Below are 72,089 nucleotides of genomic sequence, written 5' to 3'. Positions count from 1 at the left end.
TCCCTCTTCTTTTTAACACTTGAGGATGAGAATAATTTTCTTACAGTTGTATATATGTGCTTATATAAATGTAATTTATTATACATATACATACATAGATACTTGCATATCTATATTAAATAGCAATATTAAAGTTTTAGTTTTCTAAACATTGTATATACTTTAGTGTATGCAGTAAAATATCAATATACTGAATTTTACTCTGACTTGTGAATTATCAACAAGGAAAATATCCATGGAATTAGTTCATTAAGTTCCACATTTTGTGCATGAGGAAATTAAAGAACAGAATGGTCAAATGACTCAAGATCATGGAGTTGCTAGGAACTGGAGCTAGAAACCAATTATCAGTTCTGGAGAAAGAATCACTGTTTCATGCTGTTCTCCTTAGAAAAGCCTTTGGAAAGAATTGAAATTCAATATAGATTTTGAGTGTCTCCACCTTTGGAGTCTTAAAGGTTATGAGATTAGATGCTGGCTAAGAGTAGGGATCAATAGAGCTTACAGCCTGTAGGACAGGAAATAAATAATGGGGAACTAGTGAACATTGACTTCACTGAGAATGTGTTTGCTCATATTTATGCATCCTCACTTGTGCTTACAAAGAGATGAGCAAAAAGATAAACACGAAGAGTAAGAATATCAGACTGGACAGTTATTATCCTAATTCTATGCTCTGCAAATAGGATCTGCAAAGCCTTGTATTTCTAGTCAGTGTCATCATAGAAGCACCTCCTTAAATCAACAGCACAATATGTAATCAAACTATCAACATTATGTTTGCCCCAAAAAAGCTACTTATAAGGTCAGAGGAAAGAGATACATTAATGGAGTTGGCTTTATGAAAATAGGGAATAATCAGAATACTTGAATCTTGGAGTTTTTCTGTTCTTAAATTTAACCGAGTTAACTGGGAATATTTTTAAATGTTTCCCTCATATGTGGGTACTTACAGAAGTAAAAGACTAGTTTACAGGGCAGTTACTAGTTAGATATACACCAAAATCAGTGCAAAAAATGTGCTATGCAGCTATATACGTTGAGTGGTCCAAAAAGTTCATTTGGGCTTTTCCACAAGAGCTCACAGAAGATCCTAAATGAACTGTTTGGCTAACCCATTATATAATGTGTAAATGTTTAAATGCATATATCCGTCAGGAAGCTTCCATAAGCCTCTTATCCTTCTTCATCAGAGGGTAGACAGACTGAAACCAAAATCAGAGAAAACTAAGCAATCTAATCACATGGACCAAAGGCATGTTTAACTCAATGAAACTATGAGCCATGCTGACTAAGGCCACCCAAGAAGGACGGGTCATGATGGAGAGTTCTGACAAAATGTGGTCCACTGGAGAAGGGAATGGCAAACCACGTCAGTATTCTTGCCTTGAGAACCCCATGAACAGTATGAAAAGGCAGAAAGATAGGATGCTGAAAGATGAACTCCCCAGGTTGGTAGGTGCTCAGTATGCTACTGGAGATCAGTGGAGAAATAACTCCAGAAAGAATGAAGAGACGGAGCCAAAGCAAAAACAACGCCCAGCTGTGGATGTGACTGGTGATGGAGGCAAGGTCCAATGCTCTAAAGAGCAACATTACATTGGAACCTGGAATGTTAGGTCTATGAATCAAGGCAAATTGGAAGTGGTCAAACAGGAGATGGCAAGAGTGAACATTGACATTTTAGGAATCAGCAAACTAAAATGGACTGGAAATGGTGAATTTAACTCAGATGACCATTATATCTACTATTGTGGGTAAGAATCCCTTAGAAGAAATGGAGTAGCCATCATAGTCAACAAGAGTCTGAAATGCAGTACTTGGGTACAATCTCAAAAATGACAGAATGATCTCTGTTCGTTTCCAAAGCAAACCATCCAATATCACAGTAATCCAAGTCTGTGCCCCAACCAGTAATGCTAAAGAAGCTGAAGTTGAACAGTTCTATGAAGACCTACAAGACCTTGTAGAACTAACACCCCCAAAAGATGTCCTTTTCATTATAGGGGACTGGAATGCAAAAGTAGGAAGTCAAGAGATACTTGGAGTAACAGGAAAATTTGACCTTGGAGTACAAAATGAAGCAGGGCAAACGCTAAGAGTTTTGCCAAAAGAACACACTGGTCATAGCAAACACCCTCTTCCAACAACACAAGAGAAGACCCTACACATGGATATCACCAGATGGTTAATGCTGAAATCAGATTGATTATATTCTTTGCAGCCAAAGATGGAGAAGCTCTATACAGTCAGCAAAAAAAAAAAAAAAAAAAAAAAAGACTGGGAGCTGACTGTGGCTCAGATCATGAACTCTTTATTACTAAATAAAGACTTAAATTGAAGAAAGTACAGAAAACCACAAGACCATTCAGGTATGACCTAAATCATATCCCTAATGATTATATAGAGAAGGCAATGGCAACCCACTCCAGTACTCTTGCCTGGAAAATCCCATGGATGGAAGAGCCTGGTAGGCTGCAGTCCATGGGGTAGTGAAGAGTCAGACACGACTGAACGACTTCTCTTTCATTTTTCACTTTCATGCATTGGAGAGGAAATGGAAACCCACTCCAGTGTTCTTGCCTGGAGAATCCCAGGGACAGGGGAGCCTGGTAGGCTGTCGTCTATGGGGTCACACAGAGTCGGACACGACTGAAGCGACTTAGCAGCAGCAGCAGCAACGATTATACAGTGGAAGTGGGAAATAGATTTAAGGGACTAGATAGAGTCCTTGATAGACAGAGTGCTTGATGCACTATGGATGGAAGTTCATGACATTGTATAGGAGGCAGGGAGCAAGATCATCACCAAGAAAAACAAATGCAAAAAAGAAAAATGGCTGTCTGAGGAGGGCTTACAAATAGCTGTGAAAAGAAGAGAAGTGAAAAGCAAAGGAGAAAAGGAAAGATATACCCATTTGAATGCAGAGTTCCAAAGAATAGCAAGGAGAGATAAGAAAGCCACCCTCAATCAATGCAAAGAAATAGAGGAAAACAATAGAATGGGAGAGACTAGCGATCTCTTCAAGAAAATTAGAGATACCAAGGGAACATTTTATGCAAAGACGGGCTCAATAAAGGACAGAAACAGTATGGACCTTACAGAAGCAGAAGATATTAAGAAGAGGTGTCAAGAATACAAAAAAGACTGTACAAAAAGGATCTTCATGACCAAGATAATCACGATGGTGTGATCACTCACGTAGAGACAGATATCCTGGAATGTGAAGCCACGTGGGCCTTAGGAAGCATCACTGTGAACAAAGCTAGTGGAGGTGATGGAATTCCGGTTGAGCTGTTTCAAATCCTGGAATATGATGCTGTGAAAGTGCTACACTCAATATGTCAGCAAATTTGGAAAATTCAACAGCGGCCAGGAGACTGGAAAGTTCAGTTTTCATTCCAATTCCAAAGAAAGACAATGCCAAAGAATGCTCAAACTATTGCACAATTGCACTTATCTCACACACTAGTAAAGTCAGGCCCCAAATTCTCTAAGTCAGGCTTTAACAATACATCAACTGTGAACTTCCAGATGTTCAAGCTGGATTTAGAAAAGGCAGAGGAACCAGAGATCAAAATGCCAACATTCCGTGGATTATCAAAAAAGCAAGAGAGTTCCACAAAATCATCTATTTGTTTTATGACTATGCCAAAGCCTTTGACTGTGTGGATCAAAATAAACTGTGGAAAATTCTGAAAGAGATTGGAAAACCAGACCACCTGACCTGCCTCCTGAGAAATCTGTTTGCAGATCAGGAAGCAACAGTTAGAACTGGACATGGAACAACAGTCTGGTTCCAAATAGGGAAGGAAATACGTAAAGGCTGTATACTGTCACCCTGCTTATTTAATTTATATGCAGAGTACATCATGAGAACTGCTGGGCTGGATAAATCACAAGCTGGAATCAAGATTGCCAGGAGAAATATCAGTGACCTCATATATGCAGATGACACCATCCTTATGGCAGAGAGTGAAGAAAAACTAAAGAGCCTCTTGATGAAGATGAAAGAAGAGAGTGAAAAAGTGGGCTTAAAACTCAACACTCAGATAACTAAGATCATGGCATCCGGTCCCATCACTTCATGGCAAATAGATGGAGAAACAGTGGAAACAGTGGCAGACTTTTTTTTGGGAGGGAGGGGCGCGGTGGGATCCAAAATCACTGCAGATGGTGACTGCAGCCATGAAATTAAAAGATGCATACTCCTTGAAGAAAATTTATGACCAACATAGATAGCATATTAAAAGCAGTGACATTACTTTGCCAACAAGATCCATCTTAGTCAAGGCTATGGTTTTTCCAGTAGTCATGTAAGGACTATAAAGAAAGCTGAACACCAAATAACTGATGCTTTTGAACTGTGGTGGAGATGACTCTTGAGAGTCCCTCGGACTGCAAGGAGATCCAACCAGTCCATTCTAAAGGAAATCAGTCCTGAATATTCTTTGGAAGGACTGGAGTTGAAGCTGAAACTCCAATACTTTCGCCACCTGATGCAAAGAACTGACTCACTTGAAAAGACCCTGATTGAAGGCAGGAGGAGAAGAGGACGACAGGGGATGAGATAGTTGGGTGGCATCACTGACTCAATGGGCATAAGTTGAGGGAGGCCTGGCGTGCTACAGTCCACGGGGTCGCAAAGAGTCAGACACGACTGAGCGACCGAGCGACTGAGCTGAACTGAACTGATGTGAATGAAACTGGGATAGTTCCTGTGAAGAGAAGTAGTGGAGTGGTAGCTGGAAATGATAGAAGAATATGACTAGTTTAGGAACTCAAAGGCAGCTGCCTTGGGAAGTTATATTTGATCTAAAGAAGAATAGGTGTTTCCTGCATAAGAAGGAAGAAAGGGTATTCGGGACAGGAGAGCTATATGTGGTGGGAGCTTTCTATTTTGAAGAACCATTTTGAAGAGTACAAATGTGACTTGTGGAAAGAGTAGAGTATGTTTGGTATAAGATGAAGCTGGAAAGAAAGGAAAGCCCCGAAGAGGCACATTGAGGATTGTGACTTTTACTGTAAAAGTAGTGGAAAGCCACTGAACAGCCTTAAGAAAGAGTATGATACTACCATATATGTATTTAAAGGTCCCACTCTGGCCATATCATAGAGAAAGATTAAGGCAGAAAAGGAAGGTATGTGGAAAATTCAGCTAAGAGGAGACAGGTAATTTGACTTTGGGATGCTTAGAGTGGGTTGGGGGAAAATGATTGACTCCAGAGACTGAAGATGTGAAATTATGTTGTTGAGGATGTATTTATTATTGGGAAGAGTAGACGTGTAGCATCAAGTATGGGTGCCAAGGATGCGGCTTTTATAGACAGATTCTGGCTACATTCAGAGCTGTAGACCAATGGGAAAAGAACTGTGGGGGAAGATAATGACTTTAATATCTGGCATATTGGGGGATACACTTCAGGTACATAACAGGATATGTTAATTAGATAGTTATACATACAAGGTCTGGATTTATGAAGAGGGTGGAGCTGAAGATATAAGTTTGGAATTCATAGCCATGTGTATTCTAACTGAGGCTGTGACTATGAATGAGATTGTTTAGGGAAAAGGAGAAAAATGTAGTCAAGACCAAGTCAAAAGAAACTCCAAGAGGTGACAACTACATGGAGAAATATGAGTGCACTCTGCTTCTCAAAGGTGCAATAAAGATAAGAGTGTATTTAAACATAATCATAGTAATAATTATTACTACTTCTGTTATTCATTGTTATTTTATGTTGTTACATAGCAATCAGGAGAGTTGCAGGGAGAGATCAGGTGAGGATGGTTTCAAGAAGGATGAGAGTAAATTGTTTTAAAAATGTGAACGAGGATTGGGGAAAATCAGAACACTTGATGAGCCATTTTTAATAGGTCTCTTCTTTAAATGGTGCATTACCTGTCTAAGGGTAAATGTTTAGGCAAATGTACGTTTTCATTATTAAGAAAATACTACAAAATAATTTCATGTCACTATATAAATTCATCATATAAATTTTGATCTTCACCTTCTTACAGCAATATCTGAATACATGTGATAAGTTAAATGTACATATATATTCTAGAGCAATATGAATTATTCAGTAAAACAAAACGTTGTTTAACTACCGCCTGCAACTATTATGAAAACCCAGTAAACTGTGGGTAACTCCAGAACCATGAATTGGAAATTAAAGAAAAGTAAAGCTTGCTCCGCAACACAAGAAACAATATTCTTTTATAGAATAAACTTTCAAGTTTATGCTGAGAGGGAAGATTTAGCAAATCAAGTAATTTGTCATTTTTCTCACCTAAATGCTTCTACTGCTCAAGTACTCTGCAAAACATAGCGAACAACATATATGATTTTGGCAACTGCACAGTACGTAAATCTCTGCTCCATTCTGACTGAGTTGCTTTTCATTTAGAGAAGATAGGAATAAGAATGGATATTTAGGGTTATAGATTTTCCTCTCCCACTGTGTTGGTCTTCGAATGAGCAACGCACTTGTGCATTTTTAAAATATAAATATTTGCTTTGTGTACATTATGTCATTATGATATGCAGTACTTTCTGTAACATGGGCCCCAGGAGTAGTTCTGCAATTTGGGCTGAGAATGTCCAGTAGATTTACCAACACTAGGATTTAAAATCTAAAAGAAATTGCTTCAGTAAACAGGTTCATCTGTACCATTTTCTCTAGATTCTATATATTATGTGTTAATATATGACATTTATCTTTTTCTTTCTGACTTACTTCACATAGTATGAATTCAAAAAAAGAAGCTACATATATACGTATAGCTGATTCACTTTGCTGTACAACAGAAAATAACACAACATTGAAAGCAACTATGCTTTTGCTGCCATTTAGTTGCTAAGTCATGTCCAACTCTGTGACCCCATGGACTGTAGCCAGCTAGGCTCCTCTGTCCATGGGATTTCCCAGGCAAGAATACTAGAATGGGTTGCCATTTCCTTCTCCAGGCGGTCTTCTCAACCCAGGAATCAAACTCATGCCTTCTGCTTGACAGGTCGATTCTTTTCCACTGTCAACAGGAAAGCCCAAAGCAACTATACTCCAATGACTTTTTTTTTTTTTTTAAGTTGCTTCAATTAAATGATAGAGAAACGTAGAGTTGAAGGGTGAGCAGAATATTGACTTTAAATGGAACAAACCCTAAAAATAGAAGGAGATTTCGTTGAAGGAATTTGTGCTACAGAAAGTAGCATTTTAAATATATAAAGTCTAAAGGATACTAAATTAGAGTGACTATGAACTGACTTCCACAATTATTTGTTTGTTTGTTCATCTCTAATATCTATCAAATATTTATGTAGGTTCTTGTCATTCATATGAAGCTTCTCACAGAAGTAGAAGGCAGAGGAAAATGTATTAAGGGGCATAGTTTTACAGTGTTCTATTCTATAAAATATTAATTTATGAGCTTATTTGGTGTAAGTTTGTGACTTTCAGTCAACTTGCCTGCCTCCAAGCCAATGGAAATAATCCAGGATATGACCATTAACATAAAATATTTATGGCCAGTGTCAGAGGTACTGAATGATTTGTATCATCCACAGTAAATCAGATTGGAATGTTGATTGATTTCTGTGTTTAATTCTTATGGTAGAAATGCATTCAATCATTTTCTATGCATTGACTACTCTCACATCTAGTGCTGAACACATAATTCAAAAGAGAAAGTCATTGTACTCACAGCCAACCAACGTTATTAATTTTAGTAATTTAGAAGAATGTAACAGGTTTTAGACAAACAGATAAATAGAAAATTAAAACATACTGATGCAAAATATATTTACTTACAAGTAGGAAGACTGTTAAAGCATAGTTGGCCCAATTATAGGGTAAAATCTGAATCTGCTATGAGAATTTCCTCTATTTACAAATTTAACGGAAGAATTTCTAAATTAGTTTTAGGAAAATTAAAATGTTTGGAAGAACATGAAATGTTCATGTGTTTTACAATTGCTGCCTTATAACTTAGATGAGGTGGAAATATCTTGGTTACTGAGCGCAATAAAAGAAGTAATAGCCCTGTGATGTGTAATCAGATCACTACTCCTAGTCCACATCTTTCATGAAAAAAATATATAGAAAAGATTTTGGAAATCTAGAACCATGGAGACAAAAAGATTTCCATAGGTATATCCAGGGTTTTGTTTTTTTTTTTCCCTAATGTGACTATGCTTCTTTTAGTTTGAAAAGTATGAAAAAAATGGAAATATATTTGCAATAACAACTGCCCTTAAGTAATTTTAAAACTTACAAGGTAAAGTTTTTTCAAAGCATAGATATAAAGAGATCTTTTGAACTTCTTAACCCCTGGATCAGTTTTGAGTAAAGAATTATTTGACCTATGCCCATCTTTTGTTAAATCTTTTACCTTCTTCACCATAAACACTGAAGACACTGAACAGGTAAGCAGACCATAGGATCAGGGGTCAGGATGTTAGAAAGCAGCTTCAATGAGGAAGAACACAAATCTGTTCAGACAACAATCACGACAGCATCCAATCCAAGGGACCCTATTACTAGGAAAGCAGGCGAACAAAACAAACCCAAACGTGAAGATGCTCAAATAAAGACCCAAACTCAATCTGGCAAGAGCTCACCAGCCAGCTGTGGGCAGTGCGGCATGTTGAACTCATAAGAAACAAAGGGCATGGCAGACCTGCTCAATATGAGTAAGGGGATCTCTGTCTACAGCAGAGAAGTTGCATCTCAGTAGAAATGCTACTTTGTCACTATTCCATACAGTGTTTATACATCTTTGCAGCAAGCAAACCACACAACACAAGGGGTATCCCAGTAAAAGTGTGTTAGAAAAGACATTTTGAATAGGGGATTTTTCATAGATGCTTCTGGGGGGATTTATGGAAATAGGGCTTTTTTTTTTTTCAGGAAACTAGAGCAGTTTTATGAATTGTTGTTGTCATTTAGTAGCTAGGTCGTGTCCGACTCTGTGACACCACAGACTATACCATATAGGCTCCCCTGTCCACGAGATTCTCTAGGCAAAAATACCGGAGTGGGTTGTCATTTCCTTCCCCAGAGGGTCTTCCTGGATCAAGGCTCAAATCTGAGCCTCCTGCTTTCACAGGTGGATTCGTTACCACTGAGCCACCAGGTAAGCCCAATTTTGTGACAGATGATCTTAATAACATTATTTAGAATAGAGGAAGAGTGAAATTAAAGCTGTATGTGCCAAAGAAGGAACAGTCACTCATATTAATCAATATAAGGGGATAGCTTGTTTGTGTTGCTCACTACTGTCACAGAATGTTCTTGTCTAAGTCTGGTATACAATAAAATCATTAATATTCATTTAGGAAAAGAGGATTAAATTTAAGTGCCAAGCCAGCTGCTAGCTGGACCAATACCTGTCTCTTAGACACTGGCTAATGCTCACCTTTCAGAGTTTTTCTTATCCCTGGTAATATCATTTTGAAATCTTTTAAGTAAAATTTAAGTTTATAAGATTTATCCATTATCTAGTCACCCACACCACTTTTACGACTAATAAGACCTTACTTAGGAGGCACATTATAAAACTTGTCCTCTGTGTAAAGGACAAAGAGAAGTTAAAGAAAGTTTCTTCCAAGTAACACATGTAAGCACATATGTTATGTCTTTGTTTTCCATTGCATATGATAAATATATAACAATAAATTAAAGGTCTCTTATATTCATAACTAATATATCAATTCTGCTTCCAAAACAACTTAAGGCAATTCATAATAAGATGCATACACTGCAAATGTCTTATGGTAAAAATTTGCATAAAATTCTTATGATAACATACAGAGAGAGAGAAAGGCAGAAATCACTTAGTAAATCTGGCTAACATAAATCCTGCTATTGACTAGTAAGTTTATCACTGAGTTTCTGGCAACAAAGGAAAAATAGAAAGGAGTTATATAATTTCATAAAGAAAATGTTTTTGTCTTTTAATTAATTCTAACTAGTGTAAGAATCACTTGTCGTAAATATATATAAAAACAGTACAGACCATTTCATCAACAAACCAAATAAAGAAAATAATATATTCATAGAACTTTATGACTAAATTCTCAATAAAGTTTTAAGATAGAGAATTAATTAAAACTCAGGAGAGTAATTTATTTAAGCAGAAGGAAGAAAAGAATAAATTAATAAGGTCCAAGCGTGTAACTTCCTACAGATCATCATATAAAAGAATTTAATTTAAAATATCTATAAAGTAAATAGATTGATTTTTAACTGCATTTTTAATGTCCATGTCTCTTTTTCAAATGGGCTTAAGGAAATAATTAGCAGCCTTTCCAGAGATAAAACTCTCAGGCAGGAAATTGGGAAGCCCATTATTGCATGTAATTAGTGAAAGACAGAATGCTACATGAGGCTGTCACATGTGAATCTGAAAGCAGAAATGTCTAAAAATAAGTTTTATATATGATTCAATAACAGTTTTATAGCAACCAAGGGTTCTAGTGTTCCTAGCGTATATTATAAAAGATGGAAGATACAATGTTTTCAGCTTCAAAATTCAGAAAGAAAGATGGTCCACAGGAACCATCATGGACTTGGTTTTGCATCCATGAACACCTGGACTCAAGCAGTAAGTATTTTCTAATTCTTTTCTTTGACGAATTTCATGAGAAGTCTTGATCCATGAAAAATAGCAGTTTTAGCATAAGAAGAAAAACTTATTATTAAGAAAATTTATCATTTGCTCTTCACTGTGGCTGGACAGCTCTTTGCACATCTGGTGGCCACATCAGGTTTGTCTGTGTATGTTTGTGTGTGTGTGTTTAATAAGTTAAAGAAAAGAAGACATATTTAAGACAGATTTGGTTTTAATCACTGAGACTGAAATCCCATAGAGTACACGATCCCACGGTCTCAAAGATTGCAGAATCTTACTTCTGGCAGAAACATCAATCTATTCTAAGCGTAAACAGCCTCACCTATAGGTTTCTGTGATGCTAAGGTTTGTTCCCAGATTGACCAGAAGTAGGCAAGGAAGCCCACTGATTAAAACTATGGAAATAAGATAATCTATTTTCTCATTAAGAAGACTGGATATCTTGAAAGATCAGAAGGCTACATTGTTCCTGCCATGCACCTGCCTATCCTGAAAGTTGAGTTTATCATTGTAACTGACATAGGTGGGATTAGAGACTTTAGTCTTCAGCTCAATCATTATTTAGAGTATAAGAGGCAACTTTTATTTTTGAATTTCAATAAGAACTGACAGAGTGGTGAGGGTGCCCTGTGTGATACACCACATGCAGGTCTTAGGAGGTTTAAACAGAAATGGTGATGAATTGGGGGAAGGGAGGATTTTAGGTTTGGTAAAGGCTTGGTGACTCCAATTTTCTCACTCTCCTTGTGTTTTCCCAGGGAATAGAGGAGCTGTGATAAAAATCAAACTTAGGTATAACAAAGCATAAAAAACAACAATAATCATTTATGGCATGCTGGGAAACCGAGTCCCAGAGCATGGGGAAAACATTTGTAGTACTTGCCAATGTCCATGGTGTGAACGCTACCATCATTACAGATTTTAAGCTACCATGATGACATCACTAAATATATCATTGCTGGGGCTTGATGGACATGGGTTTGAGCAAGCTCCTGGAGTTGGTGAGGGACAGGGAAGCCTGGCGTGCTGCAGTCCACAGGGTCATAAAGAGTCGGACAAGACTGAGCTACTGAACTGAACTGAAGCAAGGTATAAGGAAAAGTCAAAGAAAACCATGACTACCAGGGTTTTATTTCTTTGTTATGTTCTAGGAGTCTTTTTTTTTTAATCTTAATTTTCCTCTCTCTTCCTTTTTCCTTTATTTCCTAAATTGCATGTAATGCTTATATAACATATTTACAGTACTATAATATTAGCATTTTTACTAGTAGGAGTTTCACAAGTTTTCTTTATTAGAAAAGTGTTTGTGAAAATAGTTATAATAAAATAAATGTTATATAACCAAAAACATAATCACAAAGGCAGTCTGAAGCTTAAACGCCACACACAAGCTGTTGGAAGAAGCAGATGTCTAACAGATTCATTGATGTACTTAATAAAAATAAATAAGAAGCAGCTACAGTACTGCAGCTATGCTTTCAGTCAGTGAATTTCCCTTTCTACTCCAGAACAGTGTTTTATAAAGTGTGGTTCCTGGATCAATAACATCAAGACTAGGAACTGATAGAAAAGCAAATTCTAAGGCTCTGTTTTAGCCCTTCTACACTGGAAATCGGTGTGAGTCCCAGCAATCTGTTGTTTTTTAACAAACCCTCCAGGTAATTCTGATGCATGCTCAAATCTGAGAACCTGTACTCTGGGATACATGTTCTAAGTCACCGGAACACAAGGAATTCTTCAGAGTGAAGAAATGTTTGGTGAAGTGTCCCCAAAATCACTGGAAAAGAATCAAGCAAGTTCACATCTTACTCCTTTCCTGCAAATATTTTAGATTTTAGGCTTTAACTACCTAAGTAATCAGTCCACCAAAGACAAAAATATAATCAACATGGGGACTAGCATTCAGCTTTGGTTTGTTCCATTTAAAATTATAAGCAATTCATTAACAGAAGCCCCAATTAAATAGAGCTGAGAGACCAGAAGGGGATGCTCTTGTGTCCTGCAGAAGTCCAACTGGAAGAAGAAAGACTCCCTCTTCTTGCCTGGCAAGAACTCAGCCAATGAGAGATGATTACAACTCAGCCAACGAAACAGCTCCGACTCCTTGTTTACTGCAGGCCTCCCACCTTCCTTTTCTTTTCTATAAAAGTAATCTTCTTTCTCTGTCTTCAGGGACTTGCTTAGGGTTCATCATGGCTATAGATCCTGAACTGCAGTTCTTTGCTTCTCCCAGATAAAGTCCTCTCTGCTGAAGACATAGCTGGCAGTCTATTTTATGTTGACAAAATACTAATCACACTTTTCCCAAATGGGTTATGCTGAATTAAAGGTAAAGCTTCTGCCAAGCATTTTAATAATTTTTTAGTTTGGTTGCTAGCATAGTATCACACAAATATTAAAGGAGATTCATTTTTGTACTTGTTTAAAAATAAGATTCTTCAGAATCGAAGAATATTCCTTATATATCTATAAATATAGGACAGGCAAGTAGCTAACATTATTCACAATACTCAGAGCTTCATGTTTCTCACTGTAGGTAACAGAAACCTCAGTGACTAGTATTAGGTTTTGGGTCTCTTACATAAGTCTAACAGCATTTTAAATAAAATAAACAGTAAATTCAATTCAAGTTATAATGATTTTTAATTAGGTATTAATATCAATATAAAAACATTGCCAAAAGTGGTGTACTTATCTGTCTAAATTATAATTTTGGAAAGTAAACTCGAAAGTAACAACTTGTGTCTGCACCAATGAAATGAGAGGGCACAGGCACCATTCGTAGTGGGGATGAGCTTAGCTCTAACCAATATGGACATTTCAATTATAGAAAAATCTATGGACATTTAAATTCCTGACTGTCAAATGAAAGTAGGGCAATAAAGGAAACTATGACAAATTTCTTGTGCATAATTGCAAAACCGGCACATTCTCAGTTTATATGCTTGTCAGTGAAAGTTCAGAAAAAAATGTAATTATTTTTTTTAAGTTTTAAATCACATTTGTAGATTAAAAAAAAAAAAAAAAAACTGTAAAAAAGGCTAGCCCACTGCTGGAGGGTAATGAGTCAGATTGGTTGACCACAGCCTTTTGGCACCTTGTTTTTGCACCAATCAAATGAGAGAGCACAAGCACCATTCATAGTGGGGATGAGCTTAGCTCTAACCAATATGGACATTTAAATTATAGAAAAATCTATGTACATTTAAATTCCTGACTGTCAAATGAAAGAAACTTACAAACAAAGGAAACTGGGCAAACACCATAAACCTGTCTGTTAAGTGGCAGATAGCAACGTTTTTGATTTAGTCATTAAATTAGAACAATATAGTATTGGCTCACATGGCTTTCTCCCCCCGCCCCCCCCAGCTGAAAATAACTAAAATGAGCAGAAATAAGAGTACTGTTAACAAGAATTTTTGCAAAATATTTCAAGCAAGTAGCTACTGCCTCAGTGAAAGTACTGAACAATTCATTTGGGATAATGTAATCATGCTCATATAGTTATAATAAGGAAATAAAATCTGAGCGTTAAGAAAATAAACCTCATCTCATATTTCTCTCTTAAGTCTTAATAAGGTGATAGCTATTTTAATTCAAACCTATAAATTCAAAATGCCTTACACAGAAATAAATATATTTGTTGTAAGTTATCAACCCATCTTGCTCTCATTTGTAACAACTGCATACTAGATTTTATAATAGTATTAAGATATTTTAAAAATAAATTCCTCGGGTTTCTCTGGGGGCTCAGTGGTCAAGAATCTACCTGCCAATGCAAGAGATACTGGTTCAATCCCTGGTTTGGGAAGATCCAATAGGTTGCAGAGCAAGTAAGCCCGTGTGCTACAACTACTGAGCCTACCTTCTAGAGCCTGGGAGCTGCAAATGCTGAGCCCACGTGACACAAACGACTGAAACCAGCATGCCCTGGAGTCCATGCTGCCCAAGAGAGGCCGCTGCAATGAGAAGCCTGTGCACGGCAACTAGAGAGTAGCCCTGGCTGTCTGCAACTAGACAAAAGCCCACACAGCAGTGAAGACCAGCACAGTCAAAAATAAAATAAATAAATAAATTCCTTACTAAGACATGGGAAAGAATGAGAGTAAGCCACTTTAAGAAGACTTCACCATCTGAAGTTGTGTAATAATAATCATCATAAATATTTTAGGCATTCACATTCCAAGGGAGAAAAATAATGTGTGTAAACAAAAGCTTCTTAAATCATTCCCGTTCATAAGTTTTTGAAACTCTGTAGTCTTTACACTATATTTTAAAAATTAACAGTTGATCTAGTTAGCAGTCTTTGAAGTTTTATATAGCTAACTCTTGAAAAGGCTTGGGTTATTTATTAGATATTCTCAGGAATTTAAGTACTAGGACCACAAGTTACATGATGTATATGACTCTCTTTTTATAAACGTCTCCTAATTTCTCTGGAAAACTCAGAAAAAAATTATTCAGTACAGAAAAGAAAGAGTTTAGATGCTAAATATATTATTGAGGCATGAAATGCTTTAAAACATCTCTGAAAAAATTAGTATATAAATATATACTCCTTACAAGAATGACTAAAGATTTAGAAAATACTGAGACCATAATCTATGCTCCACACCATCATTTCTCATGTATCAGTAAAGTTTTATGAAATCATGCTCAGGGAAGGACTTATGAATCACTGAATTCATCCTCCAGCTCAGGATTATTCAAAACTGTTCTAGACATCTGAGAAAATATGTCCCTTCTAAATAATTCTGTAGGAGTCTCCATGAAGCTTAGAAAAATCCTATTCTTCTATCTGCTCTTTAAAAAAAATTAAAATAAAATAAACCAAAAGGCAAAGAACCTTGTAGGCCATGAAAAAAAAAAAAAGGAAAATAAATAGCTTGTTTTTCTTTCATGCTCAAACCAATACTTGGTTGTGGTCACATATGCTGCTCAGGGCTCATCCAGCCTGCTCTGTGATTTTCAATATACTTTTATAAGCCCTAAACCAAGAGTATTTAGAGGATGAAGAGCTATGTGGGCCCAGTACATCGCTTGCTTGTGACAGGTGGCCAGAAACACACAAAGTAAAGGGGAAACATGGTGGCTGTTGATCAAGGTAATTAAGTTTATACATTCTGGTGATATCAGAAATTATTAACACTTATTATAGAAGGAAGAGGGAAACAGGTGGGAAAACAGACTTCTCACACAAATGAAACAGCATGGATGCACTGAGGTTAACATAATAATAATAAATTTGAAAAGCCTCTAAGTTACTATTTTTCCTTAATATTTTGGAAGGACGCATTGAATTTTAAATTAACCATACCATCTCCAATTTCTTTATTACTGTTTCCAATTCTTTTCTATATTGTTAAAAGTCTTTTAAAACCAAAAAAAAAAAAAAAAAAGAGAGAGAGAGAGAGAGAGAGAGATGGAGCACTATTACAATCTATCATTTGAAAGTTCTCTTGAGTTAAACCATATTAGAAGGCTATAAATAAATAATTGTAGATAAAATTATTAAACTGTAACATACTATTTAAAATATTTGGAAGCTATATTTTTCCCCAGCTTTTTGAGATGTGACTGACAAATAAAATTGGATATATTGAGATTCTAACACATGAAGTTTTTCATGGTATATAGCATGACTTAATGTATATAGTCATTGTGAGATGATTACCACAATCATATTAATCACCTCACACAGGTACCATGGTGGGGGAGAGGTGAGAATACTTAAGATTTACTCTCAGCAAATTTTCAGTGTACTAGACAGAATTATTAGTTATAATCACCATGCTGTACATAATCCCCAGAAGTTATTCATAGGGCTTCCCTGGTGGCTTAGAGGGTAAATTGTCTGCCTGCAATGTGAGACACCTGGGTTTGATCCCCGGGTCAAGAAGACCTGCTGGAGAAGGGCATGGCAACCCACTCCAGTATTCTTGCCTGGAAAAATCCAAGGACGGAGGAGCCTGGTAGGCTACAGTCCATGGGATTGCAAAGAGTTGGACACAACTGAACAACTTCACCTCACCTTCTAACTGGTAGCTGGAAATGATTATGAAGTAGAAAAAATGTTATTAGTAGAAACAAAGAGAAGATGTGAGAAGCTTTTTAATTCAGTGCATTGGTGTCTAAAAAATATTTGACATTTATGGTGGCTCTCAGTCAGCAATGCAAAGAAATATGACATAAAGATACATTCTATATCCCCTCATTGCAATGGACTCTAAGTTATCATGCGTGCATGCTAAGATGCTTCAGTTGTGTCTGACTCTGTGCGACCCATGGACTGCAGCCTGCCAGGCTCCTCTGTCCATGAGATTCTCCAGGCAAGACTACTGGAGTGGGTTGCCATTTCCTTCTCCAGGGGATCTTCCCTGACCCTGAGATCAAACCCACATCTCCTGTGGCTCCTGCATTGCAGGCGGATTCTTTACTGCTGAGCCATCAGTGAAGCCCCTAAGTTGTCATGAGCTGACACAATTAGAGAAACTGGACTCCCGAGGGATTCTGACAGGTGTCTGCACTCTGTAAACTCTCATTCACCTTTGTGGCTTCACCAGAATTACACTGTCAGAGAGATGAGAGGAGAGGTGGCTCAGCATTCAGAAGAGGTGAGCCAATGGCCGGGAATCCAACGGGATCTTGGGGAAGCTGGAGCAGCTGAGGGGCCTCGGGGTGACTGTTTGCGGTGCAGGGTTCACGTCTAAGTTCCCATCGCTTCAAGGGTTGAGACTTTTTTCTCTAACGAGATTCACAGAGTCAAGCTGAGAAAAAGTCAAAAGTTCAGCACTAAATAACCTCAAGGACAGAGTATTTTGTATTCATTTCTTTCCTGTCCAATGTGAGAAAAAATATCGGAGACATGGCAAAATGGGATGGGACTGAATAAGGGTTCTACTTTGCAAACTGTATTAAAAAGTAAGAAGAAAGAATAAGTAATGGTTCCAGACACAACAAAACCTCACCAAAATGCTACCATAATTACTCCTTTGACCTTCAAATTAGTGATCACAAGTCCAACACTCTTCTAAGTATTTTGAACAAAGATATATGTATATATATATATATATATATGATAAGTCACCTCAATCGTGTCCAACTCTTTGCAATTTTATGGACAATATTCTGCCTAGAGAATCACATGTACCCACTCAGCTTCTCAGTCCATGGGATTCTCTAGGCAAGAATACTGGAGTTGGATGCCATTTCCTGCTCCATATATATATATAAACACACATATATATATATATATATATATAAACACACATAAATACTTCTGCCCTAAAGAACTGCATTCTGAAAGTTGATCCTTGAGTGTCTTTGGTTAAGCAGTTTTACATTCTGCTTGAACAAAGGGAAAACTGCATGAACCAGTTTTATATGTCTAGGGAGGGAAAGGAACAAGCCCTCCAGGCAGAAGGATGGTGAGAGCAGCCTCATGGTCAGCAGCGTATGAAGCAAAGGACAGACACTTGTTTTGATTTATTTTTTTAAAATACTGGTGAAGAATTCTGGATAAGCAAATTGATTATTTCTCCTTTTTTTTTTTTCTGTTAAATCACCCTGAAGTAGAACTAAAATAGAGATGCACAAATTCTTAACTACAGATAAACTTGAAGAAGTGGATATTAGAAATCTAGAATCCAAAATAGCAGACCTCTGAACAATAGGGCTTGTCATAGTGGCTCAGTGGTAAAGAATCCACCTGCCGATTCAAGAGATGTGGGTTCGATCCCTGGGTGGGGAAGATCCCCTGGAGAAGGACATGGTAACCCACTCCAGTATTCTTGACCAGGAAATCCCACGGACAGAGAAGCCTGCTGCTGCTGCTGCCGCTAAGACGCTTCAGTCGTGTACAACTCTGTGCGACCCGTAGACGGCAGCCCACCAGAAGCCTAGCAGGCTAAAATCCATGGAGTCACAAAGGGTTGGGCACAACTTAGCAATGAAATAGCAACAACAATAAACAACAATTAAGATAAAACAAAGATAAGGGAGGAGGTTGGCGTAACATCCATGACTGCAGATCTAAGACAAAGCTCAAATTCATTCCCTTATTTTTAAGGTAAAAAATGCCAGTTATTGGTTTCCCACAAAAGAAACTCAGAGTTGAGACATGTAGTTGGAGCTAACCTGGGCTGCTGGTTGGTTTCAAGGAGAAATCAAAGGATTTGGGCTGAGTGAGGAATTAGTCATCCACTCAGACCTGAAAGACAAGTCTTGACATTCACTCCCGCCAGGCAGGGCTGGGTTGAAATGGCTTCAGAATCTGATGCTAAAGAAACTTAACTTTGCATTACAATAAGGAACACAAGAAACAATAAAGACTGTGTATAAAATTCACTAAAAAGAAGAAAGAAAGAAAAATTGTAGGAAAAACAAATGATTTTAGTAAAACCAAAAGATTTCAGTAAACTCTTTGGACTAAATTAACATATCAGTAAGTTAAAGTGAAGTGTAAGCTATGAGGCTGAACTTTGAATTATGGGAGATCTTTTTGCTGACTGTGTAGAACATTCATCTCAGTTCATGGACCTGTGATGTGACCTAAGAAATGTGTAAAATTTGGAATGGTAATGCTTGTTTATGAAGAATATTTGTATTCCCATTCTGTTTGGCACTCAGCTAGACAGAATTTTGAGCTTCCAAATAATGGTTGGGAAGACCTCCTGGAGAAGGACATGGCATCCCACTCCAGTATTCTCGCCTGGAGAACCCCATGGATGGAGGAGCTTGGTAGGCTACAGTTCACAGGATTACACAGAGTTGGGCATGACTGAAGAGCCTTAGCATGGCATGGCAATTGTTTTCCACCTCCCAGCCCAGCTCCAGCCTGACATCAGACCCTAGTTGAAAGAAGAGAATTCTTCAGAATTCTAGGAAATCCCTTTTAATGAATAGCAGTCAATTTAACTAATTTAAAAGTGTTTGAACATTTGGTAGCCACCTTGCAATCTTCCAGTTCCCTATTATGAAACTGATTTTCATTAACTTTACATACAAATGATTAATTTGCTCTTGATGACAATGATGACAGGGAGCATGCTCAGTCGTGTCTGACTCTTTGTGACCCATGGACTATAGCTGGCCAGACTCCATCCATGGAATTTTCGAGGCAAGAATACTGGAATGGGTTGCCATTTCCTTCTCCAGGGATCTTCCTGACTCAGGGATTGAACCCTTGTCTCTTGTGTCTCCTGCATTGGTAATCAGATTCTTTACCATGGCTTCCCAGTCCCTCCACCTGGGAAGCTCAAATCCAAGAAAGACCTAAAGCTGTTCTGTGGTTAACTCAGCCCCTGGAGATCCCATCTTTCAGAGAGCTGAACTCCATAAACTTAGGGGGAAATCTAGGTAAAAAATGCAAATTAACAGTATTTTTACACTGCTCCTAAAATTCAGCTGACTCTTAATACACATCTCATGTAGCATACCCTTTCTACTGATGGGGTTCAGGCAGGCTGCCTCAAGATACGCCACTTAGGTATGCAGGTTATTTTGAGTTGAAAGCAATTCAGTCCAAAAGACTCAGGAAGAAACTCTGCTCTTCCCCTCAACTGCCTAAAAGAATTTAGATAGAGGACTTGCTCCAGGAAGGGAGCCATCACCATAGATAACTTTGGTATAATATGAACTACATATGGGTAGACAGGGAGGAACATCAGTCAGTCAGTTCAGTTGCGCAGTCGTGTCAGACTCTTTAGTTCAGTTCAGTTGCTCAGTCGTGTCCAACTCTTTGCAACCCCATGAATCACAGCACACCAGACCTCCCTGTCTATCACCATCTCCCGGAGTTCACTCAGACTCACGTCCATCGAGTCCGTGATGCCGTCCAGCCATCTCATCTTTGGTCGTCCCCTTCTCCTTCTGCCCCCAATCCCTCCCAGCATCAGAGTCTTTTCCAATGAGTCAACTCTTCACATGAGGTGGCCAAAGTACTGGAGCTTCAACTTTAGCATCATTCCTTCCAAAGAAAGCCCAGGGTTGATCTCCTTCAGAATGGACTGGTTGGATTTCCTTGCAGTCCAAGGGACCCTCAAGAGTCTTCTCCAACACCGCAGTTCAAAAGCATCAATTATTTGACACTCAGCCTTCTTCACAGTCCAACTCTCACATCCATACATGACCACAGGAAAAACCATAGCCTTGACTAGATGGACCTTAGTCTGCAAAGTAATGTCTCTGCTTTTGAATATACTATCTAGGTTGGTCATAACTTTTCTTCCAAGGAGTAAGTGTCTTTTAATTTCATGGCTGCAGTCACCATCTGCAGTGATTTTGGAGCCCCCCAAAATAAAGTCTGACACTGTTTCCACTGTTTCCCCATCTATTTCCCATGAAGTGATGGAACCAGATGCCATGATCTTCGTTTTCTGAATGTTGAGCTTTAAGCCAAATTTTTCACTCTCCTCTTTGACTTTCATCAAGAGGCTGTTTAGTTCCTCTTCACTTTCTGCCATAAGGGTGGTATCTTCTGCATATTTGAGGTTATTGATATTTCTCTCAGCAATCTGGATTCCAGCTTGTGCTTCTTCCAGTCCAGCGTTTCTCATGATGTACTCTGCATAGAAGTTAAATAAGCAGGGTGACAATATACAGCCTTGACCTACTCCTTTTCCTATTTGGAACCAGTCTGTTGTTCCATGTCCAGTTCTAACTGTTGCTTCCTGATCTGCAAACAGATTTCTCAAGAGGCAGGTTAGGTGGTCTGGTATTTCCATCTCTTTCAGAATTTTCCACAGTTCATTGTGATCCACACAGTCAAAGGCTTTGGCATAGTCAATAAAGCAGAAATAGATGTTTTTCTGGAACTCTCTTGCTTTTTCCATGATCCAGCAGATGTTGGCAATTTGATCTCTGGTTCCTCTTCCTTTTCTAAAACCAGCTTGAACATCAGGGAGTTCACGGTTCACGTATTGCTGAAGCCTGGCTTAGAGAATTTTGAGCATTACTTTACTAGCATGTGAGATGAGTGCAATTGCGACCCCATAAATCACAGCAAGCCAGGCCTCCCTGTCTATCATCAACTCCCAGAGTTCACTCAGACTCACATCCATTGAGTCAGTGATGCCATCCAGCCATCTCATCCTCTGTTGTCCCCTTCTCCTCCTGCCCCCAATCCCTCCCAGCATCAGAGTCTTTTCCAATGAGTCAACTCTTCACATGAGGTGGCCAAAGTACTGGAGTTTCAGCTTTAGCATCATTCCTTCCAAAGAAATCCCGGGGCTGATCTCCTTCAGAATGGACTGGTTGGATCTCCTTGCAGTCCAAGGGACTCTCAAGAGTCTTCTCCAACACCACAGTTCAAAAGCAGCAATTCTTCAGGGCTCAGCTTTCTTCACAGTCCAACTCTCACATCCATACATGACCACAGGAAAAACCATAGCCTTGACTAGACAGACCTTTGCTGGCAAAGTAATGTCTCTGCTTTTCAATATGCTATCTAGGTTGGTCATAACTTTTCTTCCAAGGAGTAAGCGTCTTTTAATTTCATGGCTGCAGTCACCATCTGCAGTGATTTCGGAGGCCCAAAATATAAAGTCTGACAATGTTTCCACTGTTTCCCCATCTATTTCCCGTGAAGTGATGGGACCGGATGCCATGATCTTCGTTTTCTGAATGTTGAGCTTTAAGCCAACTCTTTCACTTTCCACTTTCACTTTCAAAAGGCTTTTTAGTTCCTCTTCACTTTCTGCCATAAAGGTGGTGTCATCTGCATATCTGAGGTTATTGAGATTTCTCCCAGCAATCTTGATTTCAGCTTGTGCTTCTTCCAGCCCAGCATTTCTCATGATGCACTCTGCATATAAGTTAAATGAACAGGGTGACAATATACAGCCTTGACATACTCCTTTTCCTATCTGGAACCAGTCTGTTGTTCCATGTCCAGTTCTAACTGTTGCTTCCTGACCTGCATACAGGTTTCTCAAGAGGAGGGAGGGACATAGTAAAGGAGGAACATAGTAAAGTCTATTTGTTAAAATTCCTTTCTGTGTCTCATTGCTTCCGTATGTTCAGCAAAAATTTATTTATTAAACATTTGTTATTATCTGACTGATGTGAATTATCTTCCTCCCTTTTCATATCCTAGACCTCTATCTGCTTGTCTTCGGCTCAGAAGAGCATATAAATCTCAATTGCCTGACTGTCCTTTGATCTTGTGGAGTTCTTATTACATACATAATTAAATTTCTTTTTCTCCTATTACTGTCTCATGCCAATCTAATTTTTAGGCAGTTAGAAAAACTGAGAAAGGCAGAGGAAAATGATTCCTCCCCAACAATAAAAACATTCATCGTTAGAATTTTCCATAATTCCTCCCCGCCTCTCTCTCCCCCCGGGCCATGTGACATGTGGGATCTTAGTTCCCTGACCAGGGATTGAACCCGCGTCCTATGCAGTGGAAGTACAGAGTTCTGATCACTGAACTGCTGGGCAAACCCCTGCATATTTGTTTCTTTGTTTCTTTTGGTTCCTCTGAACAGATGTCTTTATATTAATATCTTGTTCAAAGAGTGCCCCGATCATGTGACACATTGCATTCTGAGAAAGGTGACTTTTTTTTACACCATTACTGACCACACTATATTTAGTTCCCAATTCATGTAAATGCAATAAAATCATGACATTTCCACAAATATGTATCTAGCAGTCTGTATGAGAATATCAGAGTCCTCTTGTAATAATCTTGTCATTTTAAATTAAAAAAATGAAGTGACAGCTTTTGAGTTATTTAATACATCAGATATCTTGCTTGCTTAATAGGAACAGATAGTCATTTGTTTACACAAGCAGAATAAAATCAGTCATATTCATAACTCTGGCAAATAACTAATGAAATATTAGCCCTATTCAGGAGAAGAGCACACACACACACATACGTTTATATTTATATTCAATATACTTGAAGACTTTTCAATGAAAAGTATTTCTAGAACTGTTGCTATTACTCTCATAAACTTTTATCTGTGTATTTGAGTAACCAAAGCAACATGAACCAAAATTTATTGGATCCTTCTCAAATATTGAAATGGTTTTTCTTTAAGACTGTAATGCTATAAAAAATTTTTAAGTGCTTGCAATTATTTATAACTAATATTAGTAAGGCTAATGAGGGGAAACTATTTTGAAAGGCTAATATGCTACATAAAATTATATGTACTATACGAGTGATGTTTAAAATACCCAGCTGTGATCATTTTGTCAATATATAAAGTAATTAACTACAACTGTAAATTGAAGCATCTAATTTAATAGTCCTAATGATATTTATAATTCTCCTCCAAAGCGTCATGCAAGGATTGCCAAATACTTCATAAAATTAATACTCTACTTCTCATTCCTCCTGATGGCCAAGAATATACCAATTCCCTAAGAGACAGTTGAAATGGTCGTGATTGAATTTTCATGCTAACAGGTGGAAAACAAGAAACAGACATATCCATGTAAAAGATAAGAAATGCACCTGAGATCAAAGTTTTTCCAACTTCTGATATCGAGTTTTACATAATTACATTGAATCTTTATGAATTCCATAAATGTGGAAATTCAAAGTTTTGAAGTTGGACTTAATTCTCCAAATGTTACAGTCAGGACAGATTCAAACCAGGCCAGGCGACAGATCTGACTGCAATTCCAGGCTAGGTTGATGAAGGACAGCTGGACCTCAAACCAAACCCTCCCTGGATAGTGAGGAATTTAGGAGACTCTCAGTCAATATCTACCCAACGCAGAAAATTTAAAAATTCTTGGAGTTGCCAGTACTAGGATAAATCTTAGATTAGACACTGGTTCTTCTGTAATTTTATCCTCATTTTGCTCATCAGAGTTCCAGGCACCCATATCCTTTCACAAAGTCCTATATCTGTAAGATAATCTCTAACAATTGTTGCTATACTGTGGGATGGTTTACCATATGCCACTATACCAGTAATACTACTTATTAATACCAGATGTTGAATACTACCACTATGTTGATATTATATAATCATCTACTGGTATCTTTCCTTGCACAGAAATTCTGGCTCCTCTTTACTGGCCCTATAAATTCACCTGACTTCTAGACTATGGAAAAATTATCACCTAATCTGCATTCATTAAAATTTTACTAGTTGCTTTATTTTTAATATTTAAAATAAATAAATTGTACCTATAATTTAATAATATTATTAAATTTAATAATTAAACTGCTTTATTATTTATTTACTATTAATGTTATTTCTTTCCCTCATAAATATTATTTAAGAAGCAGTGATCAAGATTATCCCCAAGAACAATAAATGCGAAAAGGCAAAATGGTTGTCTGACAAGGCCTTACAAACAGTGATGAAAAGAAGAGAAGCTAAAGGCAAAGGAGAAAAGGAGAGATATACCCATTTGAATGCAGAGTTCCAAAGAATAGCAAGGAGAGATAAGAAAGCCTGTCTCAATGATCAGTGCAAATAAATAGAGGAAAACAATACAATGGGAAAGACTAGAGAGCTCTTCAAGAAAATTAGAGATACCAAGGAAGACTAGAGAGCTCTTCAAGAAAATTAGAGATACCAAGGGAACTTTTCATGCAAAATGGGCACAATAAAGGACAGAAGTGGTATGGACCTAACAGAAGCAGAAGATATTAAGAAGATGTGGCAAGAACACAGAGAAGAACAACACAAATAGTCATGATGGTGTAATCACTCATCTAGAGGCAGACATCCTGGAAGGAGAAGTCAGTTGTTCTTTAGGAAGTATCACTATGAACAAAGCTAGTGGAGGTGATGGAATTCCATTTGACCTATTTCAAATCCTAACAGATGATGCTATGAAAGTGCTGCACTCGATATGCCAGCAAATTTGGAAAACTCAGCAGTGGCCATAGGCCTGGAAAAGATCAGTTTTCATTCCAATTCCAAAGAAAGGCAATGCCAAAGAATGTTCAAACTACCGCACAATTGCACTCATCTCACACACTAGCCAAGTAATGCTCAAAATTCTACAAGCCAGGCTTCTGTAATACGTGAACTGTGAACTTCCAGATGTTCAAGCTGGATTTAGAAAGCAGAGGAACCAGAGATCAAATTGCCAACATCTGTCAGATCATTGAAAGAGCTAGAGAGTTCCAGAAAAACATCTACTTCTGCTTAATTGACTTTGTCAAAACCTTTGACTGTGTGGATTACAACAAGCTGTGGAAAATTCTGAAAGAGATGGGAATACCAGACCATCTGACCTGCCTCTTGAGAAATCTGTATGCAGGTCAGGAAGCAACATTTAGAACTGGACAACAACACACTGGCTCCAATTAGGGAAAGGAGTAGGTTAAGGCTGTATATTGTCATCGTGTTTATTTAACTTATATGCAGAGTACATCATGAGAAATGCTGGACTGGATGAAGCATGAGCTGAAATCATGATTGCTGGGAGAAATATCAATAACTTCAGATATGCAGACGATACCACCCTTATGGCAGAAAGCAAAGAAGAACTCAAGAGCTTCTTGATGAAAGTGAAAGAAGTGAAAAAGTTGGTTTAAAGCTCAAAATTCAGAAAACTAAGATCATGGCATCTGGTCGATCACTTCATGGGAAATAGATGGGGAAACAGTGGAAACAGTGAGAGAGTTTATTTTGGGGGGCTCCAAAATCACTGCAGATGGTGACTGTAGTCATGAAATTAAGAGATGCTTGCTCTTTGGAAGAAAAGTTATAACCAACTAGACAGCATATTAAAAAGCAGAGACATTACTTTGCCAACAGAGGTCCATCTAGTCAAGGCTATTGTTTTTCCAGTGGTCCTGTATGGCTGTGAGAATTGGACTATAAAGAAAGCTGAGCCCCGATGAACTGATACTTTTGAGCTGTTGTGTTGGGAACACTCTTGAGAGTCCCTTGGACTGCAAGGAGATCCAACTAGCCAATCATAAAGGAAATCAGTCCTGAATATTCATTGGAAGAACTGATGCTAAATCTGAAACTCCAATACTTTTGGCCACCTGAGGAAAGAACTGGCTCATTTGAAAAGACCCTGATGCTGGGAAAGATTGAGGGCAAGAGGAGAAGGAGATGACAGAGGATGAGATAGTTGGATGGCATCACTGACTCAAGGGACATGAGTTTGAGTAATCTCCAGAAGTTGATGATGGACAGGGAAGCCTGGCGTGCTACGGTCAATGGGGTCACAAAGGGTCAGACACAACTGAGCGACTGAACTGAACTAAATACTATATATAATGTCACTATACAATGTCTTTTTTGGAGAAGGAAATGGCAACCCACTCCATTGTTCTTGCCTGGAGAATCCCAGGGATGGGGGAGCCTGGTGGGCTGCCGTCTATGGGGTCACACAGAGTCAGACACGACTGAAGCGACTTAGCAGCATATAATATCTTTATCTCATTCTGAAGGAAGTGTTGTAAAACACAGTAAAACATTCCTTACTCACAACAAGGGAAAGCTGGTTCTGATCTGAAAGAGAAGTAAACAGTTTCTACTGTTGGTTGCAAAAACATTATACAAATTATCATTTGAAATGTTAACGAATCATGAGAGAAAACAGAGACTATGATATTTTCAGAAATAAAGAATACTGTTTACTGCCCTGTGAGGGGAAAAATACATCCTGCTGCTGCTGATGCTAAGTCGCTTCCATTGTATCCGACTCTGTGCGACCCCATAGACGGCAGCCCACCAGGCTCCCCCGTCCCTGGGATTCTCCAGGCAAGAACACTGGAGTGGGTTGCCATTTCCTTCTCCAATGCATGAAGGTGAAAAGAGAAAGTGAATTTGCTCAGTCATGTCTGACTTTTAGCGACCCCATGAACTGCAGCCTACCAGGCTCCTCCGCCCATGGGATTTTCTAGGCAAGGGTACTGGAGTGGGGTGCCATTGCCTTCTCCGAAAATATATCCTACCAGAATATAAATGTGAAAATTATTATTGTAAGTGAATTGGTGAGGTGTTATTTTAAATAGTGAAGTATTTCTTAATTCATTTTCAATGTCATTAAGTTCAGTTCAGTTTAGTTCATTTGCTCAGTTGTGTCTGACTCTTTGTGACCCCATGAATTGCAGCACGCCAGGCCTCCCTGTCCATCACCATCTCCCGGAGTTCACTCAAATTCACGTCCATCGAATCAGTGATGCCATCCAGCCATCTCATCCTCGGTCGTCCCCTTCTCCTCCTGCCCCCAATCCCTCCCAGCATCAGAGTCTTTTCCAATGAGTCAGCTCTTCACATGAGGTAGCCAAAGTACTGGAGCTTCAGCTTTAGCATCATTCTTTCCAAAGAACACCCAGGGCTGATCTCCCTCAGAATGGACTGTTGGATCTCCTTGCAGTCCAAGGGACTCTCAAGAGTCTTCTCCAACACCACTGTTCAAATGCATCAATTCTTCAGAGCTCAGCTTTCTTCACAGTCCGACTCTCACGTCCATACACGACCACTGGAAAAACCATAGCTTTGACTAGATGGACCTTTGTTGGCAAAGTAATGTCCCTGCTTTTCAATATGCTGTCTAGATTGGTTATAATTTTCCTTCCAAGGAGTAAACGTCTTTTAGTTTCATAGCTGCAATCTCCATCTGCAGTGATTTTGGAGCCCCCCAAAGTAAAGTCTGACACTATTTCCACTGTTTCCCATCTATTTCCCATGAAGTGATGGGACTGGATGCCATGATCTTAGTTTTCTGAATGTTGAGCTTTAAGCCAACTTTTTCACTCTCCTCTTTCACTTTTATTAAGAGGTTTTTTTAGTTCCTCTTCACTTTCTGCCATAAGGGTGGTGTCATCTGCATATCTGAGGTTATTGACATTTCTCCCGGCAGTCTTGATTCCAGCTTGTGCTTTATCCAGCCCAGCATTTCTCATGATGTACTCTGCATATAAGTTAAATAAGCAGGGTGACAGTATACAGCCTTTACATACTCCTTTTCCTATTCAGAACCAGTCTGTTGTTCCATGTCCAGTTCTAACTGTTGCTTTCTGATGTGCATATAGGTTTCTCAATAGGCAGGTCAAGTGGTCTGGTTAGTTCTGTGCATTTTATGTTAAAAGAATGTTAGTTTTCTCATAATTTTTTTTTTCTTGTTCAGTTTAGTTCAGTCACTCTGTCGTGTCTGACTCTTTGAGACCCCATGAACTGCAGCATGCCAGACCTCCCTGTATATCACCAACTCCCAGAATTCACCCAAACCCATGTCCATTGATTCAGTGATGCCATCCAATCATCTCATCCTCTGTCATTCCCTTCTCCTCCTGCCCTCAATCTTTCCCAGCATCAGGGTCTTTTCAAATGAGTCATCTGTTTGCATCAGGTGGCCAAAATATTGGAGTTTCAGCTTCAACACCAGTCCTTCAAGTGAACCCCCAGGACTGATCTCGTTTAGGATGGACTGGTTGGATCTCCCTGTGGTCCAAGGAACTCTCAAGAGTTTTCTTGTTAGGAATGTTTTTGAAAGATTCCCTCTCCTTTTAACAATAAAGGAAATTTATTCTCCATTTCACAACATCATATGGAAAATATAAGATGTCCTCAGGGTTAGGGACCAGCAGGAGCCTGGGGTTCAATCTCCGCTCTGTGCCGTGAGGGTAGGTGTGATGCTCGACAGCGCCCCTAGCAGTGCCTAGAGTCTGGGCCACAGAGTGGGGCATTGTGCAAGGGAAAAGGAAAACATGGACAGAAATAAACCTTTCAAAAAGAATAGGAAAATGTTAGCCATCTGCAAAGATTTAAAGAGGTAGTCTTCCCAGACTCTAGACTATTGCAGACCACTACAGAAATCACATCTGTATGTGCTTTTCCATTATCAAAAACTAGTCTCTGGTATGAGCAAACCCATTTTCATTTTCTGATGGTGCTTGAAAGTCTCCTTCTCTTTGATTACTCTGCAGTATTTCGTAGTCCACATTTTGGATGAGCACAAGCATTTCTGTTAAAAGCAACTCCTCAGAATGGTAGTGGTATACAGAAAGAGCACAATTAAGAAATCAGGGCAGGGAATGGTATAGGTCAGACTTTCTATGCTCAGCCATGTTCTAGTTCTGGATGTTGGGAGGTTGATGGTGGACTTGGGGGCTGTTAACTTTGAAAACAGAAGGTAATTAACGTAGACCTTGGGGGAAAAAGTAAGTGACCCTTGGTGCAGTGGAGCTTAGTGAAATGTTGTTGGGACAAATAAAACCGATGTGTAAAGTCTCTCCTCTCAAATAGTTGTATGACTTTGGAGGCTGTTACTCGACTTAACTGAGCCTCCCTTTTTCTTCTTTGTATTATGTAGTGTCAGACGTACAGTGCTCAGAGTGGCTGGGTAGATTCAATGAAATGTACAGTGGGGATAAGCAACTTGAATAATTCAAAGTTATTCAATAAATGCCACTTATTTCTACAAATTATTTTCTTTCTCTCCTTACCACAATCCTCCTCTTTCTCTTTTGTTTTTCCTCCCCCAACCACCCACCTTCAGCTCCAAATACAGCATCAGAATAAAGTTCCTAAGAATGTGTTGCTTCAACATGGCACAGCTGCCTTTTAAGAGGTCCAAATGGAGATTTTTGAGGTTTCATAAAACACAGCTGATGTTCCAAGAGCAAAGAGCCAGCATCACTCTGGAAGGAAGAGCTCAGGAGGAAAAAAAAAAAAAGCAAACATTTGTTCTAAGTGTACTGTATATCAGATGTCTAAGTGATTTAGGAAGAAGAGAATGGTATTTAAGCTGTGAGGAATTAGGGTCCCTGACACCATGCATGGACAGTCAGGAGGCAGATCAAGAGAGATGACACGTGATCCGTGGCCACAGGCTCTCAAGGTCTTCAAGGTCATGCATCTGTAAGAGTCCTTAACAGGTGGTGGATGGATCTGTTATTTCAGCTTCCATTCAGAGCTCCACCCAGCCAGATGACTTTCATTAAAAGAAAGCAAATCCATTGCAGAGTTTTGTTGCTTGTAATGTCTACTAACAGTGGAAATTCAGTTTCCAAAAAACAGGTTTTTGATAGAGAAATATTTTTTCTTCTCTGTGAACAGTATATATATATATTTTCCCAGATGGCACTAGTAGTAAAGAACCTGGCTACCAACGCAGGAGACTTAAGAGATGCGAGTTCAATCCCTGGGTTGGGAAGACCCTCTGGACAAGGGCATGACAACCCACTCCAGTATTCTTGCCTGGAGAATCCCATGGACAGAGGAGCCTGGAAGGCTACAGTCCATAGAGTTGCACAGAGTCAGACACAATGGAAGCAACTTAGCACTCATGCATACACAAATATATCATGCCCATCCTTGCATGAAATGTTCTCTTGATATCTTTAATTTTCTTGATGAGATCTCAGATTTGCTTCTGTCTCTAGTGAGGTAGGACAAAAAACCAGATATTATCAGAAAGAATAATCCCCTAGGAGAAAGCCTTAGCATCAGAAGGACACGCAGCCCCACATAATGGGGCAGCCTTAGAAAGAAAAGTATTGTCCCACATATTTTTGACAAAACTTCTGTTATATAAATTCTTCCTAAACTGTCCTTTCCTAGAGCAGCAGTATTTTTGTTAGGCCAGATTTAACAGAATACTCTTCAAGCCCACTCAGAGTGACTCTGTACCTTGAGAGATGGAAGATAATTGCAAAATGAAGAGTATGAAGCAACCAATGGTATTCATTGCTCTCATTTTTTTAGTGTGCCTGAAATAGGGGAAAACAAATAGTATTGCATTCTGTCTTAAAAAAAAAAATGAGGCCAGCAAAATCCAATAGTTGCCTAACCAAGACAATTTTCAGATTTTAAAGAAAGCGGAAATGGCACATGAAACCCTCCTGAGTTCTCTGGCAATGAATCCCATGGAATAATGAGAGAATATGGAATCAAGCAAACTATTATTAAGAGCAGAGCTATTCGTATCTAACAGGGCCAAAATTGGATGAAGCATAGAGAAGGAAATTACAGTAATTTGTCCCACAAACATCCAAATCAATAGGGAGAAATTGAAAAATGTCAAGGAAGGATGAACGGGAGGTTGCATGATGCAGAGAGCTGTTAAAGAGCTAGTGTCTGTGTCTGTGTCTGTGTGTATGCTCAGGTGTTCAGTCACGTCCGACTCTTTGTGACCCCATGGACTGTAGCCCACCAGGTTCCTCTGTCCATGGGACTTCCAAAGCAAGAATACTGGTGTGGGTTGCCATTTCCTGCTCCATGAGATTTTCCCAACCAAGTGACCAAACCCCCGTTACTTGCCTCTCCTATATTGGTAGGCCGATTCTTTACCACTAGTGCCACCTGGGAAACTCAAAGAGCTCATATTACTGATTTTTTTTCCCGATGATATGTATTGAGATCAGTGTATGTCATAAAGCGGACGGCTGTTCATCTGTTTCTTCTTATATTCTTTGGCATGTTTGTCCAGGAGGAAACGGGAGAGCTCTATTGTATGTGGTCATGAGTCTTGTCCTCTTAACCACCCCAGGGATTGAGCAACTCCAACAAATTGCTGCTTGAATTGTTCTCTCTTCTCCTTGTTTTCGCAGGAGAGTTATGGATTTTCCAGGAGGGGAGACACAGAATCAGAAGAGAACATCAAGAAAGGTATCACTCATAACAGGATAACCTTCTCTCCACTGGGGCATAACAATCACTTAAGCTAATGTACAAGTTAGAGGTAAAGTCATTTCTCCTTTAAAAAGAAAAAAAAGTATCATCTGAGTGGGATGTTGCAAATGTATGTCACAGAGGCAACTGGAAAATACGAAGAAAGGCTAGTTAACCAAACTGTCAGATTTCTCTGTGACACATGTTACCGTTTTTTGAAGCCTGATTGACATGTGATAAAGTACATTTACTAAACGTGTATATTCTTATAAAATTTACTGTTTACATCTGAAAAACCATCACCCTGATCAGGATAGCAAAATTAATCAATGCCAAAAGTTTCCTGGTGTTACTACATATTCCTCCTCAATACCCATAATTCAGCCACAAGAAACCACCGATTCAGTCTTTAACTAGATTTTTTCATATTTTATATAATTTTATTGAATAATAGGCAATATATTCTTTTTGCCTAGCTTCCTTCACTGAGTAAAATTATTTTGAGATTTATCCATATTGTTGCTGTACCAGGTGTTCATTTTTTAAAAATGTAAATGGTATTCTATTCAATGGAGAGAAGATTTTAGATTATGTATAAGAAGATAGTTTGCTAAATTATAACTAAGAGATAGTCTAGATAATATACATGTGTTGTTCAACTAAGTGACTTTGATCAAATTAGATCCAATAATACATCATAAAGTGCAATAATCTATTTTTTTCTCCCTTTGTTGGTCATACAGTTAATGATGGAAATTCACAATCCTATTAAACACTGCCTAAGTCCAAAAATAAAAAGTTCAGTTTGGGATCACTGATAATTAAAAAATAAATATCAGCTAATCCAATAATATACAGACACTCTCAAATAATAAATATTGGTATTACAAGCAATCAACCTGCAAATGCCTATACCGTTTTTGAACTCATTTTTAAATTATTCTTGCTTAATCTATCCAGCTAATTCATGTAATTTTTGCTTCCACTGACTTGGAATCTTTTTTTTAAGCAGGTAAGTTTTTTCTGGATTAGAAAGAGGAAAATTAGGAATGGTGATGTCGTGCCAGGATTAGATAGAGAGTAGGAGTGGGAGAAATGGGATGAAGGAGTTAAGTATTAGTAATCTATTTCAGATATAAAGGGAAGAGCGCCTCACAAAACAGATGGTCAGTTCTTCACAAACTCTGTGAAAGACAAAAAAGAAGTCCATTTTGCACCCAAAACATGCCAGGCCTGTGACATATAGACATAATTATTGGGCAACCTTTGGTCTCCTCTCAGCTTTCACATTTTTTAAATTGACAGTATCCCAAGGATCCTAGAAGACAGAGCCTGCAGCAAAGATAAATTGCAGATGCTGTATTTGGGAGATGAAGATCTAGGTCAATGCGAGTTAGGACAAAGAAAAATGAGGCAGGGAGGAGATGCGGGGTGATTTGTAGCCACCATGCCCGCTGCTTACAAGATGTGAACAAATGCTGCAGATGGGTCTACTTGCCACAGAAAGAGTCTCCAGACGGGCTTGGCAGTGACACCACCTCTCGGAGGGGGCTTCTGGAAGGAGAAAGGAGATGGACTTTCTCTGCTGAGCTCCCTACCACCTTTTACTCTCAGAAGCACCTCCCTTGCACTTCACGCTGCCCTGTTTAGTTCCTCTGTGTTTCACCCCAGGACTGAAAAGGCCTGAAGAGGCTGCACATGCCAGAAACAGCTGGTCCCCACCCTCACCTAGCTCTGCAGGGAACAAATGGGGGGCCATGGCAAATGCAGGACTGAACCTGGTATCCCTACTTGAGCAGAAAAAATATACACCCTTAGTACGTGGCAGTGATTTGGCGAATGTTTTCTTTTATCCATCAAGAGGAGTATAACATTTTGCCACTTGATGGTAAGGACCACATTAGTTTAATGATCTTACCCCAAGGTAATGCTGACTCTTCTGCTATTGGTTACAGTATATTTCCATCCTATCAAACATCACACTGATTCATTGTATTGAGGCTGGGCTAATCTGTCCTGGTGAGTGGAAAATGGTAAGTGTCCATCACCCAGAAAAGCATACGAATAGAAATATGTTGTTTTTTAGTGGCTCAGTCGTGTCTGACTCTATTGTGAGCCCATGGATTGTAGCCCACCAGGCTCCTCTGTGCATGGGATTTTCCAGGCAAGAATGTTGGAGTGGATTGCCATTTCCTTCTCCAGGGGATCTTCCTGATCCAGGGATGGAACCCAAGTCTCCTGCATTGCAGGCAGGTTCTTTACCACTGAGCCATTAGGGAAGCCTGAATAGAAAAATATAAACTCCTAAAGATTCCTGAGCTTGCAGCATCATTGACATTTTTAAAGTCCATATGAAAACCCCTTGCATCTTCCACACTATATAAAGTGGAGTTCTGCAGTTCACTTGAGGTTTTGTAGGCACTGTGATAGGTCATTTGCAGAGTGCTTGCCATAATTCTCTCCCATGATCCACACCCTTAGGAAGCTATCATACATGCTGATCACAGACTCTGCCAGATGCATTGGGGTGGTCATTGGAAACACAGCAAATGTGACTTAAGCAGAGACATGAAACATATCTGTAACACCCAGCTCTCTCTCTTGCTGTTAATGAACAACAGACTAGTACCAATGAATATTTTGAGAGTAAATGTGTTTGATATGAGTATTGAATGAAATGAAACTTAGTTTAGTTTCATTTTATTTTGCTTAGTTCTGAATTACTGGCTTCCCTGATGACTTAGAGGTTAAAGCGTCTGCCTGCCATACAGGAGACGTGGGTTCGATCCCTGGGTCGGGACGATCCCTTGGAGAAGGAAATGGCAACCCACTCCAGTATTCTTGTCTGGAGAATCCCATGGACAGAGGAGCCTGGTGGGCTACAGTCCACGGCGTTGCAAACAGTCAGACATGACTGAACGACTTCACTTGTCGTTTGTTACTTGTTATATTACTGGACAATTTTTTAAATAAAAACAAAAATGTGTACCTTATAGATAGGTTTATAATGTGTTCTATATATATTTTCTAACTAAATTCATTAGAAATTCAGCCACACCAATTAACTCCAAACTTATCATCTTCTTGAACATATTCCATACACTACCTAGGAATTACTTTTGAGGGTATTCCCCATCCTCCAAAGACATTTTATTTTTTAATAATTAAGTTATTTTATAAATAATATATTTTCTAATGGAAATAATTAGACATATCTTGAAATCAGCTTTTATCTCTAACTGAATAAAAGATTAGATTATATCTGTTATATGCAATAGGTTTTGGAATCTAAAAACCTGGATTTAACTTCCAGTTATAGTATGCCCACATTTCCTGTAAGATCAAGTCATTAAACATCTACGTTTCCCCATCTAATAAATATGCCATATGAACTACCATTTCACTGTGCTATGCTGAAGATAACACCAACTTTTACTAAGTGCTCAGCACAGAATTTTATCTGGAAGAAACACTGAATACAAATTATTTCCATAATTGCATGATTTATTATCAAATGACCACATCTATTAAGACTATTTTTGGATATATTTTATGCATTAAATAATACTGTTTGAAGTTATATGCATGCATTGCAGTCTAAAATTGTGTCACTTTATAAGAATCAAATTATAAATCAAAACCTTCAACATGATTGATAATATACTGTCAAAATCCAAAGTGTTTCAATACTGGAGAGAAACAAGAGCTTCATTAGTGTTAGAATTGATACAGATCAGGGATTATTTTAGCCCAGTTTTGTAAATTTACAGATTTATAAAATGAGGTTCAGAAAAGTTGGCTTTAATTTTGGGTTCTGTGCCCAGTTCCAGTGTGGGGAGGTGACTTCCCACACACACCACTGAACAAGGCTAGGGCCATCAGTTGAGGATCCTGTGACTCAGCTCAGTTCTCATGCTGTCTACCTGGAGATGAAATCGGATTCCACAAGCTAAGGGCTCAGTCCCACCCAACGTCTCTCTACCCCACAGGTCAATCACAAGTTCTGAGCAGTACAAGTGCACCTGTGCTAGGTCGCTCCAGTCATGTCGGACTCTTTGCAACTCTATACACTGCAGCACACCAGGCTCCCCCATCTGTGAGATTCTCCAGGCAAGGGTACTTTACCACTAGCACCACCTGGGAAGCCCTCAGGTACTGCTCACCAACTGGTTGTAAGTAAAGTTCTTGCGTCTCCTCCTTGGGTTTTTGACTACTCCCTAGATTACCAGTTTATTACAAAGGATACAAAGCAACAGCCAGATGAAGAGATACACAGGGAAAGATCCCAAATACAGGAGCTTCTGTCCTCTTAGAGTTTGCGGCCCAATTGAAAGGATATGGAAGCAGTCTGGTTCCCCAGCCTGGAAATTCTCTGAAACCCATCCTTTTGGAGTTTTATGGGGGCTTCATCTCATAGGCATGATTCATAAAATCACTGACCATCAGTGATGGATTTAACCCCCAGACCATCTCAAGGGGTGGACTTGAAAGTTCTAACCCTCTATTTTTGCTTAGTTGCCCTGGCAACGAGTCCCCAGTCTTAGGTGTTTTCTGAAAGTCACTTATTAATGAACCCAGTTGCAGTGGAAAGGGCTTGTTATGAATAACTAGACACGTATTTCAGCTTCGTGGCTCTGAAGTGATTTCAGAAACTGAGGACAAGAGAGCGAATATTCTAACAAAAGATGCTCCCACTGCTCTTGTTGCTCAGGAAATTCAAAGGGTTTTTGGAGCTCTGTGTCAGGAACCCTGTGCTCAAATATGAAATATAAATGGAAGTATATTTTGGTCATCTGAATGACCAAATATATATTTCATATAAATCACAATATTGCAGTTGTATATTTGGGCTTCCACAGTGGCTCAGTGATAAAGAATCCACCTGCCAGTGTAGGAGATGTGGGCTCTATCACTGGGTCAGGAAGATTCCCTGGAGAAGGAAATGGCAACCCACTCCAGTATTATGGCCCCGGAAATTCCATGGACAGAGGAACTTGGTGGGCTATGGTCTATGGGGTTGTAAAAGAATTGGACCCAAAAGTGACTAAGCAACAACAACAATATTTAATATAGCACGTTTATTATCAAAAGCTTCCAAGACATATAGAATCTTAGAGGTGGGAGGATTCTTAGAAGTATATAACCTAAACATTTCAGTTTACAATAGGAAAGCATAAATTCCACAGAAGTTAATTTCCCATGGTCTTATATTAAGACCAGCTAAGATCCAGCTTTTTGGGGGCTCAAAAATCACTGCAGATGGTGACTGCAGCCATGAAATTAAAAGACACTTATTCCTTGGAAGAAAAGTTATGACCAACCTAGATAGCATATTAAAAAGCAGAGACATTACTTTGCCAACAAAGGTCCATCTAGTCAAGGCTATGGTTTTTCCAGTGGTCATGCATGGATATAAGAGTTGGACTGTGAAGAAAGCTGAGTGCTAAAGAATTGATGCATTTGAACTGCAGTGTTGGAGAAGACTCGAGAGTCCCTTGGACTGCAAGGAGATCCAACCAGTCCATTCTGAAGGAGATCAGCCCTGGGATTTCTCTGGAAGGAATGATGCTAAAGCTGAAACTCCAATACTTTGGCCACCTCATGTGAAGAGTTGTCTCATTGGAAAAGACTCTGATGCGGGAGGGATTGGGGGCAGGAGGAAAAGGGGACGACAGAGGATGAGATGGCTGGATGGCATCACCGACTCAATGGATATGAGTTTGATTGAACTCTGGGAGATGGTGACGGACAGGGAGGCCTAGCGTGCTGTGATTCATGGGGTCGCAAAGAGTTGGACACGACTGAGTAGAACTGAACTGAACTGAGGATCCAGCTGTCTTGATTTCAATCTTTATGTCTCTTTCTACTGTAATCTCATTACTATAGCTGACTCCACAACAAAGACTTGTGCTACTCTTCTACCTTCCTAACTTGCTTAAGAAGCTTTAGACATCCTTGTTTACCTAAGTTTGGCCTAACCGTGTTCCCAGTGAAATTGCTAGCTTGAGCAAAACCCTAATTTACAACCCCAGATTGCTGAGATAATATGTTATAGTTTTGAAGAAGCAGACCTAAATCTTCTTGAGGAAAACATCGCAGGGGCCAACAGGAAATTGAAATTCTTAACTCATCACATAGACTCCAAGTAAATAATGAAATGACTCAAGTGTTGATTTTGCTCTCTCTCAGAAAGATCACAAGGCTGTGACTTAACAGATTGCTCTGTAGGAACATATAGATCAATCATAATCATCAATGACACGTTGAGTCACTAGAGAGTGCTGGAAAGTCTGCAACTGAGGTCTCATTTGGAAGCTGAAATCACAGAGACCTCACCCTCTTTATCCTTTCTGCCCTAAAAAGTCCTATGTTCCATCAAGCCAGCCAGATAGATCTGAGACAAACCTGGGTCTCCCATTTTCTCTTCACTGTCGGTGCCCTCTCCATCAATAAATCTTTCTCTGCTTCAAATTCTGACACTTCAGTTTCCTTGACCTCATTGTGCATTGGACACATGGACTTGAGTTTGACAGCAATTTCACTGAATGTAGTATAATTTTACAAAAACTTTAGCAAATTAATATAAAGCCTATCTATTTCATAAACTAAAATGAAAGTCATATCAGAAAAAAAACAAAACTGGCACTGTTGCTATCTTGCCCTTGGATCATTGGGTAGCGGTATGTACACTGCTCATTTTTTATTTTTAATACCATGTGTCTGCGAGTGCCTGAATAGCTGGTTTAGAAAATATCTATGGTGAGCAGCTATTCATTTTGATTATACTGTTAAATGTTATTTTCTCACATTTGGAAATTACATCAAATATAGTGTTATTACAACAATTCCACTGTAATGTTTAACCAGACATTTTTTATTATATATTCTGAGGTTCAGTCACAATTTTTATATTTTATTTTGATACATAATCCTTTTAATTCTAGAGACTCTCAAGGTTTGAAAACTCAGGTAGACCCTTGCCTGAAGCTCATTGATAAAAGTCTAAGAGATAATCTCAATGAAAAGGAACAGAAGTTCCTCTTTGTATTAAGCCAAAACATGTCTTGTGAATATCTCCACCTAACTTCCATAACTTTGAGCCTCCAATCAACTACAGTAATTTAATGATTCTTTTGTATTTCAAATTCAAATAAGTGCTTAAAACAAGGTTTAGTACTTGTGTTCTACAAAACTAGATTTCAGATATAAACAAAAGTATTTCTAGACAGTTACCTTTTTGTTGGTTTATATCAAGTTTTGAATATCTTACTTTAAATATGCAAATACAACCAAATACCTTTATTTCTTAAATCTATTTTTATCACTCAATTAATATTTATTTAACATCTACCATGCTTCAGTCAGTGTAAACAAAATACACATTTTTTAACTCCTGAAATATGTTTTTGATGTGTTGGTATGGGGGAAGATGAGTGATAAAAATGATTAATATATAAATATTATAATTTGTTAAAAGGTTAGAGGTGTTGGGGAAAAAAATCATTCAGACAAGATGGTTGGAAATATGTACTGGAAAATCGAAGGGAATATTTGCAATTTTACAAAGAGTGGCCAAGTAGTAACTTGAGAGTCATTCAGAGAAACTTGAAGTAGATGAAGGAATCAAACCAAATTTAATAAACCTAGCAATTATTTTTCATAATTTTCAACAAAGAATTCTATTTTCCCATATTCTTAACTCTTATTGTGAAATCACTATTTTCTAAAACACAGTACAGGAATTTATATCTTTTCCAATTAATATGTTCTGGAATATTAAGACCATAATTCTAATTTGCCCATGTAATTATGTAGACTCTGTAAATAAATGATTGTCTATAGCATAATTATATCAAGACACTATCTGCATAATAGAAACCATATTTATTTTTAAAAAATCAATATTATTAATTCTGTAAAGCTGAGGGTAAACTATTACATTTTATAATGCTATGAGAAAGTTTTCTTTCAACTTATCATCTATTTTGTTTAAGTAAATCTAATTATCATCATTTGCTTTAGCTATCCAGTTCCACACATCAATTATATGTTCATTCAATAAAGATATATTTAGTTTCTCACAAGAACCTCATGAATGAGTTTTTCAAATTCTTAGATCAATTCACAATTTCAGCATTTACCCATATTTAACAGTCCAGGGAGTATATTCAGAAAAAAAAAATGTCAGGCAAGTGTCATAATTTATTAATTTTTACTGGCTTTAGCAGTTAGAATATCCAAAAAGAGAAAGTGCCAGTCCCTCAGTCACGTCTAACTCTTTGTAATCCCATGGACTATAGCCCGCCAGGCTCCTCTGTCCATGGAATTCTCCAGGCAAGAATACTGGAGTGAGTTGCCATTCTCTTCTCCAGGGAATTTTCCTGACCCAGGGATCTCTTATGTCTCCTGCATTAACAGGCAGATTCTTCACCTTCTGAACCACCAGAATATACATAAGTATCCAAAAATAATAAATGTCTTTCTCTACCAGTGAATTTTGTTTGCATATTGATATCAAGTTTAAATATATAAAGAGATGCCTAAGCTCTCCTGCTTTCAAAGCAACCAATCTGACCTTTCCATCTTGGCTTTGGAGGAAAATCCACACCCAGAGTCATCTGGTTGTTGGTGGTGCCTAGCTCCTAGTGATTGAAGGCCAGGTTCTCCATTCTTGTGGTGGTTATTAGCCAGGAGTTGCTCACAACTCCTAAAGGTCAATCTTCACAGTACTTCCATCTGCATGTCAGCAATGTTTCATTGATTTACCCTGTGCTTTGCGCATCTCTGACTTCTCCTACCATGCTCAGTTGGAGAAAGCTTCACTTTTAAAGAACACATTCAACTACATGGACTTCATCTTCCTGGATATCCTTAAATAACCACATAGACAATCCTTCTTTGATCATTTCAATGTCAGCTGACTAATGACATTAATTGCATCTGCCAAATCCTTTTGGCCATGTTGCATAATCACAGGCATAACATAAGAGTAAACTCATGTGGACCATTTTAAAATTCTTCCTGACACACATGAAAAGCACAGAAATGACAAAGATAAAAATACTAACATGGCAAGTCTATTTGGATAACTATGAATAATATTTTAAAGCTTCTTTCAGAATTCATTAGGCAGTGTTGATTGGGGTGTACAGAAACCAAAAAAAAAAAAAAAAAATCTAAGAAGTAAAAAGACAAATTGTTGAGATACTCCATACCTCATTCAGTTCAGTTCAGTCTCTCAGTCATGTCCAACTTTTTGCAACCCCATGGACTGTAGCAGAATGTGGTGCACGGGAGAAGGGAATGGCAAATCACTTCAGTATTCTATCCTTGAGAACCCCATGAACAGTATGAAAAGGCAAAATGATAGATACTGAAAGAGGAACTCCCCAGGTCAGTAGGTGCCCAATATGCTACTGGAGATCAGAGGAGAAATAACTCCAGAAAGAATGAAGGATTGAAGCCAAAGCAAAAACAATACCCAGCTGTGGACGTGACTGGTGATAGAAGCAAGATCCAATGCTGTAAAAAGCATGCTGTAAAAACCAATACTGCATAGGAACCTGGAATGTCAGGTCCATGAATCAAGGCAAGTTGGAAGTGGTCAAACAAGAGATGGCAAGAGTGAACGTCGACATTCTAGGAATCAGTGAATTGAAATGGACTGGAATGGGTGAATTTAACTCAGATGACCATTATATCTACTACTGCGGGCAGGAATCCCTCAGAAGAAATGGAGAAGCCATCATAGTCAACAAAAGAGTCTGAAATGCAGTACTTGGATGCAATCTCAAAAACGACAGAATGATCTCTGTTCATCTGCAAGGCAAACCATTCAATACCACAGTTATCCAAGTCTATGCCCCAACCAGAAATTCTGAAGAAGCTGAAGTTGAACTGTTTTATGAAGACCTACAGGACCTTTTAGAACTAACACCCCAAAAAAGATGTAGTTTTCATTATAGGGGACAGGAATGCAAAAGTAAGAAGCCAAGAAACACATGCACTAACAGGTAAATTTGGCCTTGGAATAAGGAATGAAGCAGAGCAAAGACTAATAGAGTTTTGCCAAGAAAATGCACTGGTCATAGCAAACACCTTCTTCCAACAACACAAGAGAAGACTCTACACATGGACATCACCAGATGGTCAACACCGAAATCAGATTGATTGTATTCTTTGCAGCCAAAGATGGGGAAGCTCTATACAGTCAGCCAAAACAAGTCTGGGAGCTGACTGTGGCTCAGATCATGAACTCCTTATTGACAAATTCAGACTTAAATTGAAGAAAGTAGGGAAAACCACTAGACCATTCAGGTATGACCTAAATCAAATCACTTATGATTAAACAGTGGAAGTGAGAAATAGATTTAAGGGACTAGATCTGATAGATACAGTGCCTGATGAACTATGGAATGAGGTTTGTGACACTGTACAGGAGACAGGGATCAAGACCATCCCCATGGAAAAGAAATGTAAAAAAGCAAAATGGCTGTCTGGGGAGGCCTTACAAATAGCTGTGAAAAGAAGAGAGGTGAAAAGCAAAGGAGAAAAGGAAAGATATAGGCATCTGAATGCAGAGTTCCAAAGAATAGCAAGAAGAGACAAGAAAGCTTTCTTCAGTGATCAATGCAAAGAAATAGAGGAAAACAACAGAATGGGAATGACTAGAGATCTCTTCAAGAAAATTAGAGATACCAAGGGAACATTTCATACAAAGATGGGCTCGATAAAGGACAGAAATTGTCTGGACCTAACAGAAGCAGAAGATGAAGAGCTGGGAAGAATACACAGAAGAACTGTACAAAAAAGATCTTGACGACCCAGATAATCATGATGGTGTGATCACTAATCTAGAGCCAGACGTCCTGAAATGTGAAGTCAAGTGGGCCTTGGAAAGCATCACTACGAACAAAGCTAGTGGAGATGATGGAATTCCAGTGGAGCTGTTTCAAATCCTGAAAGATGATTCTGTGAAAGTGCTGCACTCAATATGCCAGCAAATTTGGAAAACTCAGCAGTGGCCACAAGACTGGAAAAGGTCAGTTTTCATTCCAATCCCAAAGGAAGACAATGCCAAAGAATGCTCAATCTACTGCACAATTGCACTCATCTCACATGCTAGTAAAGTAATGCTCAAAATTCTCCAAGCCAGACTTCAGCAATATGTGAACCGTGAACATCCTGATGTTCAAGCTGGTTTTAGAAAAGGCAGAGGAACCAGAGATCAAATTGCCAACATCCGCTGGATCATGGAAATAGCAAGAAAGTTCCAAAAAAACATCTATTTCTGCTTTATTGACTATGCCAAAGCCTTTGACTGTGTGGATCACAATAAACTGTGGAAAATTCTGAAAGAGATGGGAATAACAGACCTGCCTCTTGAGAAATCTGTATGCAGGTCAGGAAGTAGCAGTTAGAACTGGACATGTATAAACAGACTGGTTCCAAATAGGAAAAGGAGTACATCAAGGCTGTATATAGTCACTTTGCTTATTTAACTTATATGCAGGTACATCATGAGAAATGCTGGGCTGGATGAAACACAAGCTGGAATCAAGATTGCCAGGAGAAATATCAAGAACCTCAGATAAGCAGATGACACCACCCTTATGGCAGAAAGTGAAGAGGAACTAAAAAGCCTCTTAATGAAAGTGAAAGTGGAGAGTGAAAATTTGGCCTAAAGCTCAACATTTAGAAAACCAAGATCATGGCATCTGGTCCCATCACTTCATGGGAAACAGAGGGGGAAACAGTGGAAACAGCGTCAGACTTTAGTTTTGGGGCTCCAAAATCACTGCAGATGGCGACTGCAGCCATCAAATTAAAAGACGCTTACTCCTTGGAAGAAAGTTATGACCAACCTAAATAGCATATTGAAAGGCAGAGACGTTACTTTGCCGATTAAGGTCTGTCAAGGACATAGTCAAGGCTATGGTTTTTCCTGTGGTCATGTATGGATGTGAGAGTTGGACTGCGAAGAAGGCTGAGCACCAAAGAATTAATGCATTTGAACTATGGTGTTGGAGAAGACTCTTGAGAGTCCCTTGGACTGCAAGGAGATCCAGCCAGTCCATTCTGAAGGAGATCAGCCCTGGGATTTCTCTGGAAGGAATGATGCTAAAGCTGAAACTCCATTACTTTGGCCACCTCACGCGAAGAGTTGAGTCATTGGAAAAGACTCTGATGCTGGGAGGGATGGAGGGCAGGAGGTGAAGGGGATGACAGAGGATGAGATGGCTGGATGGCATCACTGACTCGATGGACGTGAGTCTGAGTGAACTCCCTCCGGGAGTTGGTAATGGACAAGGAGGCCTGGCGTGCTGTGATTCATGGGGTCGCAAAGAGTCAGACCCGACTGAGCGAATGAACTGAACTGAACTGGACTGTAGCATGCCAGGCCTCCCTGGCCATCACCAACTCCCGGAGTTTACTCAAACTCCATCGAGTTGGTGATGCCATTCTACCATCTCATCCTCTGTCGTCCCCTTCTCCTCCTGCCTTGAATCTTTCCCAGCATCAGGGTCTATCAAATGAGTCAGTTTTTTGCATCTGGTGGCCAGAGTATTGGAGTTTCAGCTTCAGCATCAGTCCTTCCAATGAATATTCACGACTGATATCCTTTAGGATGGAATAGTTGGATCTCCTAGCAGTCCAAGGGACTCTCAAGAGTCTCCTCCAATACCACAGTTCAAAAGCATCAATTCTTGGTGCTTAGCTTTCTTTATAGTCCAACTCTCACATCTACACATTCCTACTGGAAAAACCGTAGCTTTGACTAGATGGACCTTTGTCAGCAAAGTAATGTCTTTGCTTTTTAATATGCTGTCTAGGTTGTTCATAACTTTTCTCCCAAGGAGCTAGTGTCTTTTAATGTCATGACTACAGTCACCATCTGCAGTGATATTGGAGCCCCCCAAAATAAAGTCTGTCACTGTTTGCATTGTTTCTCCATCTATTTCCATGAAGTAATGGGACCAGATGCCAGGATCTTAGTTTTCTGAATGTTGAGTTTTAAGCCAACTTTTTCCCTTTCCTCTTTCACTTTCATCAACAGGCTCTTTAGTTCTGTTCTTTCTGCCATAAGAGTGGTGTCATCTGCCATATCTAAGGTTATTGATATTTCTCCCAGAAAACCTGATTTGAGCTTGCACTTCATCCAGTCAAGCATTTCTCATGATGTACTCTGCGTATAATTTAAATAAGCAGGGTGACAATATACAGCCTTGACAAACTGCTTGCTCGATTTGCAACCAGTGCTTGGTTCCATGTCCAGTTTAACTGTTGCTTCTTGACCTGCATAGAGATTTCTCAAGAGGTACATCAGGTGTCTGGTATTCCCATCTTTTGAAGAATTTTCCACAATTTATTGTGATCCACACAGTCAAAAGGCTTTAGCATAGTCAATAAAGCAGAAATAGATGGTTTTCTGGAACTCTCTTGATTTTTCCATGATTCAGCAGATGTTGGCAATTTGATCTCTGGTTCCTCTGCCTTTTCTAAAACTAGCTTGAACATCTGCAAATTCACTGTTCACGTACTGTTGAAGCCTGGCTTGGAAAATTTTGAGCATTACTTTACTAGCATGTGAGATGAGTGCAATTGTGCAGTAGATTGAGCATTCTTTGGCATTGACTTCCTTTGGGATTGGAATGAAAACTGACCTTTTCCAGTTTTGTGGCCACTGCTGAGTTTTCCAAATTTGCTGGCATGTTGAGTGCAGCACTTTCACAGCATCTTCTGTTAGAATTTGAAATATCTCAACTGGAATTCCAACACATCCACTAGCTTTGTTCTTAGTGATGCTTCCTAAGGCACACTTGACTTCACATTCCAGGATATTTGGCTCTAGGTTAGTGCTCATACCATCGTGATTATCTGGGTCATGAAGATCTGTTTTGTTCAGTTCTTCTGTGTATTCTTGCCACTTCTTTTGAATATCTTCTGCTTCTGTTAGGTCCATACCATTTCTGTCCTTTATTGTGCCCATCTTTTCATAAAATGTTCCCTTGGTATCTCTAATTTTCTTGGAGAGATCTTTAGTCTTTCCCATTGTATTGTTTTCCTCTAATTCTTTGTATTGATCATGGAGGAAGGCTTTCTTATCTCTCCTGCTATTTTTTGAAACTCTCATTCTGAACTCATGTTAATATGCAGATGGATTTCAACTGTAAGCAGATATGACTGACACTGTAACCAGGAAGCGTTCATTTTAACTCCCAAATGGATCAGTTTCTGTGACTTTAATCCTTGTTTTCTTGCCATGTTTGCCTGCCTCAGGGAACCCTGTCCCTCCCTCTGCCTGATCCTTAGACTAAAGTGCCTGTGTTTAGTTCACTGGGAGATAACCTAACTCTGCCCACATGCGAAGGACGGTGACATTCTTTAGTTCCTTTTGTGGAGAACTGCAACTGCACTGCTTGGCTCGTCTGCTTCTTGCCAGTGTGGCTCAGAAATTTGCATTTGGGAATGATGGCAGCACTGCAGATAGCTATGGCAATCTTTTGTGTTGATATGGCAGAGAATATTCCATTTCATGCCACCTGTGAAATGGCTGTAAGGAAGTGAAACTTGCACATCTCCCTGCCTAAGGCTTGCCATTCTAGGAGATATTTGCAAGAATTAAATGATCTTTTACTGTTTTTCCTCACGTCCCCCCATCTCTGACCCATAAAAGAACTTGGCATCCAGACCTGACAAGATTGTTATTTTAAGACATTAGTCTGCCATCTTCTCAGTCAGCTGGCTCTCTGAATAAAGTCATATTCCTTGTCTCAATACCTCACCTCTCAGATTTATTAGCCTAACCTGTGGCAAGCAGAGTGAGCTTGAACTTGGTAATAACACTGCAGAAGATCAACAGACTAAAAGAACTCTGCGTTTGAAGGTGAATGATGTCAAGCTTAAGGATATCAAAGAGAAGCATTCAACTTCTGTTTTACTAATCCCTTCTAATCAAAATTTAAAAGGTTGGATAAGTACAACAAACATTGCTTTTAAATAATTAAGGCAACCAGTTGCTTTAAAGAAAATAAAACCTTGCCGAGGCAAACAGTTTTCTCCTGTGGGTTGGGTCCCACCAACAACCACAAAAGTTTGGGTGCAGATTCTTCTACAAAACTTCAAGAGAAGAGGTCAGTTTGGCTAACACCTGACAGTCTTGTTAAGATCTTGTGTGATCTTAAGCAAAGAAATCATCAGAGCCCAGACTTTGTTCTTCAGAGCTGTGATATAGCGTAAGTGTTTCAGAGGCTGTATTTGTGATATTTTGTTATAAAACAATAGAAAAACATTTCTTCTGGAATGACTATTTGCCTGGTAAACTCTTATTTTCTTTCAGGACTCAGTCAAATTGAGTCCTACACTCTTCATTTCTGGAAATTTTTGCTATTTCTTTTTATTTCTGGAAACTCTTGCTGTTTTTAGTCTCTCTTTGGTATGTATACCTTTTTGCAAATCTTTCTGTATGCTTCATAATGGTTTTGTAATTAGTATAATGATAATAATTAACATCATAATCATTTTATATTTAACTTTCTCTCTCAGTAGACTGTTATAGACAAATCATATATTAAAATAACAGAATCTATAGTAATGGGTATGCCTTGAAAATTTTGTGTGCTTTGTTTGTGATTATGTAGTGAATATAAGCTAAATGACTCAAATGATAATCAGGGGAAAATATCTCTGTATTTAAATTGAAAGTTGTTCCTGAAAAATCCCATCCAAATTCCTTAACCAAATACACGAATTCAATTGAGATGCTTTAAATTTCACCAACATATAATATTAACTGTAATTGAAAAGTTTCACTTTAAGATGTTTACACATAGCATTAAATTATTTGAAATCAATGAGATTATTAAAATATTTAGAAATATATCAGCGTGTAATGTTTAATTTAAAATAATTTTATGAATTATATAAAATAAAGCCCTGTAAACAATGTGATGTAAATAATTTAAAATAAACAGCATATTCTATTTTAATCAAGTTGCTGATTTGTAGCTCAAGCTGTCTCACAGATGAAACTAGCACAGAAAATACTTAATTTCATCTTTGAAGAAAAAAATCTGTCTTTTCCTCTGGCTTAAATGTGCCTACACATTGAGACCATGTCTTTGATCTAACCATACACTTTCTTATAACAAAGAATTTTCACTGGTATATAATACAGACTCGAAGAATGCCATCTCTATTATCCCCTCAAGCTTGACTAAATAAGTAACTTGGATTTATTAGTTTTTAATAGTGCACCTAGTAAAGCCTTGAAGGGATTTAAACTAGGAGGATATCAAAATGAATGGGAGAAGGGCATTCTTAATGAGTCAGAGAAACTATAGGAATCAGTGCAATTTTTCCTTAATGATGATGAAGTTTTCTCTCTTTTCTTCCCCCTATTTCTCTGCTACATTTGCTCGGAAAAGCTATCTCTATCTGGCCATCATGTGATACTAAGTAGAAATTAGCTTCACAATTATATACATCTTTATGGTCTTCACTGCCAAATAACTCTGTAGTATCCATTTAACTTTTTAAATCATCCTTGAAAGCAAATGATGCTAAAACACATGAAATTCAACAATGAAAGCCCACATTTGAGGAAGCAAATGAGAGAGCAAACAGATATAGTAATGAGAAAAATATAATAAAACCATTAACACTTCACCAAGCAGCTTTGTATATTTTGAGAGAAATTGCACATGCTTCTTAATCTTAAAGAAGTAAACTGAAAATCTGCCCCACCTCTCTGGCACTAAAAATGGCTCAAATATTACTTCCTAATTAAAAATTTATACTTGTTAGCAAATACTAAATGACGATCTCCAAAGGAAAATTGCATGAATAATCACACTATTTTCTATGAGTAAGAATTTATTTATTTGTTCATTTTTGTTTGTTTCTTTTGGCTGTGGCATGCAGAACTTCCCCGACCAAGGATCAAACCCACAGTCCCTGTAGTGGAAGAGCAGAGTCTGAAGTGGAGCCCCAGGGAAGTCCTGTTTATTTATTTTTTTAGAACAAAATGTCAAGCAGATAGCAGAGCAACCCTTCACGCCTGAATGGAAGAACTGGTTCATCTCTATAAAAATGAAGGGCTGTGAGTCAGGAATGAGGGGTTTTCTTCTCAAGCTGTTCTAAATTAGATCAAGCTAAAATTTAGAAATTCTAAATTTTAAAGGTAAAACAGAAAATAAAATACCAGCTGCTAAGACAAAGCTCTGTAATTACTGAATTGTCTCTCTATTGTCTAAACCTAAGTCATCACCAAAGTCATAAATGAAAATGTCAGCCAAATTGTATTGTAATGTCTACCCAGAAGTAACTCTGATGATGTTTGTTATTGCTAACAACTGAAAATCCTTCTGATTTCATGTCTACCTATAAATTGTTTCCTTTAAATTATATTTTCCTAGGATTGCAACAAACATCCCCACCAGAACTACTGTAATCCTTCAGCATTTTGTATATGGGAAACACAACATTTCTGGTTTGTGTTTGAAACTGTCAGTGTCAAACATCAACCTCCTTTAACTCTTCACACTAATGTTAATGATTCCTTCAATCATTTACAAAAATAGAAGTGAGAGAAAAAAACATTTTAATAGTCATTGTTTCATAAATAAAGATGATATGTAATTCTCTTTTCTTCAACATAAGATTACTTTCTGAATTACAGAAAAAAAAGAATGGTGCAAATTAATAAAGAAATAATAATGACTAGAGTGTTGGTTTTCCCAGCAAAATATGGTTCCCACAAATTGTAGTATTATATTTCAAAAGGAATATGATTTTAAAACCATTTATATGAGAATAATCATTTGAATACCATTAAATGAGATGAAGGTTGACTGTCTTTGAAAGTATAATGGTTGTTTTTCTGATTTCTCAAATATCTTTTCTATACAAATTCTTCTATATTGAAGAACAAAGTCGGAAGGAATTTAGTGTGGCAAAACCTGAGTGCTTAACTTCCCTTTGCAATAAGGTAAAATGGAACTGTGGAAAATGAATATAAACTCAACATCGTGAGCAAGAACAAAGTTGGTAAAGCTTTGAACAATGCTTTTTATTCCTTAGAACAGATGAAATAATTTGTAATTTACCACAAAGCTAGAGTTAAGCTGAATTTAAGTAAGAATACTTAATGGGAAGAAAAAAAAATCACTATGCCCTCTAAGTCCTTGAATTTTCTTTCCATTATTCTATACATACTTCAGTTTCAAAAGATATTTCTATGACAAATTGACAGGGACAGTAGAGGAAGGAGAGGAGGCAGGGTTAAAGTGAGGGGGAATGTGGACTTTTTTCAAACAACCTGATCAGGCCATTTGAATATATAAGAACACAAATGTATCCTCAGGGAACTGTAGGTGAATTGCAAAGTTCCACATAGTTCAAAGAGAAAGCACATAAAAGGCTTCTAGACAAGATAGAGCTGGATATGTGTATTAAAGACTGGGTTATTTATATAAAGAAACTTGGAAGAGATATTCAAGGAGCAGGAAGTAACAAGAGAAAGTTTAAAAGAATATAAATAGAATATTGCACCCAGGAAACTTACCGGTCTTAGTCATGACCAAAATGAGAAGGAACACAGACTAGAAAGCATGCCTCACTGCACTTCGTCCTCAGTGTATGACATAAGAAATGCCCAAGAGTCTCTCTGTATGAGGGCAACCTAATTATGGTATAAAACTTGATTATTTTGGTTTTATGAGTGAATATTCATGTAATTTCTCCCTTATTTAAAGCACAAGGAAAGCCTGCTTTATATTATCAATCAGTTGTTGTTTACTTGCTTAGTTGTGTCCACCTGTTTTGCTACCTCATCGACTGTAGCCCACCAGGTTCCTCACTCCATGGGATTCTCCAGGCAAGGATACTGGAGTGGGTTGCCATTTCCTCCTCCAGGGGATCTTCCCAACCCAACGATTGAACCCATGTCTTCTGCACTGTAGGTGTGTTCATTACCACTGAACCACCAGGGAAGCCCTATACTATCAATGAGATGCTAGAACACAATATTAAAATCAGATATTCAAAATTAAAATTACTAAGTCACTTAAGTTTACTGAGGACTGTTTCACACACAAATAACTTGCTGTCATGCAAAGCCTAGCAATTTCAAAAAGCCATGTCAAAAACTATATCGACACAAATACAAGCAGAAAAAGTGGCAATAATTCTCACAAATTGAGGAAACATTTGCTATGAGTACAGCATTATTCTCCACTAACGAGCAGATATGGGCTCAGAAGTTCTCATACTTACAAAGTGCACTGAATTATTATAAGCGGGGAAAAAAAACCACCATGAAAACATAACCTCCAGCAAGAACATACGTAGACATAAGCATGACATTGCTGACGATCAAGTGGGGATGGCACATTGGACATTCATGCTACTACACGTGTACAAATACAACTCTGAAGCTGACAAAATTTTGTATGTCAAATTTGTATGTCAAATTCCATTTGTATCAAAATGCCACCTCCCCCATATACCTGGAGATGCTGCTGCTGCTGCTGTCACTGCCGTCGTGTCCGACTCTGTGCAGCCCCATAGACGGCAGCCCACTAGGCTCTGCCGTCCTTGGGATTCTCCAGGCAAGAACACTGGAGTGGGTTGCCATTTCCTTCTCCAATGCATGAAAGTGAAAAGTGCAAGTGAAGTCACTCAGTCATGTCCAACTCTTCATGAACCCATGGACTGCAGCCCACAAGGCTCCTCTGTCCATGGGATTTTCCAGTCAAGAGTACTGGAGTGGGTTGTCACTGCCTTCTCCGATACCTGGAGATAGATGATGCTAATTTTAATTCTCATTTTGACAGTGAATGTCAACCAACACTCATTTTTGCAAATTAATAGAGTTTTTAGTGCAGTTTTAGGTTTATAAAACTGAATATTCCTGAGCAGTGTAATAGTGTAGTGAATTCTCATATAACTCCTTCTCTCTCCACTAGTTTTTCTATTAATATCTAGCTTTAGGGTCATAGATTTGTTACAGTTGATTAATGATTATTAACACATTATTACTGGCAAACATTCATAATCCTCATTAGAGGATTCTTTTGGGCTGCGAAGTTCTATGGGTTTTGACAAATACATACTTTCATGTTTCTACCACTAGAGTACCATGCAGAAGAGTTCCTTTGCCTTAAAAATCTGATGTGCTCCTTTTGTTCATCTTTCCCACCTCCTCCTGAAGTTCTGTCAACGACTAAGTTTTGTTTTCTCCAGAATGCAACATAGTTGAATAAAAAAAAAATATATATATATGTAATCTTATAAAACTAGCTAATTTCACTTAGCAATGTGAATTTGGACTTCTCTGGATGCTCAGCAGTAAAGAATTACCCTGCAATGCAGAAGATGTGAGTTAGATCCTTGGGTCAGGAAGATCCCCTGGAGAAGGAAACGGCAACCTACTCCAGTATTCTCGTCTGGGAAAGCCCATGGACTGAGAAGCCTGGTGGGCTACAGTTTCAGTTCAGTTGCTCAGTCGTGTCCAACTCTTTGTGACCCCATGGACTGTAGCACACCAGGCTTCACTGTCCATCACCAACTTCCATAGCTTGCTCAAACTCATACCATTGAGTTGGTGGTGCCATCCAATCATCTCATCCTCCGTCATCCCCTACTTCTTCTGCCTTCAATCTTTCCCAGCATCAGGGTCTTTTCAAATGAGTCGGTTTTTCCCATCAGGTGGCCAGAGTATTAAGTTACAGTTTCAGCATCAGTCTTTCCAATGAATATTCAGGACTGATTTCCTTTAGGATTGACAGGTTGGATCTCCTTGCAGTCCAAGGGACTCTTAAGAGTCTTCTCCAACACCACAGTTCAAAAGTATAAGTTCTTTGGTGCTCAGGTCTCTTTATAGTCCAACTCTCACATCCATACATGACTACTGGAAAAACCATAGCTTGGACTAGACGGATCTTTGTTGGCAAAGTAATGTCTCTGCTTTTTAATATACTGCCTAGCTTGGTCATAGCATTTCTTCCAAGGAACAAGTGTCTTTTAATTTCACTGCTGCAGTCACCATCTGCAGTGATTTTGGAGCCCCAAAAATAAAGTCTCTCACTGTTTCCATTATTTCCCCGTCTATTTTCCACAAAGTGATGGGACTGGATGCCATAATCTAAGTTTTCTGAATATTGAGTTTTAAGCCACCTCTTTCAGTCTCTTCTTTCACTTTCATCATGAGGCTTTTTAGTTCTTCTTTGCTTTCTTCCATAGGAGTGGTGTCATCTGCATATCTGAGGTTATTGATATTTCTCCTGGCAGTCTAGATTCCAGCTTGTGCTTCTTCTAGCCCAGCATTTCACATGATGTGCCATGCATATAAGTTAAATAAGCAGGGTGACAATATACAGCCTTGATGTACTCCTTTCCAGATTTGGAATCAGTCTGTTGTTCCATGTCCAATTCTAACTGTTGCTTCCTGACCCACATACAGACTTCTCAGGAGGCAGGTCAGGTGGTCTGGTATTCCCATTTCTTGAAGATTTTCCACAGTTTGTTGTGATCCACACAGTCAAAGGATTTGGTGTAGTCAATGAAGCAGAAATAGATGTTTTTCTGGAACTCTCTTGCTTTTTTGATGATCCAACAGATGTTGGCAATTTGATCTCTGGTTCCTCTGCCTTTTCTAAAACCAGCTTGAACATCTGCAAGCTCATCACTCACATACTGTTGAAGACTGGCTTGGAGAATTTTGAGTATTACTTTGCTAGTGTGTGAAATGCAATTGTGTGGTAGTTTAACTGTTCTTTGTCATTGCTTTTTTTGAGATTGGAATGAAAACTGACCTTTTCCAGTCCTGTGGCCACTGCTGAGTTTTCCAAATTTGCTGGCATATTGAGCACAGCACTTTAACAGCATCATCTTTTAAGATTTGAAATAGCTCAACTGGAATGCCATCACCTCCACTAGCTTTGTTCGCAGTGATGCTTCTTAAGGCCCACTTGACTTCGCATTGCAGGATGTCTGGCTCTAGGTGAGTGATCACACTGTCATGGTTATCTGGGTCATGAAGATCTGTTTTGCATAGTTCTTCCGTGTATTCTTGCTACCTTTTCTTAATATCTTCTGCTTCTGTTAGGTCCATACCATTTCTGTCTTTTATTGTACCCATCTTTGTATGAAATGTTCCCTTGGTATCTCTAATTTTCTTGAAGAGATCGCTAGTCTTTCCCATTCTATTGTTTTCCTCTATTTCTTTGTATTGATCACTGAGGAAGCTTTCTTATCTCTCCTTGCTATTCTTTGGAACTCTGCATTCAAATGGGTGTATCTTTCCTTTTCTCCTTTGCCTTTCGTTTCCCTTCTTTTTTCAGCTATTTGTAAGGCCTCGTAAGACAACTATTTTGTCTTTTTGCATTTCTTTTTCTTGGGGATGATCTTGATCCCTGCCTCTTGTACAATGTCACTAACCTAGGTCCATAATTCTTCAGGCACTCTGTCTATCAGATTGAATCCCGTGAATCCATTTGTCACTTCCACGCTACAATTGTAAAGGATTTGATTTAGGTCATACCTGAATGGTCTCACGGTTTTCCCTATTTTTTTCAATTTCAGTCTGAATTTGGGAATAAGGAATTCATGTTGTTCATCTGAGCAATAGTCTTCAGGGTGACAAAGAGTCAGTCATGACTTAGTGACTAAACAATAATAACAAATGTCCATTTAAATACCCTACATATTTTTCATGGCTTTCATAAGCTTGATAGTTTAGTTTTTTTTTTTTTTTTCTTTTTTGATGACTGAATAATATTCAATTGTATGGCTAGGCCAATTTATTTACCCATTCACTTATCAAAAGACTTCACATGTCATTGTTCTTATTAATTATGAATAAAACTGTTATGAACATTCGTGTTCCTGTTTATGCATTGATGTAAGTTTTCATCTCATTTGGGTAAGAAAGCTCAGAATGTGAAAGGTGTAAAGACAAAGGTGAGCTGGTTCATGAGCTCAGAACACTAACAGGCCAATTTACAAAATATCGTATATAGGCAATATTTTTAAAAAATCTTTCCATAATACAGTTTGTCTTTTTCTTCTCAATGGGAATTTTCAAATAAATGTTCTTCGAATATAAAGTTTTTATTTCTAAATTGTGATTTCATAAATTCTAAATAAAATAACATAGAGAGTACTCAATGGGCAAAGTTTCTACTTGTTGTTAATGTTTCTGGCCCTGGAGACAAAGTTGGCATGTAGTTCTCAAAACAAGGAAGTGTCTAATGAGGACATCCATCTCTGGTCATGCTAATGAGGTAACTTTTGCTAGTGAAATAACTGTCATCAATAATTAACAGCTCAGGGACATTTTAGTGGCTGACAAATAGCTTTAAAACTCGGCAAGCACCCCTTAGTCATTAAACATAGCTGTTTAATGAGAATTCCTAATACTCAATACTTATTTATTTCTTTTATTTTGTTTCAGAAACCAATTGGGAAGTAATAAGCCATATTATTTATGTTCTGATTAAAATGTTTATACTTGTTATAAAACATAAAATGCAGTGTTCATTTAGATAAAAATCCACATTTTCTTATTCATTGCATATGGTTATGAAATATATATCAAAGAATATAAACAAACAGAAAGATATATGACTGAATCACTGTGCTGTCCACCTGAAATGTATGTAAACTGCTTGCAAGAAGTCCTGTGTAATAGCAAATGCTCAGCCACTACTACCATTACTTGATTGATGTCCTCCAACTCAATGTGATCTGTAAGCAATTAGACAATAATTTAAGCAAAGAGAAGCAATACACTCAGCTAAGCATGAAAGTAGGACATATAATTAAAAGAGAATAAAATATGTATTGAAAGCGTTGTCTCAACTGATTTAAAGTAGTAGTAACAAAATGTTAGTTATTCAGTTGTGTCCGACTCTGCGACCCCATGCACTATAGCCCACCAGGTCTTCTGTCCATGAAATTCTCCAAGCAAGAATACTAGAGCATATAGCCATTTCCTTCTAAAGGGTCTTCCTGACCCAGGGATTGAGCCAGAGACTCCTGAATTGCAGGCAGATTCTTTACCATCTGAGCCAGCTACACAAAGTAGTATAATATTACTTGAAAAGAAATGGTAACACATTATCCAATCTCTATGTCTACGTAACCCTATGCATCTATCTACCTACATTATTCATCTTCATTATTCACAGAGTCTGTATTTTTTAATATGCCCACTTGCTTAAAGGTATTTGTAACCCCAAATCAGTACTCAGAGAACTCTCCACAGATATTCCTGGATCTGGTCAGAGCAGCAAAACACTTGAGGCACTTAGTGTGCGCCTTCCCTGCATGGTTGAACAGGTTAATGCTCTGCCTTCTTATTGCTGCTCTGGTGCCTGTCATACAGAGGTGACTGAGGATGGATGTGGCAGGGGACCTACAGTGTCATGTGAGAAACTCCAGCTCTAGGGCCAATGAGTTGGAGTTTGAAACCCAACTTTGACACTTACTGCAGGAGACCCAGGTTTGATCCCTGGTCCAGGAACATTCCGTGGAGAAGGGAATGGCTATGCACTCCAGCATTCTTGCCTGAAGAATTCCATGGACAGAGGAGCCTGGCGGGCTATAGTTCAGAGAGTAGCAAAGAGTTGGACATGACTGAGTGACTAACATTTTCTTTCTCTTTCACTTCTTCTGGCAATTATTATTGGGGTAACCTCTGGCAAGCAAGTTACTTACTACTGAACCCTGTTTGTTATTTTGGTAGAATGAAGAAACCAGTCATATACTGGATTTATGGATTAGATAAGTTATTATTTCTTCCAAAATATTCAAGGATACAATAATATAAATGTACTCATTCAACAACATTGTCTTACAATAAAGGATAGGTTCTTTTGGACTACAGTAGTTCTACAAATCATTTTTAGATAGTACTGAACATAAACTTTTTGAATGTCATTCCTATGATGAAATTCCAATATTAGGAAAAATTGTGATGATCTGTAAAGTCAACTAAATAGCACTTCTAGGATATTTTATATATTAATAAAATATTAGGTGAATGAATGGCGATTTGTGTACTTAGATAATTTCTAAGTAGGTTAAACCTTATAAAAACAAAATGAGCAAAAGCACCAGGTTATAAAATGTTAGTTTTTGCTTGTACATTCTTGTCTATAAAAAGTAGATTCACATTTAATAAATAGCAATTAATATGGCAAATTCAAGCGACATATGAAGTATTTATAATATGCTTATAAGTTTATGCTTTACTTTGAAGAGTAAAGAATATTCTAGACAATTACATTAGGATTAACTGACTGCATTGAAGATTTCCCAGAAGTTATTTTGCCCTGAATTTTAAATAGAATCAATTAGTGGAGTTGTGAGTTTATACATTACAGGCAACTGCAGAATTACAGATGAAAAGTAGGTAATTTAATGTAACTGGTTATGGATCTTTGCTGTTGTTGCTTGCTTGTTTTGTTTCTCCCAAAACCAATATGTTGAAAAGAGAGGCAAAAAATTGGAGCATTAGAGGGGAAAAAAAAGTCTACCAAAAAAGAAAATGGGCAGTGAAAAATGGCAGTATCATTCCCAATGGGGTTGAAAAATTGGGGAGTCAGGGTCCTAGAAACAGTGAGCTGAAAAGGTATAAGATAGTGAGAGAGTGTGAGTGGTAGTTACAACTGAGGCCAGACGTCTACTGTGGAAGTTATCAGCTATATGGAGGAGAAGGACACAATTTTTAGAGAAGTGGAATTAAAGAGATAAAGATGCCAGTTTTCAGATGAAACAATCATGTAAACACTGAAGTGAAGGAGCCTTAAGAAGGGAGCAATATGTAAGAGAGTGATTATAAGCCAAAAGCAAAATTCTTTGAGAAATGAGGGGTCAGTAGATTGTGACTTGAATGAGCGGTTGTAGCTAATGCAACCTGATGACAGGCAGTTCAAATACTGGCGCTTTTAGAGTAGAGATGTAGTGTTTAGAGAACAGATGTAGAGGGGGTTGGTGGAAGGTGGAGATAGATTTGAAACAGGTAATGGAGAATAAGGAGAGTTACGTAGCTTATCTGTAGGCCCGTGGTCAAGAGATGATGAAAAAAAAAGAAAAAAGTCATTTATAAAGTCATATTATAAATACTTCATATATCGCATTGAATTTGCCATATTAATTGCTATTTATTAAATGTGAATCTACTTTTTATAGAGCAAAAACCAAAACAAAAGGCCTCTGTTTAGTATTTAGTATTCATCTATTGAGACATTTACACAAAAAGAGGTTTTTAAAAAATTGGCACAAAACTAAAAAAAAAAAAACAAACTTTCTCCCTGTTCATAAAATTAGTTTCAAAATTATCACAGAAGTTGTTAAGTTTTATGGCTTTTCGTGACTTCAGATCATAGAATATTTCCAGCCTTATCACTTAGGCCTTCACCCCTAAGTATCTAGAGTCTGAATTTGATCCTTCTGGAGGTATCCTCTCCTACCCTTTCCTTGGGAAGTACTGAGGTCTCATAAACAAAGTAAAGTTCAACTTAATGTTCTGCATCGTTCATGAGACACTTACTTGCAGCATTTCTCATCAACTTGTTAATCACAATTAAAATGGAATTTGCATTTTCCCCTTCAGATGAAAAAGTCTGGAGGATAAAGACACCCTCTTCACATTTTTTCCCCCAGATAGTTACAAATGAGTATCTAGATTCAGATTTGACATATGGAGTATATTTGATCAATGAAAGTGTTAGTCACTCAGTCATGTCCAACTCTTTGTGACCTTATGGACTGAAGCCCTCCAGGCTCCTCTGTCCATGGGATTCTCGAGGCAAGAATACTGGAGTGGGGTGCAATTCCCTTCTGCAGGGGATCTTCCCAATCCAGGGATCGAACCCATATCTGCATTGCAGGCAGATTCTTTACCATTTGAGCCATCACCAAGCTTCTAATAGCATTTCTCTGTAAAATGCTCTAGCTATTTAATAGAACAATTTGTGAGGTTTTTTGTTTGTGTTTATTGTATTGTATTGTAATTTAGTTAACTAGCCATGACCCTTAGGTGCATATTTTTTCAGGTAATCAATAATTTAATTGACCTATATTGTGATTGAATATATTGTCTTCCAAGGTGGCTAAGGATGCATGAGAATTACCCTAGCTTCATCTTTAGAGATCAAGCTTCAAACTTTTGCCTGGGCTGCCAGCAATAGACTAGGGGTGAGGTTAGTTGCTTATCATCCTTCTGCTTATACTCTGTCTATCCACATTGCAAATTCTCAGGGTCATACTCAATTTTCTCCAAAATCTTTTGTTAAGACTTGCCTGATTTCCCATTTCACACCAAGGATGGGTAAAGATATAATCCTGCTTATCAGTTCCTCATCACATTTTTCCATCTTTGTTTGTCAAAAAGTGACAGAGAAAAATTATTATCTCTAATAAACAGAACTCATGAGTTGGGAAAAAAAAAGAATCATGCTCATAATGTCAATTTATGGTAACAATCAATGTTCAAATATCAACCAGAACTCATACTACCTGGAAATTGTATCTATTAATAGTAATAGATTTTATTAGTGATTTGAAGGATACAGGCAATTGTGTGGCAGAGCAAAGCAGTTTTCTCTTGCAGTGTCTGGCATCATCAATACATCTCTCCTCAATCTATCTTCTCTCACTTTAGGACTAAACACGCAGGTTTGTTTAGAGTAGTGCATGCAGATATATGACAAAAAACTAGTCATTTTATAGAACATCTCCATTTTCTATGTCATTAATTACAGTGATTACTGAACACTCTTCACCTGGCTATGTCTGCAAAAATCCATACCCACACTAAAGCATTTCACTGATAAGGAGTCTCCATTATCATTCGAGTAGCAAATAGCGTGTCTGTGTTTCCCCAAAGGCCTGTTGACAAGAATGCAAATAAGAGAAATCAACTAGGTCGCTCTTTCTCTCCCAAATGTCCTAGTGAAGATTGTAGTTACTCTTCCAATGCTGTTCTTTGCAGAAAAGAATAGATATGGCAGAAACCAATACAATATCATAAATCAATTATCCTCCAGTTAAAAGTAAACAAATTACAAAGAGAAATAGCTATTAAAGATCATACAGCATGTCAAGTAACTCATAGTCTATTCACTGAATGAAAAATTCCTGGACTCTTATTTTTCTGTAGTTCCAATTTAGCTATATTAGAAGTGATATGATTTTGAAAGACTAAGCTCCAATGTATGCTCCCTGAGTGATAGATTTTTTTGGCAATTTTTTTCTCTGTGTGTTTTAACATTCAGTCACAGAATAGGGCAAAGTGTAAGTCTGTTGAGGAAAACCTGTTTTAAGGTAAAAAAATAGTTTTGATTATGTACACAAGCCTCATTCCAATACTTAAACATACAGAAGACCTCTCAAACACACAGACAGGTGTGCATACACAGGTGCTCACACACATACAGCCTTGCAATGAATGTTTAATATTTTCTAAGCTTGATTCATATGGGAATTCAAATGAATCTCTAATCCCTTCATCAGTGTATGGGTTTGAACATTTCTTGCTATTTTTCATGACTGTGAAGGCAAGCAATCATAATTCAACTACACGCCACTTCTTAGGCTGTGCTGGTTAATCAGCTGAGTCAGTCCACAGCTGGAGTCTCTTGCAGGCTTTGATTTCACAAAGTCATTAATCTCATTTCCAACTGAGTCAAAACATTACTGAAGCCAGCGAAACCCAGTGCCTTTCCATTTCCTGTCAGAGATGTACATGTTCTTTTCAGGGCGCCCAGGGTGAAAACCTTTAACATATACAGCTGGTGCTTTTTTACACTTATTTTTAAAACTCGTTCTTACTTATCTCTGGGTTTAATTATTCTGCAGCCTTGATCCTTGAGGGAGATTTTATCTATCATCTTTCATCTTTCCTTTAGTTTATATGTTACTTAGATGTTGAAATATCTTATTAACTCGATGTTAAGAGAAAAATATTGTAACTTTTGGCAATTTGTATTAAAATATATAAAATAATCAAAAAATGTGACCTATAATTCTATGCTTGGTAATATACAAATACACATGGATTCATATATTCCCTACACACACACGCTTAATATACATGCAAATACACATACATATATAGAATTTTAGAAATTATGCTTAAAATTAAATGAATATTACTTATAGCCCTTTACAGAATTATTTTCCTTTATACTGTTTTTGGAATTTTCTAAGTGATCTACAGTGTATTCTTACTGCATCTACAGTACAAATGACACATTCCTATGTAAAGAGTATTATTATTCATATGTGATGAAAACAATTCAATTATGGAATTTTATTATTTGATTCCTGAATTCTGATAATTTATATGAATCAAAAATTTGCATTCTGTATGTACATTTACAATTCCACTATTGATCACAGACATTTATTTGCAAATAACTGATATGTAGCATCTGAAATCCATTCTTTTGTTATTTTCTTCTAGTTGGGGAAATAAATTTTAGCATTACGGAAATACAGAAAGTATTTTAATATGAAAAATTAATATATATATTGATAATTAGTACACATATTTGAAACAAATAGAGAACACATTCTGTTAACCCATTATGTAGGTCTATGTATTATATTTATTGAATAATTAGTACAAACAATGAATTTTATGGAATTATTTAATATTTACAATAATTCTCCAATGTAGGCAAGTAACCGCCAATATATCGGTAAGTTCAGGCTTGGAGAGCTGAACTAACATGAAAGGAACTACAGAGCTAGGATTGAATCCAAGTTTTTGTGTTTATTTCTTTAAGTTATAAAGTCAATTTTATTTGTTTCAAATTAATGTTTGCTTTTCTGCATGTTTTGATGTCACCAGATCATATTCAATTTCACTTTTCAATGTAGAGACAGTATAAAAATATTTCATTATGTAAAGATATAAATTAGAACCAAGAATGAGTAATACCACATAGACCAAGTTGGCAAACAATGGCTATGAGGTCAAGTCTGCTCCTTCCCCCAAAGTAATACTCTTCATTTAGGGTGTTGAAAGAATAAGATCATCCCTTTGTGTACTGTGTATGGCTGCTTTTTCACTAAGACTGCAGAGTAATTGTGACATAGACCATATGGCTAGAAAATCCTAAGAGATTTACTATCTCATCCTTTACTATTAGATGTTTGCCAACTCCTACATCTTTGAAATATATTCAAAGTCATTTGTTTTGTATATTTTTGAGATTAGTTGTTTGTCAGTTGCTTCATTCGCTATTATTTTCTCCCATTCCGAAGGCTGTCTTTTCACCTTGCTTATAGTGTTCTTTGCTGTGCAGAAGCTTTTAAGTTTAATTAGGTCCTATTTGTTTATTTTTGCTTTTATTTCCAATATTCTGGGAGGTGGGTCATAGAGGAGCCTGCTGTGATTTTTGTTGGAGAGTGTTTTGCCTATGTTCTCCTCTAGGAGTTTTATAGTTTCTGGTCTTAGGTTTAGATCTTTAATCCATTCTGAGTTTATTTTTGGGTATGGTGTTAGAAAGTGTTCTAGTTTCATTCTTTTACAAGTGGTTGACCAGTTTTCCCAGCACCACTTGTTAAAGAGATTGTCTTTAATCCATTGTATATTCTTGCCTCCTTTGTCGAAGATAAGGTGTCCATATGTGTGTGCATTTATCTCTGGGCTTTCTATTTTGTTCCATTGATCTATATTTCTGTCTTTGTGCCAGTACCATACTGTCTTGATGACTGTGGCTCTGTAGTAGAGCCTGAAGTCAGGCAGGTTGATTCCTCCAGTTCCATTCTTCTTTCTCAAGATTGCTTTGGCTATTCAAGGTTTCTGTATTTCCATACAAATTGTGAAATTATTTGTTCTAGCTCTGTGAAAAATAACATTGGTAGCTTGTTAGGGATTGCATTGAATCTATAAATTCCTTTGGGTACTATATTCATTTTCACTCTATTGATTCTTCTGATCCATGAATATGGTACATTTCTCCATCTATTAGTGTTTTCTTTGATTTCTTTCATCAGTGTTTTATAGTTTTCTATATATAGGTCTTTAGCTTCTTTAGGTAGATATATTCCTAAGTATTTTATTCTTTTCATTGCAATGGTGAATGGATTTGTTTCCTTAATTTCTCTTTCTACTTTCTCATTATTCGTGTATAGGAATGCAAGGGATTTCTGTGTGTTGATTTTATATCCTGCAACTTTACTATATTCATTGATGAGGTCTAGTAATTTTCTGGTGGAGTCTTTAGGGTTTTCCATGTAGAGGATCATGTCATCTGCAAACAGTGAGAGTTTTACTTCTTCTTTTCCAATTTGGATTCTTTTATTTCTTTTCTGCTCTGATTCCTGTGGCCAAAACTTCCAGAACTATGTTGCATAGTAGCAGTGAAAGTGGACATCCTTGTCTTGTTCCTGACTTTAGGGGAAATGCTTTCAATTTTTCACCATTGAGGATAATGTTTGCTGTGGGTTTGTCATATATAGCTTTCATTATGTTGAGGTATGTTCCTTCTATTCCTGCTTTCTGAAGAGTTTTTATCATAAATGGATTTTTGGAATGAGCCAACTTAAGTTTAGATCAAAGATCTGACACTTCAGAGTTTCACAAACAAATCATAAGACTATTTAAGGCTTTTTCCTCAATTTGGAAATTAAGCATGATTATAGTACATTCTCCACTGGGAGGTTGTGAATCAAACAATATTCTGAAGGCATTGCATAATATTTATTATTATTATCATCTAGTAACATTTTCTAGATAATTTTGGTTTTACTTGCTTGAAAATAATGTAAGCATTATCATGTGCTTCTATAGGAAAAAATATACATCTCTATCATATTTTCATTATGTACTTCAGGGGCATCCTGAAAGTAATCTCTTTTTGCTATAAATCATTTTCTATTCTTATATGGGTCTTCCTAATAAATCCAGACATTCACTGAATAGAAGTACTGATAGGATGGGCTTCACAAGTGCTGCAGAACCAGCTTGCCAATGCAGGAGACTGAGACACAGATGTGATCCCTGAGTCAGGACAATCCCCTGGAGGAGGACATGGCAACCCACTCCAGTATTCTTGCCTGGAGAATCCCATGGACACAGAAAACTGGCAGGCAACAGTCCATAGAGTCACAAAGAGTTGGGCATGACTGAAGCAGCTTGGCATGCATGTATGACATCAACCTTATGGCAGAAAGTGGAAAAGAGCTAAAGAGCCTCTTAATGAAAGTGAAAGAGGAGAGGGGAAAAGATGGCTTAAAACTCAACATTCAGAAAACTAAGACCATGGCATCCAGTCCCATCAATTCATAGCAAATAGATGGGGAAACAATGGAAACAGTGAGAGACCTTATTTTGGGGGGCTCCAAAATCACTGCAGATGGTGACCACAGCCATGAAATTAAAAGACACTTGGTCCTTGGAAGAACAGCTATGGTCAACGTAGACAGCATGTTAAAAAGCAGAGATATTGCTTTGCCAACAAAGGTCCATTTAGTCAAAACAATGGTTTTTCCATTAGTCATGGATGGATGTGAGAGTTGGACTATAGAAAAAAGCTGAGCACTAAAGAATTGATGCTTTTGAACTGTGGTCTTGGAGAAGACTCCTGAGAGTCCCTTGGACACCAAGGAGATCCAATCAGTCTATCCTAAAGGAAATCAGTCCTGAATATTCATTGTAAAGGACTGATGCTGAAGCCGAAACTCCAATACTTTGGTCACCTGATGCGAAGAACTGACTCACTAGAAAAGACCCTGATGCTAGGATAGATTGAAGGCAGGAGGAGAAGGGGATGACAGAGGATGAGATGACTGGATGTAATCACTGACTTGATGGACATGAGTTTGAGTAAGCTCTGGGAGTTGGTGATGGACAGGAAGCCTGACATGCTGCAGTCCATGGGGTCACAAAACAGCGGACATGACTGAGAGAATGAACAACAAAAAGGGACTGTTAAAGTATATAGATCCATTTAGTCCTTACAACAGTTTTATCTGGTCCCTAGCCTTTGATGGTTCTTGATCCCTAAATATACTTTTATTTTTGTTGTTTAGTTTTTAAGTTGTCTTTGACTCTTTGTGATCTCATGGACTGTAGGCCGCCAGGTTTCTTTGTCCATGGGATTCTCCAGGCAAGAATACTGGAGTGGATTGCTATTTCCTACTCCAGGGGGTCTTCCTGACCCAGACATCAACTCCCCATCTCCTGCATTGGCAGATAGTTTTTTTTAACCTGCTGAGCCACCCAGGAAGCCCAACTATATCTTAAAGCAGTTACTAAATTCTCTCTTGGGTAAAGACTGGGGAATAATCAGTTTAGTTCAGTCGCTCAGTTGTGTCCAACTCTTTGCGACCACATGGACTGCAGCAGGCCAGACTTCCCTGTCCATCACAAACTCCCAGAGTTTACCCAAACTCATGTCCATCGAGTTGGTGATGCCATCCAACCATCCCATCCTCTGTTGTCCCCTTCTCCTCCTGCCCTCAATCCTTCTCGGCATCAGGGTCTTTTCAAATGAGTCAGCTCTTCACAACAGGTGGCCAAAATATTGGAGTTTCAGCTTCACTACCAGTCCTTCCAAGGAACACCCAGGACTGATCTCCTTTAAGATGGACAGGTTGGATCTCCTTGCAGTTCAAGGGACTCTCAAGAGTCTTCTCCAACACCACAGTTCAAAAGCATCAATTTTTCAGTGCTCAGCTTTTTTTATAGTCCAACTATCACATCCATAAATGACTGCTGGAAAAACCATAGCTTTGACTATATGGACCTTTGTGACAAAGTGATGGTTCTGCTTTCTAATATGCTGTCCAGATTTACCATAGCTTTCCATCCAAGGACCACGCATCTTTTAATTTCAACACACAAACCCAGTGCCATCTGATGTGGCTTATTTGCAATATGGCATTGCATCATTAAAAACAATTTGTTTTTATACATAAATTGTAACAAACAGCAATTTTTAAGCCATCCATAATTGATAACAGCAATGTAGTAAATAGTTGAGTTGTGGTCATGAAGTGCTTCTTAAATGCATAGTGTTTTATCTTTATTCTTGTGACATCAGTCAGTTCAGTTCAGTTCAGTCACTCAGTCATGTCCGACTCTTTGAGACCCCATGAATCGCAGCATGCCAGGCCTCCCTGTCCATCACCATCTCCCAGAGTTCACTCAGACTCATGTCCATCGAGTCGGTGATGCCATCCAGCCATCTCATCCTCTGCCGTCCCCTCTTCCTCCTGCCTCCAATCCCTCCCAGCATCAGAGTCTTTTCCAGTGAGTCAATTCTTTGCATGAGGTGGCCAAAGTACTTGAGTTTCAGCTTTAGCATCATTCCTTCCAAAGAACATTCAGGGCTGATATCCTTTAGAATGGACTGGTTGGATCTCATTGCAGTCCAAGGGACTCTCAAGAGTCTTCTCCAACACCACAATTCAAAAGCATCAATTCTTCAGCACTTAGCCTTCTTCACAGTCCAACTCTCACATCCATACCTGATCTAACTTCACTTAATTTGTTAGATCAGAAATTTAGTCATAAATTTAGTCATTCTGTGGGCTGCTTCTCTTCAAATAAAATCCTCACTTTATTACCTCTTAACCTGATAATTACGTGGCTTCTCTACCATGTAAATGGGACTGTCAAGTTTTATGTCCCAAAGATGCAAGTACATTTTACAAAAACTTAGGGAAATTTTTCATTATTTCCATCAAATTTTTGTCCACAGATCTATAACTTCAACTTTATTTGGCCTGAATATGCAATCTACCCAAACTTATCAGTTTGGAAAATAATTTGAAGACATACCTAACATCTAAAATACTGTTAAATTGTTTAACTGAAGCCATGGTTCTCATTTTTCAAGGCACTTACTAGTGCTTGTTTGAGCAGTAACATTTTTTTTTCCAGTTGCTAAGGAGTAGCTTTGCTAGTTCAATATAATATTCATCAGACTAGATGGTCTCTCTCTGTCTTTGTACTGATTTTCCTACCCTTGGGCATAGCTTCTCCCTGGTTCTACTCATCTGGTTTTGCTCTTTATTAGTATTTTGAGAAACACAAATAACTGTGAAGAGTGTTGCATAATTCTATGTGGGTTATCTAACACAGTATTACTTTCAACATTTGTAACACATACTAAAAATGACACTCTGCTTTTAAAAAACAATTTCTCTCAAAATCTCATCTGATACTGTCATAAAATATGTATTTCTATTACATTATGCAAATTATTCTATGTAAAAGTTTAGAACATTCCTTATAAGGTTTCCTTCAGATTGCTTATGGATTAAAAACTAAGCACAGAAGAAAGACTTGGAAACTTGTGTTGAGCCCTAAAACCAAAGATTGTCAAGGTTTTTGAAACAGTGCCTTCCCTTATCATTCAGAACCTGCAATATTCTCTTGTTTCTTGCTATGTTGGGGCAATTCAAATATATTCATATATCAAAATAAATTTATCTGGTTAAACTTAGTGAAACGAATTCATGTACATATCTGGACATCTTTCTGAAGCCCTATGAAAACAATGATAAAAGAGGGAAAAGTGATAAAGAAAATGACACACATATCGTTGTTTTACCATATTCTACTCAGTCATAAACTCATAGTCCTTATCATGTGACAATACTGGAATAAAATTAATGCCTAAACAAACTCCCAGGTGGCTCAGTGGCAAATAATCCGCCAGTCAATGCAGGAGACTCAGAAGATGTGTGTTCTATCCTTGGCTCAGGAATATCCATCTCCTGGAGGAGGAAATGGCAAACCATTCCAGTATTCTTGGCTAGAAATCCCATGGACAGAGAAACCTGGAGGGCTTCAGCCCATGGGGTTGCAAAGAATCAGACACAACTGAGCACACACACATGCACAGACTACTAGGATGTAAGCTCTAAATACTCCAAGCAATTGCTTGAGAGATTTTCCTGCACAGAAAATGCAAGGATTAACCCAAACCATGTGTTCTGATGGTGAGAACCCCCAATTTTCTTCAGCATAATAACAGGGGCCCTAATAGTCGGCTTACAATCACTAATCTAGGGTATTTGAGGATTTCTTCTTGGCAAATTTATGACTCAGAAGAAAAGATCACCTGACAATGACTTCATACAATCCTCTATAAGCATCTAGATTAATATCAATGAAGATCACTGGATGACAGGTATTCAAAAGGAGCATCTGGTCTATGTTGTAGTATTCTCTTATCTATTAACAGAAACAAAAATTTATCTAAAACATCACAATGAAAGACAAAAGTCAAAATAAACAGGAAAAAAAGAGAATTGTTGAGAATATAAAAGGAACCAAAGACAACTACTAAAAGAAAAATAAGCAAGCAACAATTTTGGGGTTTTTTTGAAAAACAAGACAAGACAAGGGCTCCATTAAATAAAAACAAGATATTCTGTGCAAGAAATAGTAAAAATCTAAAAAGTGCTATAAAGAGAAAGTTGAAGATGTGGTTACTTAAGGTTAGTTGGAAAGCTGGAAACTAAATACGTCAAAATGGAAAGTAAGACAAAAGTTAAATAATTAGTCTCGAATATTTAATATCTTGGTTATAGAATTTCCAGAAAGTAAAAAAGAGAAGAAAATCACCAGAAAAATAATATAAGAAAATGTCTAGATAAGAAGGATATGATTCCTAGATAAAAATAAACATTACAATGAGCGACTAACAAAATAAAAGAGGCAGGGATATATGAGTGTTCATTACAAAACACAGTCTGAAAAAATAAATGGAGAAATGAAATGTGTTTTTTGAAGATGTCTGTTGCAATCTTATTTACAATAGCAGTTTTTAAAAACTGAGAAAATAGCCTTAAATTTTAAAAGATGTAACACTTTGATTTAGATATTATGCTAAATTTTAAAATATTTTAAATGTATATATTAAGAATGAAAATACAATAAAACATATAGAAATCCCAATTCTTTCCCTCTTTAAGTTTTTTTTTTTTCTTTTTAATAACACATTGCACTTCAGTCATGTCCAACTCTTTGTGACCCTATGGACTGTAGCCCACTGGGCTCCTCTGTCCATGGGAGTCTCCAAGCAAGAATACTTTAGTGGATTGCCATGCCCTCCTCCAGGGCACCTTCCCAATGGAGAGATACAACTTGGGAAGTCCCTGAAGACATTAGTTTTACACTAACACTTATCACGTAAGTGCAGTGGTATCATTCACTTTGACATATCCAGTGTACATTATTAGCAGAAACTAAATTATGGTGCAAAATAATTTCTAGTAGAAAAGTATAAAAATTACTAAGGGAAAATGAGAATCAATACATTTATGTTAAAGTAATAGAGAACCAATTCAAATAATTATTAAAGCATCAGTGAGAGCTGAGAGCATACCAAAATCATTAAAAGGCCAAAATAAATTTAAGAAATGTAGATCAAATTTGACTTAGCACAAATTGAAGAGTATAGATTATACTTTTCATTGTGAATTTATGAATATATATGATTATGAATATATATATACCCTCTAATTAAAGAAAATCAACTTTGTTATGTATTAACAGTAAACACGTGTGAGCTATATAGACACCATTGTGAATAAATATATTTGTATACATTTTCTTTATTTCATGTAACAAAGTACCTAATTGCCTTACTGGGAAAGTATTCAGAGAGAAAAAAATAAAAATCATTGTTGTTATTTAAGTCTGGACCTTAGCTAGCACTCCTCTTTGTATTTATAATATAATATAATAATTTAAAATATATTTACTGATTGTCTACTAAATGATAAGCATTTTTCTCATCATTGGGATAGAGGATGAAACAAATTCACAGAAATCTTCTTTCTTACATTACTCTCATATATCCCTCCAAATAAACTTTTCCCATAAATTAATTTGTTTTTCTCAACTGAAACAAATTCTTTTAGTTTGATATTTGCTGGTGTAGGCAGAGTGCAATTAATTATTACAGTCAGATGAACACATTTGACATTTTATTATGCTTTCATTTTTATTGTCTCCTACACACAGTTAGAGATAATTTTGTATCATCTGTAGAATGCCTGAAACATAACAAGCATTGCCTAAAATAAAAAAGAATCAAAGGCATGACAAATTCACAGCATAGCCATGAATATCAAAGCCTCTATTTGCTACGGCAACTAAAATGGAAATCTCCCCTGAATGGGCATTAAGTATCTTGACTGTCATAACTTGTTATTAAGGCCTTGTAAGCAACATAAAAGATTATTAGAGATGTCAAAATCTATGCTTCAAAGTAATGTTTTTATCAGGAAGAATGGCATGATGTCATAGCTCATACTTTCTTAAGCATCTATGGCTGAGAAAAGTGCATATAAAAGCAAATAGTTGCAATAATAAGCAGGTTGTGTTGGGAGTTAGCCAAGGTGCCTTACCAGGGCAACTGTGATGCCAATCTAGGTGGTTTGGTCTGGGAAAATTTGTCATTTAACTGATGGCAACGTATTTTAGCTAGTGAAGCACTTCTCACAGCTGAATTTTCTTAAACTGTTTCAATAAAATAAGAATTCATCTTTTATTTCAATAGGTTTTTCTTTTGTGATATGTTCACATATCTATATTTGCACTCTTGAGAATTCTTGCCTCAAAGTACTATCAAAGAAAAATACTTTAGTCAAACGCATTAGTGCTTGTGTGAAGTTGTATAAGCACACAATAAGCCCACTCGCCAGCACAGAGGAAATATAAAACTTGGTGAGAAAAGTATAAAAGGTGGTTATTTGCATACTAAAAAGTTTGTTTAGAGATGCAGATTAAAGTATTTTTTTTTTTTTTTTTTTTGGTTAATGTCAGGAGACAGTTCTCCGTAGATCAGTCTCATGTTTCTGCCTTAAGAGCAGAGGCAATTAGACTATCTTTCCAGAATGTCTTTCCATAATGTTTATATAGTTACCATTGCAAAGAAATAGTGGCTCCCTCCAGAGTAGAGGGGGTCATTGCACTTTTAAGCCTCATAAAGACAGTCTGCCATCTTGGTGAGGGTCTGGGTAAGTTTGCTGAAGCATATTAAAAATGATTCTGTAGGCTGGGTGTTCTTTGGGTACCAACCCATACAGTATCCACCTGGGTAATCACCATGCCTCATGGGGCTTGAGGGGCAGTAAGAGCCAGCATGAACAACTGGTGCCATGAAATGAAGTCCTCTGACGCAAAGATCTCATGATTTCTGTCAGCATCTATGAAACTGTGACAGACTAACCTTATAGTTTGGAAATAAGGCAAAAATCCGAGCCCCATTCCTCACAACTGACAATTTTAGGATTTGGAACAATAATTCTCCCATACATTGGAAAAAAATTTAGAAGGTCCTAGAAAATAACCTCTGAAGAACAAATAAAGACTGAAGGAAGCCTTTATTAATTACAGCATTTGTCCCTCAGTTGTGATAAATAGCAACCAAAAAACACTGGCAACACTTTTTTTTTTCTTTAAAGGACAGATACTAAATACTCTAAGTGTCTGGGGCCATATGGTATCTGTTGCAACTACTAGACTGTCACCATAATGGGTAAGCAGTCATAAATAATTTATAAATGAATGCACATGTCTTCTAGGTCAATCACTTTGTTGGTGTATGATAGTATCCTCTTAAGATCCTTTGTGTTTCTAGGCACCACTTGCAATGTTTCCTTTGTCATTACTAATTTTATTTTAGCCTTCTCTCTCTTTTTCCTAGTCTAACTACAAACTTGTTGAACTTGCTTACCTATTCAAGCTCTCTCAGATCTTATTACACTATTGCTGATTACGTCTGTGTGTTCTCAGTTGCTCAGTCATGTCGATTTTTTGGAAACGCCATAGACTGTGGCCCACCGGGCTCCTCTGTCCATGGGATTCTACAGGCAAGAACACTGGAGTGGGCTGCCATTTCCTTCTCAAGGTGATCT

Source organism: Ovis aries, chromosome 23 (genome assembly GCF_016772045.2).
Source record: "Ovis aries strain OAR_USU_Benz2616 breed Rambouillet chromosome 23, ARS-UI_Ramb_v3.0, whole genome shotgun sequence".
NCBI classification, from domain to species: domain Eukaryota; kingdom Metazoa; phylum Chordata; class Mammalia; order Artiodactyla; family Bovidae; genus Ovis; species Ovis aries.
Note: the sequence above shows the minus strand (reverse complement) of the source record.